The sequence below is a fragment of the Saccoglossus kowalevskii genome, chromosome 17, assembly GCF_978046115.1.
Source record: "Saccoglossus kowalevskii chromosome 17, keSacKowa6.1, whole genome shotgun sequence".
Taxonomy (NCBI): domain Eukaryota; kingdom Metazoa; phylum Hemichordata; class Enteropneusta; family Harrimaniidae; genus Saccoglossus; species Saccoglossus kowalevskii.
This window is the reverse complement of record NC_140657.1, coordinates 22787420-22859508: the sequence shown is the minus strand read 5'-3', so window position 1 is coordinate 22859508 and position 72089 is coordinate 22787420. Positions and strand designations below refer to the sequence as shown.

General features: G+C 36.8%; 2 protein-coding genes across 3 annotated transcripts in view; both read right to left on the bottom strand.

Moving 5' to 3' along the window:
* Positions 1-19815: 19815 nt before the first annotated feature.
* LOC100373122 (uncharacterized) lies at positions 19816-25145 on the bottom strand. Its single transcript, XM_085491815.1, has 2 exons — positions 24950-25145; positions 19816-20942 (listed from the first exon to the last, which is right to left on the bottom strand). Exon 2 carries the CDS (start codon positions 20908-20910, stop codon positions 20545-20547), a length of 366 nt encoding a protein of 121 aa, XP_085347941.1. The 5' UTR covers positions 20911-20942; positions 24950-25145; the 3' UTR covers positions 19816-20544.
* A 46774-nt stretch (positions 25146-71919) lies between these two features.
* The window catches only part of LOC102804483 (uncharacterized), a 5656-nt gene continuing 5486 nt past the window's right edge, over positions 71920-72089 (bottom strand). For both annotated transcript variants that reach the window (XM_006818709.3, XM_078010813.2), the window contains exon 6: positions 71920-72089. This exon is cut by the window's right edge and continues 220 nt beyond it. The gene's annotated coding sequence lies outside the window, so the exon portion shown is untranslated.

Here is a 72089-nt window from a genome sequence, read left to right as displayed (position 1 = left end):
ACCTACGTGATTAATATTACTTACATTATATGTAGATATTACAATACTACTAGTAGCGTGATAAATGTGAATTAGCGTTTTATTTCTGTATTAACCCATCTGCAACAAAAAATGACAACAAACATAGCTACGCATAGCTGCGAAGAAATCTTTATGGCATGTGTATACTCACATCACGATTCTTGATTTTATCGAAGGCGATAAAGATTCTCTAAGGAATAATCCCACTGACAAGGGTTTATACTGTTATCACGATGTTAGCTCTATGCTAGGGTCATAGACTAGGAAAAGTCTTATTCTAATAATATTTCGTGTGTACTGACCTCTTAAAGTAGAAACAAATGTTGTGGATGACAAGTGATTTTATAGATAGAGTGTTTCGTGTTTGAAATGCGCTGGAAGTTTATGTAGTAGAACTGGAGATAACATTAGCCATGTTTCAGGGATTTGCACATGGTCCATAAGCCATTGCTGAGAAATATGATATTCTATATGTAAACAGTGACCATATAGTACAATACACAGTCGGTTTTAATTAATCCCAAACTATTTCTAGAACGGGATAAACCGGTAGAAATAATTATATGCACGCAAAACGTGTTCAAAGACCAGTACAGTTCGGAGATCATAAATATAAATGTGAAATAAATTTGTAGGTATTACATGTAAGACGATGAGAAAAATAATATGGCTAGCTCCGATGTAGCGACAGTGGCGAATGTATTTATAATTTTCTCACCAATCGTTACGATAGTTTCATCATCAAAGTTCCACGTTAACGTTGTTGTCAGTTTCTATGAGAATAACATAGAAAAAACATTGGTGCGTGTGGTAGTCTGTTGCGTCGATCTCGCGATGTGTTGAACGAGATCCTCGAGGGGAGATTAAGACTTTGGGATCTACTATGTTAATTAATGTCCCAGCCACAGTCAGGACTAACCACACCCCACCTCCGCCCAGTAGCCACATGTTGAAATTTGTTGTCATCATAGCAATGCTCAACGTATTTTTTTTTTATTTCCATTAACGCGTCAATAGAGGCTTCCAATAGCACACTTAAAACAATTAACAATAACCGCTATCGTCTTTGTCCGAAGGATTAAGATGGGTTCAAATTGTTCTCTTGTGTTCACGGGGTCCTTGAAGAGATGTAAAAGATTCTAGTGTATGTGTCACATGACTTTAATGAAGGCCGTCGATCATTAAAAGTGACACACGGAGAGCCGATGTCACTTGGGGGTAAAAAATGAGTAAAAGTAAATTTCGAATGAGTGCGACAAGATCGCAATAAAAATACGCGTAAAATGCGGTCCAAATTGAACGAGAACAGAATTTGTTTTTAATTTTACTAGGAGAGACGGGCTATGCTCGAATTGCAGAAATAGTTGCCAGTCGAACTTTGAGTACCTCAGATAGGGCATTTTTTTTAGAAGATCCACGGTCATAGAATAGCCGGTCAGATATGATACACAACTTCTCATTAAAAAAACATCATTTTTGGGACGTTTGATTCGTAAAAAACAAATAAGTAAACACAAATGGCGTCAAACCTATTTAAAACTATTGTAGCATAGACGTAATTACCAGCGAAAGCCACTTACTTCTGTTTTGGCTCATAGTGTGGTTATCGTCTGCCGTAAAATTACGTCAGCTAGTAATTTCTTGTAATCGTAACGAACGAAATTCCAGTGCATTCAAAAGTAAACAAAACACAGACTGTGCATTGCGTATATATGTCCGTAGTTAGAATACCTGGCGACGTTTTTTTTTTATTTTGTTTGCACCTGGCTTTACAAAGCCGCTGTGTGTGTAATATGCCGAGCAAACGATATAAACATTTTACATAATGATAGTAAAAAGATTCATGCTGCATATTTGCCCTCGTCATACGTTATGAATATAGACCATGTGTCTATATGTCTCGGGACGTGTTTACTGCAATCTTACCAGCATCTCCTCCCGCGAAGATACATCATATTCTTCAAAGCTGGTGGCTGCTATCGTTTTACGTTTGCCTCCGGAAATACACGCGATACGCTACATATACTGCCGGCGGATTCGCGGTGGTAATACCCTTCAATGCAACGACAACCAATTCCCAAACCAATAATGAATGGAACACGAACCACGGGGCTACACATAGCGTCTTCCTCCACAGCAATAACAATGGCCAGATTTCAATTCAATAATATTATCAATATATTTTAAAATTGCAAAAAGACACACCCGCCGCTAAATAGGAGCCAGGTCTTGTTAAAATGCATCGCCGACTGACAAAATTACAATGGTCGTACATTAAGACGTTGTATTACCCGGAGCGTAATATCGTCCATCTCAAAATATTTTCAATCAATAGCACGACTATAAAAAGAATTATACTTCTATTATGTACAAACTATACTATACGGAGCAATCTAGTATATGGGCGCCAACTTGTTTAAAATAAATGACTTCAACAGTGTCAAATGTGTCGACCCATCCATTACAATAATTATTATAACTAATACACATACCAGGTTAAAAAAAATATAAATGCTACATTAGTCTGCATATAATTCATTTAAGAACGTTAATCGCAGTGGACATTCGATTACACACCTAACATACCATATGTTGAACGTTAGAGACAAGAAAAACTGTCTTCATCTCTGACAATATTCATGGTTTTTGTAATCTGTATTGGCATATTTCAGATTATTAATGAATATTATGTGTTCTGATGGTATAGAATCTTTGAACAATTACTGGTAGTATCTGTGCACAATATGCATATTTATTGGTGATTTTGAGAACATTAGTGAAATAGTGAGCTGTAGATACGTATCCTCGAATGATGATGTATTTAGTGCAAGAAGATGCTTTAAATTATTATGATCTTGTGTAAACTAATACATGACATGGCATCCACATTAGTTGGCTTCCAAAATATTTAGGTCGAATCTTAGTACATTCACCTACTAAAATTTAGATCTTTTAAATATTATATATGGGTCACATGTACTATTTTTTCCATACACGGAATTAAATCACTATTATTCAAACCTGGTCGGTATACAACTTCGCCCACACATTTATATGTATACAATAATTCATATTTAAACATCCCGTTACGTTTACGTTTCTGTATTCTATCACATAATGTATGAGTAATAATCGATCTTGAACCTGTATAGTAACATTCTGACGTTAAATTCTGAGCATATTCTGTACGAGATTGTGTGCGGATTTCACCCAATATGGCGCTGCGGGTTGTTTATTAGAGGTTATAAACGGCAAGCGGGGGTGTTCAGAAGCGAATATGAGGGGGGTAGCGTATTAGGCGTAATACGGCCACAGTCTACACCACAATAATAATGAAAATAATTACTCAACAAACATTATGTCATAGTATTATGTGCTGTAAACTTGTTTATCTACCTAGGTTTGTTGCTTGTGGACGTTTGTGCCGTCCATTTTGGTCTTGTGAGACTTTCAAACACCATACTTGAACAATAGGCTTTTTAAAATCGTATTATAGTGTTAATTTCACATGTACCATTTCCTTCCCATCACAGTATAACTAATGGGACGTTTTTTTACTGAATAATTTGTAGAATACTAGCACTTGATTGTAATACGGAATTGCTGCATCCTCTGAAGAGCGAAAGTAGAATCGGAAATCTAGCAATGAGTAATATTCAATCATTTCAATGCTTTATGTTGACATATACAATATTAATCCGAAGATACACACCTGCGTATTAGATAGACGCTGTTTTTTGAAATATTGTGCAAAAGTGACGCAAAGTAACATCAATATATTTTAGTTGATCAGTAGGTTTTCGAGTTTGAAAGAAATTCAACACTGCATAGCAAAGTGATGTCAATATCACACTTGACTCAACTATCGATCTTTATAACGACATTTAATTCATGATAGGGTAAATAAATTTCTATTAATTTGTGTGATGCGTTCGAAATGGCCTGTAGCATTCAATAATTTCTTGTCGATAGTGTTTGGGTTTAATGCATCAATGGCGAATTGATATGACATCACATGGGGGCTATAACGTTGCGTTTACACAATCAATCTCGTTTTACCCTGTAGCATCCCCTAGTAGATGCAATATTCTGTTGAAGTAAGACCATATAATTTTATATTATAACAGAACTCTATATATTAACAGATTAACGCATGTCGCATCCACACAATTACAAAGATGCATGTAGAGTGAGTGCCAGTATGAAGTTTAAGAAACGAACATATGACTGCGACTTGCCTTCACGATAAACAAACAAAGTATCGTATTTATCTTCATTTTCAAACATACTAGTAGTTACCCGTGTCAGCGTGAACTACCATTCATACAAATTATGATGCCTTCTTCCCGTTAATTGAGAACATAGCCTATGGCCATCAGTTCAATTATTGCCAGTATTCTCTCCCTTCTCACTGGGTAATAAGCGGGTTCAGAATAGAAACTTTCCGTAATATACTGATATAAATAGAATCAGAGCGTTGTTGGCAAACTCAGCCTGTCGAGTCCAATATACGTTGTCGTGTATTCCACTACTCATCATAACTTGCAAAAAACAATTGACTATCACTTATCCAATTCCAAGTCTTTTAAGGGCGATGAGTTGGAAGGTTAGAACGATCACAAGGGTCCTTAAATAATATCTAACCCACTGAATTGACATCAAGGACAGCCTTGGGAATTCACCGGTGTCAAAATCAAATTATTAGGATTGCTTAGCAAACGCGAGACAAAAGGTTTTTTTCATTTTAGCAAAGAGTCCACACTCAGAATCTCGTTTAGTCCTTTTAGTCCGTATTAAGTCAGCCCGATAAAGAGAAACCTAAGTGTATTTAGTTGTGATGTCTGTACACTTATTCCATAGAGTCTATTCACCAATGGAGTATAATTGTATCCGTGTTTATAGTATACACCATATGTTGCCTAACTTGATTACGCCAATGGGCTTTTTCTGTTTCTGTTTCAAATTGATTAAAACAAAATGCAATTGGAATGTATTCCAATTGGTTGCACGGTCATATATTTTTGCTAGTTCACGTCTGAGTAGATTATATGATAAACTTTACAAGTTTAGAATGAATTATACCACTGATGTTGTATAACAATAAACCCTTTTTTTCATTATCGTCGTTTAAAAGTCCGCTATGAGCAGTAAGTTACACTTTAGACGCCTCTATGGCGTGCATTCAGAGCGATAATCACATTTTCTCAGTGATAACTATACACACTACAATAAACTGTTGACGACGGAAGCAAAAGTTTATTTTGCCAAAAAATGTGCCAGTATAAAAGGACATGCCTACAAAACTATATCACATTATTGTGGTAATTATACCCGATTGCTTATCAGATTCAGTAGCAGATTCTTTAAGACACACATTGAAGCAAACCATTCTTAGGCAAGAAGATTGCATTAAGAGTACCGTGCGTTAAGTACTCGGGTCAGGCAGACATTTTACTCCGAGACGTTTCAACATTTGAGTCACTCAGTGAGTTTCTTTTTCTGACATTCAACATGTTGCTATGACAGCTTCTAAAAAATGTGTAACATTATTTACTTTCTACTGTATACGTCGCATGCTACCTATACAACGCGTGTAAATTACCTCTTGATACGCGCTGCATTTTGAATTCGACACTGTGATTATTCTTTCGGGACTAAAAGTGTATTTGTTGTGTTTCACCTTTGTTCAAAAGTTTCTCCTTTATATGACCTGCTGACCAAACATATGTTCTATATCCAAGCTAGACATTTTTGTATTCATTGGCAGTAAGATGTCATTTTCCCGCAGTATGTTTCAAGCAATGAAGAGAATTGTAATGTTGGTTGAAACGTCTTCGTTGTTTTACGACATACAAAATATGCATTGTTTGATGAGACTATGCAAATGTAATATGATTTATTCTGAGATGGATTAATGAATGTTCCCTGTTAGAGCATGATAGTCTTTCATGATAGCCTTTTGATCAAAACAGTCGAATCCTTGAAATTCCCTGGCGTCTACCACCAAAATAATGGAAAAATAGAATGGCATGAACACATTATCTACTCGAGAAAATAACTATGCATGATAATCACAGATTATTTTTCCGCAACGCATATGCACAAAAGAAATGATATACAACATGTATAGATAATACATATTTCTTTTCTGCATATCACATAACTGTTATAAATCACCTTACTTTCAATATCTTCAGGTTTGAAGTATGACCGGTATTCACATCTATGATTTTGAAAACTTGTATCAAGTAAAACTATTATTTACTATACGCGCTTCGCGTTTTGTAGATTATTACTAATAATACATAACTCAATATGTAGGTGTTTTTGTAACATTCAAACTGTGTCACACGTTGCGGATCTTGCAAGTGAACAATTTGTTTAAGGTGAATGGTTGTATCAAACAATGTTTGTTTGTGGATTTAAAAAAATGTTTCGGTGCACCAAAGAAAATTAATCAATTCCTGACAATTCATTTTTCAATGCTATTCAGTTCCAGCGATCAGAACTAGTCTAAGACTCGGCAATGTACTGGTGGCATACTGGCAGTGTTACTTGCGTTTGCACGTGAATATATATTGTCTGATACCACGTGACATCATTACTTTTAATCATATTCTATTGAGGCCCCTGATACCTGTATAGATTTCCTAAGCATTCAATTTTGTATATGAAGGTGACAACAATTTGCACCTACCATTAAACAATCAACATCAATGTCGCACTCTCAACCACATTTCTTTTTCATCACATCTAAGACCAATACGACAGAGAGAGTATCCATTCGTACATATCATGTTTGAACACCAGTGGACAGCTATAAACTGTCCTGAAGACGTTTATAAGTATCAACCTGTAATAGTGTAGCCACACAATCGCGTTGCCACAATCTCGCTTCGCTTATCGTTTGAAAAACAATACGCAATTCATGCTCATTGAAATAAATTTAAGCTAGTTTAATCGGATCACTAATTTAACACCTAATATTATCAGCTAAGTGTAGGTATCTGAGATATGCTAAACTGTGCACAGATATTGATTGTCGTTATTATTCTATATACTTTATAGAAAGATGTAGGTGCAGACAACGCTATGACTCCTAACAAACAGCATAGTCACACACACACACCTAACTTCAAGCATCACCAACGCAATTACCGAGCAACTTTGCAACCTTCCCCAGACACTTAAGCGGATGTTGATCTACTAAACAACGGGCGCGGCAGTACATTTGATGTACAGCCACAAGGGATTGCGTAGTTGGGCTATTCCATTGTTAGTAAAGGCAGTTAAAAATGAGTAGGAAACTGTGAATGAACCCAAGCGTGTGTTGATTATATCAATTATTTATCAGCTGTTCTCCCATTATATCTCGATTTGTGCGAGGCTACTAGCTACACTAGACACATACTGTGATTTTTTTTGAAGTGAAGTAACGTAACAAGGCAACTGACAGCGTAAAATTACTCGTTGAATATAATCAATAATATTCGTTACATTCCTGACTGTTGTATTGGTCATCTCGTCAGCATCAGTTGTTTTACAAAGAGCTAACAAATGTTGCACATAGAAATACAGAATAGCCTAAACATAATTAATATTATCAGAAAACAAGTCAAGTTCACGCGTGTTATTAGAAGAAGAACTTCCCTTTACCATCCACGTTCAGTAATATTAATACATTCAATTTTGTGTGAAGATAAAATAGATACTTGTCTCATTTGTTTTACGAATGTTGAATTTCTGAATGCTTCTGAATTGACCCTTGAGATACTTTTTTAATGTCAATGTCTTGTCTCCAACGCAAATTCTTTATGGTTCAACTATGTCCATGTCTTTGCGTGTGTAGATTATATTTGTACAACATGTTAATTGTAACATATTACCGCTAATTAACTATCCCCGCCATGGTTAGTAATTTTTTGGGAATCATTTGTTACCACCTGTGCTGGGGCGTATAACTCTTATGCCGTTGATCTGAGAAAAATATCAAAGCGTAATACATCATTATTTATAATTGATCTTTTACGTATTCTTCTCTCATATTCAAAATTCCCATCCAAAAAACAATATATTTGAGTGATGCAACTTACTATGTATATGACAACCCTGTTGTTGTGCATATTGCCACTAATAATTTAAAATAACCAAGTAGTAAAGTACACATATTGTAGCCCCGTAGAACACTTGATTGACAGATTGCATACAAATCATTAAGCTAGGTTTGATTACTGACGTACAATATAAACTAAATGAATACTACAATGAATTCACAGATGGTTTATATTATACATATATTAATATTAAAAATGTGTTGTTTTCAAAAACCATAAAAGTGCTTCCCCGGCTTACAGTGTACTCATTACAAGTTTAATCACTTAATTGGTTGATGGTATTTCTTTTAATCTGAAGTTACCGTAAATACTACCTTGCCATGATAGAAGGCTTCATACATAGATTCCTTGATAGCAATTAGACGGATTCGCAATATTATTACATTCACAAATAACGACTCCATAGACTGAAATAGTATTTAGGTCGCAATGACTATTTGAACGTCTTACAAGTGGATCTAGCATGCAATAGTTTGCAAAGTATATCCGTCCAGAAATGGGGAAAAGTATTCTACTCCTGATTTCTTTTGTACACATACTTTTGACGTAATTTCAATAATGTTGCAGATTTGAAAGACGAGGTAAAAACAATCGGTGTATCTTTTCAGCACTGGGAGTTAAACCTGCTATCGCTAGTATACACTTAATTTACAATATCTCATTTTGTTTTGTTTTGGTGGTGACATTTGGAAAATAATTTTTGAAAGCTTGAAGAATGGTAATTATTACATGACTAAAAGCGCATAAACATACATACATAATAATAACAGCCAAATGATTAGCATTTTAATAATATAAACCCAACTGATTAAATGTAACGTATGTATTAGTATACCTACAGTAGCAGGGATTTTGCAGCATCTCTTGGTTATTGACAATATAGTGCGGAAGTGTAATTTAACCATGTACATTACACTCATAATGTAGACCGTAAGTTATCCGTGAAACTCTAAAAAGGTTTTCTTGTTTGACGAATGGATAAACAGACATACAGACAGACATACAGACAGACACACATACTCATACACGTATTGTCATCGTTATAACAACACATTGGATCAATTTTTAATTTAGTTGTCTTTACTTTTAATATAGTTGCGATATGAACTATAGAGCTTAATTATTCCAATTATCTTGCAATTTAACATGGAACTGCGTTTTAATTCAAGTTTAATTAAATAAAAGTTAAATATCCTGTGATTTAACATAGAAATATTTGCGAAGCGTAGGTTTGGTAAAAAGGATAGGTATGGTACAGTTATATTAATATTAAACCTAAGCTACGCAAACTTGACTTAAATTCGATTAAATATTAATATGAACTATGAAAATGGTGAGGTTCGTCACTTGGTAGGTCTGTCGTCACTTGGTATGTGTCACGTTGAATGGAAGCACAGTGATGCACGCTCAAACACGCGACTCTATATTGGGTTGCGATTTAATCAAGTTTAATTAAATGGAAATGCAACAAAGTAGAAATAACATTATATACCCTGTGACTCACCATAGAAATGTTTGCGAAGCTTAGGGTTAGTAAAGGGGATTGGTATGAATAAGTTAAATTATATATTCATGTAAATTATGTTTTTTTTTCGAGGAGTATGAAAAACGTCTTCGGAAAGTGTGTATATCCTCAGATTTAGGTATATATCTTTACTTTTGTTTTTGCAACATGTGTATTTCATTTGTTCTCTGGGTCTCACAGCTGATCAAAGGCCAAAAAAAACATATACTACTCAACACAATTTAGAAAACACTGTTTTGTTTAGCATCCAATAGGTTTATATCATGTATCAAGTACAGCCTTCGTGCAAACTTTGCGGTATTCTCGTGATAACCTCAGATTATTAGATATCTGGCAGCGCAAGCGCGCAGTGCGGACGTACACAAAGTGCGCGTTCGGATGTCTTTATTTAGAATGTGCGTCATTGACATGGTGAGTATCAATATGAATGTTATAATATAATAGTCCGAATATTTTGCCCTCACACACTAAGAAACACAACGAGCAGAAACTGTTCGTAACACGACGGAAAATGAACCGATTGGCACACAATCGAAGCAAAACGCACGGCCGGAGAAGACTTTATTGTCAAACATTACACCATTAGCTTCCGTGCACACATGCGTGACGTCATTGTTTTACATCATATACTGGCCCTAGGTATAAATGCTGCATTGTCGAACGAGTCAGTGCAATAACAAACGATGCTACGGTTAGACGCATAGTATTACTTTAATACTCCACTCAGTGTGTCATTTTCAGTAGTTATGCTGCTCGACGCACATAATGACGTATGCGCACATGAGTTTTTATAATGATTCGCGTCATTCGCTCGTTCGCAGGCAACAACTCAACGGTAACAACCATAGTGATAAACAACTCTTATTTTCAGGGTATATTAAAATAGAAAACAATCATTTCTCTGCAGGGCTAATATTAAATTCAAAGACGATTTCATTTTCGATGTAATATACACCATTACACTATTGACGTTTAATTATACCAAGTATTGAAATAATCATATTTCTTCCCAAAGTGGTGGATTCTTTTGTTCGTGTGCTTATTCCTGTAGTCAATTTAAAAATAAATATGTGTAATAGCTGATTGCTTCCAGGATAGATTTATTATATGTTGAAGCCCTTTCGAATTCAAACTGTTATACGCCTGCAAATGTCAGACGGATATTGAAGACTCTTTGAAGGACTTTCAATTGTACATACGGCATTTTTTTCACGAGTGTTCTCATCATTGTCCAGATTTCAAGATAGATAACGTGGTTTTTAATTGCTAACAGAATGAAGTTATTTTCATTTTTGAAGTATGTGAGTATAAAGTTTTTTTCCGAATACATAGCTTCGGTGAACCTACTCGGATATACAGCAAACCTTAAATGCTGCAGTCAAACGTCACAATGTGTGTCGCTGATTCGATCCAAGATATATATATATATATATTCATATTTCTATGCGCATTATTGAAATCTGTGCACACTAATGCATGACGTCACTGGACATTCGTCTGTTATAACTAAATGTATTACATATGGTACTGTTACATTACATCAAACGACTGGTAGCGTTCTCTTTCACCTGGTAAATGCATGAGGCATATTAATCAATTGCACCAACGTACGAATTATACTATTATTATGATAAAATTGATTTCACTATATTATATTAAAAGCCCCCAGCCAATTCAGTAAAAATAAATACAAAAATAAAATACATAATAATGAGCCACGTTTTGCCACCTAGAAGTCCAGTGCCCATTACCAAACTCCATGAGTCAGGTGAGTAGAAAATCAACAAACCAACAGCGCCCCATTTTTTTGCAAATAAAATATCAACATTTCATTAGATGCAAGTTGATTGATGTAATTTTAAATTGCAGCGTGTTGGTGGTGCTTTTTAATAAGATGCTTTCATTGACATTTCGAAAAAAAGGCTTATTATAGCTTGTGTACGCATTGGCATTTGATAACATAGAATCAGGTGTGGATATACTTAAAATACAATTCTCGAAGATGTTTGTATTGTGGTGCCTACTGAACCATTTTCTTGTGAATATTGGAATTCGAATTCGAATTCCATTTCTGAATGACAGTCTGATGATGTTTCTCTTTTTTTATAAAGGTGATGGTTGATTGAAGCATCTTTAGCTCTACATTTATTGCCAGCGTGTACCATACAAATATAATTTTTGGTTTACAGGCAACAGCAGATCTCCGATGGAAATCTGTTCGAAAATCGTATTCCTTTTTTGTACCTAGAAAGACCAATTCAATCTGTGTTACATAGAATGAAATTACACGTAAATATTCCCTTACGTTGATCGGATGAAGCAATTAATATCTTATGTGCGTGTATCTGTTAGAGGGGATATCAACTAATCTTGATACACATTAAATACAATATTAATGACAGTCTTGAAATAATACTTTCAAAACAAAGTCTTCTAATCGACTTATTTTAGCCCGATGCTGTTGTTTTTGTGCATTTCACTTAATGTGGCCATGTTTTATAAAACTTACAGATTGAGATATTTAGAAATATTGAAAAATGTATTTTGTGCATTGTTTACTCACAATTGTTTATAATCATGAAACGATAACTTGGTAAAAACACATAATAGAATAAAAACAAAAAACAGACTGACTCAGGGCTGTCTGAGGCCAATGAAGAGACATACCACAAAGATAGATGTAGCTGATGTTTCCAGCATGTGAAGGTCACTATTAGTGAAAGCATAGTGTAAGACTAGATAAAAGTCTACCTGTGGTGGCAGAAGCCTGCAGTCAGTACATGAACCAACACGGCTATGTCAAAAAAGCCAAGGTATCGATCTGCCAGTGGATGCCATAAGGACCTGCTAAAATGTAAATTTATTTAACTAAACTGTCCACCTGGCTAGAATTGATGGCCAGCAGGTTTAGTTTATCTTGGAAAAGTGAACAACAGAAGTATGTATGAGCGTACATCAATATGATCCTGTGTGATATATCTAGGTTTCTTTGAAGATGATGTTAGAACTAGGACACTACTGGCATGGGGCACCAATCTCAATATTTTACCCAGTGACTTTGATACTATTGTTTCACCAAGTTCACCCACTGTACGTTCAGCATGTGCCTTCGCCGTTCTCACGATCGCCAAAGAAGATGACTATGGTAGCAAAAGGAACAGTTGCTTCAATATCACCTGAAAGGGTTGCCAATTGGTTGAATCAATCAAAGATAAACTTTGCGAAGCTCCCATGTGAATAGAGTATATGCAATCTTGTCGTTTTATTAAAAAGACATCTAGGAAATGAAAATTCCTAACAAGTCAGTGTAAGAGCATTAGAAGTTAGGATCAGCCAGCAGATGTTCAGTGCCAGTATAAAGCAAATTTGATCAAAATCAAACAATATGCAAATAAGCTACATAATACCCAGGAATCCTAAGCCTATGTTTCTGATTTGAAGCCATCTTTGGTAATGTATTATATCCAGTTTGGTACTTGATGGAAAGAATAGAGTAATTCAGGTGTTGATGTTTAGCATTAGGCTTGCTCATATGTGAGTCATTTTGCCGGGGATTGACAGCTTGGTACCCCATGAAATCGTCCTGATATTGGTTACCGAGATCCCGCACCTCTTGCAGCCAAAACTTGCAAATATCTCAAATGGCATCTTTGTCGGAATCACCACAGCTCTTATCAAAATGCAAACTGATGTCATAATGGTCGCAGCCAGGTGAATATAATTAGCAATACCTCAACAACTTGCCTGTAGGCCTTTAGATTGGGGTCGGTTGTCTTAGGAACGCCCATGAGTCAACAAAATATTTTATTGGATCTGATGCATTTCTGGCAGAAAAATAAATCTTTTTGATGTTTCGAAATTTCTCAAACTAAAAGCATGTACACGTATGATTTGAATATAACAAAATATCAGACACAGTAAAAATGGAATTAATTGATCAACCGGATCATTATCATTGATTTATAGTTTTTGTCGTAGTGTCCTGTCTTTTGATACCGTCACGGCGTGTGATTTACTTTAACAATTTTATGGCAACATTTTCAAGCGATTCCATTCTCTAATGTCAATATTCTAGTAAGATGCCAATTCAAATAAAACAGGTTCATATTTACTGTGTAATGGCTAGTTTTCGATATATTTTGAGTCAATAATTCAGCAAAGCAAATCTTTTGATGTTCGTCAATGATCCCCACATCAAATATTTGCGTATACCACTGAAATAACGAATACGTGTCCCACAGTATGCGCACTGTGCTTTCCGCCACTGTCACCGACCTTGCTCGACACTTTAAATACCTTTATTCCGCCATACTATATGTGTCGGTAATTAGCCGCGAATGATCTATAAATTGGTTTTATAACTATACCGATCCACGTAAATATTTGTCTTTATTCAGCTGAGCAAGATAAAAGTGACGTACTTAGGATAGTAGTACACAATTAGAGATATAATTTGTGCGTCACGAGTATTACTTAGATTGCCGGACATATCAGATATTAAACTGTGGACTTTCGTTTTGGAGCATGTTTTTTGTGAAATGAATCTGAATTTCATCAGTCAAATTTGACGTCCTGCCACGTAAATAATACGTTACCGGCTCTACATTGATCGAACATTCTTAGAGAAATTTAATACCACAGGGTGGCAATGAAGAACATAACTTTAAATAATGCATATGCATAACTTATGAAACAGACCTAAAACATACAACGTAGTTTGGTTGTTTTAATATTATAATTAATTTGCGTCTTCTCCCAATTTTCCTTCATTGATTTAAGGAAAATAATTCTCTTGTTCGTTCTGAACATTTGAAAATCACTGATTTGTCACCACAGACAGTCTTTGATGACGTACGGCCATTCGAGTATAATATATATATATATATATATATATATATATATATATATATATATATATATATATATATATATATATATATATATATATAGTTTGTGTTCAATCTTGGCAAATGACATTTTTCACCGCCACTGGTCGGCAAAGTACACGGCTCACCGGATAAACCAAGAGCAATTTTATTACATTTGTGGTTATTTAATTACATATAAATATAGCGGAAAATATTGGGGAGCAAGCAATATACTTTTATGTGAAGATGCGCAGTAAAGAAACGCAATAAAATGAACATCTTAGAATTACGTACACAGTGAGAAGAGATTATGCATATTGACTGCAATTTGACTAATGGCTTCTATTATGTCTATTTCTGGAAAACTACATTGCCAAATATGACAGCATATACAATATTGAAAACACTTTACATATACGTCGTGCGCGTTAATATATTTTTGTTCAGTGTGACGTAAGAAGCAGTCCCACAATTTAACAGGACATTGTTCCAATTTGTAAAAACAAGCATTTGATAAATATATAGACTCCCACAATATTTTCACTTAGGTTAACGTTAACTGCTCGGATTGATACAACGCTACGACGGTAATCACCCGTGTCTTCTGACGTCCGCAATCCAAGATAAAATATGGTGGGATTATATATACAATTACATTCTGTTGTTTCCATATCCGTGGTCGTTATATTTGTTATGCTGCAATTGGGGCATTGTGACTAGAGTGACCTATATCTTAAGTGAGAGTCGTTGTAAATCAACAAGAAACAGTTGCTGTACGTTACAAAGTAAATTTACTATATTTTATGCTCCAATATCCTCAAACGATTCGAAACAAACTTAAACCCGTCACTACAAAGCAACATACATATATCAGCGAGTATAAACTAAGGAACCTATATATTATAGATAGGTTATGTTTGATTTGCAGATCCCAATCTTACATGCTGTCCATTCACACTGTAAGTATGGCTACATTCAGAGCCACCTCACAAAATACAATGTTATCAAGACAAATGGTTTAGTTTCTATTCTTTCAGTGATACTATTTTAAATTATTATAATTGTTTACAGATCAGAATGTGAATGTTCATGATTAGTTTGGTGATGATTATAGGTTTTTATTCTGTGTACAAGTCATGATTTAACACTGCGACTGTGCATAGCAACTGAAACGATTGTTAGGGCATACATGCGTTGTTTTTTTGTTTTTTTGTCATTTTGTCTTATTTTTTCAAACACCAGGAATGGTAGTTTTGATTCGAGCAAAAAATTTATATGTATTTACATAAAACGGAACAAAATATATGCCACATGACTTATAAGAATTGACAAGTGTACTAATATATCGAGCTTAATTCTGGACTTGGAGCCTCGTCGTCACACCCATGGAACCTCAATAGTCAGTATTAAGTGTCAGGTTTCAGATACGTAATACCAATCATTATATTCGTTATTCGACCCATATACTTTTGACAATAGTTGACAAGGTCTAATGATGTGTCTCTCACTAATGCATGTCGTAATAGCCTCACAACCGGGAACGACATGTCGTGGCGTATTCTCAAACACAACGTGTAATCAAAACATATCGAATTTTTCGGTTAAAGTTTAATCAGTTTCTCGGTATTTCTGATAATAAACTGAATTAATGTATAGAACATGTTACATAGTAGAGAGATATTCCCTTAAGGCTTCGATAGAGGCATGTGCTTTCACACAATATGTTAACGTAATGACACTGTGACTTATTTAAGTAATTCGCGATGATCTAATAATATGTATCTGGATAATGTATGTCCCTAATGTAAATGTGTCCCTTTCTTCTTGTTATTTGAGATAATTAATTTACATGTCTATTCCTTCGCGCACAACTATATGTGACACGCATCTGATGATGATGAGTGAAGAATGCATCCCATGGAAGCTAACCTTATTACAGTAATCGGATCACAGTGTAGGTTCAAGCATCAGTGGGTAGATGCCGCAAAGCTGCATTAGATTTGCAGATACGGCTTACTTCAAGTTCAGGAATAAAAACAAAAAATAACAAGCCTTTCAGTAATGACGTCAGGGGAAATATGATTTGTACTCAGGTTTTTGAGGGATGGCGTGTTGTACCTTTGTGTCAAATCTTCTCCGTACCTAATAATGTGTAAGATCGCATTACACTTAATAAGTTGCAATAAGATTTGAGATGATTGCATCATATGACAGTTGCTAACAGTCAGGTAATTCAGGTAATGCGACGAAGTGAGTAGCGATAATAACTGTTTTTTTCTGTGGCGATGACAACGATGACATGTAGGCAAGGATAAGAGATAACCATCTCGCCATTGTCAATAGTGCTATATACTCCATGCTTTTTCAGGCTTCGATAATCCGGGCGCCACTGTCGATCAGATTTCACAAAGAGAGAGAATAACGATCAAGAATGCAGTGTCAAGGGATCATATCCAAGGTTACACTCGAGTTTATACTCGAATGGTGAACTCTGGAGAGGCTCCAACAAATTGCATTCCTAACTGAGTAGCACAAAATATATGTTGAAGTGAGGACGTCTTTTTCCAGAATTAAACGTTGGTTTGATGACACCCACGATGGTAATTATAACGCCGTCATTGTGTCTCCCAGAAGATTCGGTGTTTATAATCTAATCTAAGCCTTTTTATGGGGACCTAAACAAAATAATACTTACACATTAGACAGCTCGACGACTACTGCAAATATCGCAATAAAATTAACGTTTCTATCATAATGTGCTTCTTTCTATCTATCATTAGAATATACGCTTCATCGTCAATTCATTATGTCCATCTATTAATTAAAATGCCCAAGTTCAAATTGATTTGAACCCACTTTAAAAGTGGAGTTCAAGGCAAATGTAACGTATTTTATGTTCTTCATAATGTATTTGTGGAAAATACGACGTAACCTAAAACTCCGGATGTAGGGAAATTGCGCGCAAAGGAATATATTATTATGCATACATTGCTTTTCATACTGGTGATTTTTTTTTTTTATTTGGTTTAGTTGTTAGCCACTCTGATTAATACAAACATATGCTGGATCAGCGCAACATAACAAAGTGCGTAAAATGAAACTAGTTTGTGCGATGTCATCAGTTTTATTTATTGTAATCTATTCTTGGTCATAGTTATATCAACAATATAGCCAACCTCTTGTCCAGCGTACTTTCATTGAATAGTACAATATGGTTGCAGTGAGCTACACTGAGCCACAGAACATTTTTCCTTTGCTGATCCAAGTTGTATAATGTTTCGGACAAGATTGAAGTTCGGCAGTGTTTACAGGCTCAATGTGCTCAAAGCTGTTGCCTCCCATGATGGTCATGAATGCGCAATATTGATGTATTGTGGGTTAACAGTTTATACGCACAAAATAGCACATACAAATGCACATGGGGAACTTGTTGTGTGGCATCTGAGCAAACATGTATTATAAGAAATAAATCATCTAAAAACTGGTGTTTGGCGAATAAGTCCAATAATGGCATTCAAGTCTGTAGCATATTAGGATATACTTGTACTTGAACTTGATTCAGTTGAAAATGCATTGCTTTAATTATATGTTAATTCGGTAAAATTAATGCTTATAAACCCCTTGGTGTGTATAGTACACTGTGGGCCTCGAGTCAAAAAGGGCATACGATATGTAACATTCAACGTGAACGCCTTGCTGTGTTGTATTACCTATATTTTCCAAACCTTTGGTTATGGATTCGCTTATGTGAACCAGTAATTATTTGATTGGGACTCCTTAAATAAATGCCAACCCGGCATTTTAAGCACATTTTGTAACGTACATTTCAAGCACTGCCCGTCATTACAGATCAATACGCATCGAGATATCGTGCGTGCATATGACGCATAACGTTGGGTCGCCAAGAAGGCTATCAATAATAGGATTCACCGCTTTAATAATATAAATCTGTTCCGGCCTTATAACGAGGTTATTTGCGCCGGGATATTGTGAGAGGTATGTACAATACACAATTCGTGTGCAGGACGTTGATAGAATTTAACATTATCGTCAAAATATATAATCACTGTTAACAGTAAGATTACAGAAATAAAACAACGTGATTAGAAGTAATCATCAAACCTCTACAGAGTAATTACTCATTCTGGTCGTATTTCTTTTATCTTTCGACTTCCTTATAAAAATTAGCTACTGCAACTATTGTCGTTTTTTTCCATTTAATGAAGTCCAAATCATCTGTCACATATATCAGATTATGAGTATCGCTTTAGAATGCTGGATAATGACCGCCAGCATGGAAATGTCAACATTGTAATCCACACGACTAAACTACAAATTCACTGCATAAATCCTATTGTAAAAAGAAATCTTCGCAGTAAGTGCATCCCTCCGACTTAATGAATAGTTATCATATATCAGTGTAAGATTATCCGTTGCTCATGGCAAATAAATATCGAATTTCATTAGGCGGAGTAATCGAGTTTTCTTTACGTTTAATCCAACTGACTATAGATCAATACTGTGTAATTTTTTGACATCGTGGTACATTTGTGCCCACAAGTTTGGAAAAGAATATATTTAAGCGTATGTCAATGCAATTATTCTACTGATAGAATAATTTCGACTTTTCTCTTCAGATGCCTTGAGATCTAAAATAATTTCTAACATGGCAATACGCATCTTATTTTGTTTGAAATTTAAATAAAGACTAATTAATTAAGTTATGCTCATTGAGGCTGATATTGACCCACATAATGTCATATTCGTTTGCACTTCTCTGTGTATTTGTATAGTTTCTTTGAATGTGGACTTCCTTTCTCATTGTCGATTGATCTTCATCGACATTTGTAATAAAAAAAAAACTATTGGTAGGTTTACTTTCTGAACGGTGACAAAATTTGATCGTAGCGCTTGAAAGGTTAATGTAATAGCTTTGAAATCAATGTCGCATATGTTATTATTTCTATGGTATGACATTACCCGCAATGCATAGAGCATGTCTCGTTATAATCTGCAAAAGGGAGATATTATCTGGGGAGATGTCTGGTTGTATTTATTGAAACTCCAACCTCGAGCTGAACACATGTTCCACTAGCAATCGATAAGTACTGCTTATTCCTCACTCTCTTTAAAATGGGCATTCTGTGTTTCCATCAAATAATCATCATGTGCGTCACATTCGAACATTCGTTTGAATTAAATCCCGATGTCAAACTTGATATACACACGTGAAGTAATACCTGTATTTCCCTATGCAGCGACAATGCACAAATAACACCAGCAACAATTCATTACCAATATTAATTTATTTAACCCAAGAATATATTACACTATTATCAGCAAGCTAGTGAAATAAATTAAACCATGTTTAATATTAAAATTACTCCTGTCACATAAAAGCTAAACAGAACATTAAATGGCAAAATAAATAAACAATCAAAGTTATCGATTCTGATCGCATATTTGTTGCAAAATCAAAATTCATTGGTGCGTTTAGGTACGTATTACCGACAACAGACTACTTCCCACCGACCATCAAGTAAAATGTATCTCCAAATCTCGTCACGTGACAAAAGATGAGCTCGTTCAATTCAATCATAAACGTGGTCTTATATACTCACAACTCCTGTCATTGACAAGTTTTAAGCAGCACAAGGCGAGTCGTTCTAAAGGTAAAAAATTGACGACATTGAAATTGTCATTTAGACCTATTTCAAACTGACAATTGCATTTTATCATGCACTGCACTGCAACCATATACAGCACATTAACGGTTCGGAATTAAAGAGAGGCGAACTGGTACAGTTGTGATATGTCTTAGATGAATCTCATCACTAAGTGAGTGTTCCAAAGTTCACTACTTCTTGTTATTATTTGAGCGTGAAGGCGTGGACTTGATGTACGGTGGGGTCGACACCGGTATCTTGTACTGGGCGTAGTAGGGAGAAAAAAATCTGCATGATATACCAAGAAATGTAACATTTAAGCTAGGGATGGAGAGTCAACACCGACTTGATTATTCATCTGCACTTTTCTTGAGTGTAACAATACGGTTGTGGCCCATAAGGTTCCTCCTTTTGTCTTGCGCACTTCTAGACTTACTGAAGGCATTTCTTTTGTCTCGGTCGTCGTCTTCGGGTAGCAACAGTTTGACGAGTAGCCTGCGGAGTGCGTCCCTTTCTTCTTGTTGCTCAATAAATTCCCTTTCACGAAGGTCATTCATGTCGTCTTCGTCATCGCCAACTAGCGTGTCGTCTTGAACGTCTTTCTTCCAGTAAGGATTAGCACATTTGGGACCAAAACAATTGCCGCCGGCTTCACTCATTATAACCAAGGTTGCCAATAGTGCAAAAGCAGCAACGATGAGTTTTGTTTGCATCATGACTGTTGTTGTTGTTGATTTGAGGATATGAGCTGCAAAATAAGAACAGAAACATTGTTGTATTGTATTGTATTGTATTGCATGGAATTGTATTGTATTTATTGGGCGGGTTAACTTGTCCCGACTATAAAAGACTACACACCGTTTTATCAATTATTCTATTTTCATTTTTTTGAATGCCCATTGCGAATATATAATATTGAACATTATTTTGGTTATTCAAACTGAAAATATATATAATATAAAATAGTTTACGGTCTCGCGCGAGCGCTAGTGAATTACGTCACTCAGCAAGAGTAAAACCATGCTCACGAGCCTCATACTTCCGCGAGACGATACAGGCAGATACTGAAGATAGTGTGAATATCATCAAAGCCGGCTTGTGTAAGCGCATTGTAAGAAGGATTTGAACAAAATTTGGCTGTGTTGGTCAGTGCGCATAAACACATGTGAATGGGAAAATGTCCGTCATTTGTATAATGACTTCAATTAAAAAATGCATCATAGTGCCCCAATATGGTTACCAATTTCCTTAAATGCCGGAAATGCATTACTCGCGCGTCATCGCTGAGTGGCGATGGACTGGGAATATTACTTGTCATCGTAGTTCAGGTGTGCATGTCTCTTACCGAGATTAAACGTCACGATTTACAATATAATAACTTGCGCCCGCTGCGGTAGCATTTGAAGTCATACTGTACATATGTGTACACGATTTTGTCAAACTCAGTTTTTGAATAACCCGTCATTTACCTCAAATGTTCTGAATGGGAAATACTGTCGACCGTGACGTAAATCTGACAGTGATCACGCGTTAGTAACTGCGATCATATTTCTTCTTTTTTATGTACATTTCAGTGTATGTATGGCTCAGCGCGAGATACTCAACAGTTGTTCCATGAGTAACTGTAATAATCTGTTCAAATGGAGTGAAAATAAAAGAATTACCTATAGTTCCCATCATGCAGTTCGTTTGTTTTTCAAAGAAAAAATGAATGAATAATATGCCTAATCTCGTTGCGTCTTGCATTTATCTTAAGACCGGATTTGTTTGTCAGTACAATGGCCGTTATTCCAGGTGTCTGTCAGATTACCAGAGGCTTATTTTTGTTTCTATCACATCCCAACCGTAGCTAAGTAAAATCCTCACGGACATGCATCTGTTACACAAAATCTTCCAAATATGCCACGCATCACAGAGGCAATTGCAAAACTTTTGAAGCATATCAACGGATTTGTTATATATACAATTGCGATTTAAAAATTTAAACTGATTACCGGCGAAATTTCTTATATTATATTATCGTAATCCGCGTGGCCTCTCGTTAAGAACTGTATGGAACGGAGTGTATTGTTAAGACCGTCACGATTTTATAAACTAATTCAATCTCAACGGGAAGCGACCAAAGCTTTTACCTAAAAGTTTGCATTTGTATATTTTCGAAAATAATTAAATAATTCTAAACTTAATTCTAATATTCAATACTACAAATGAATTTTAATATATCACGCGTATAACTCTGAAGATGACTATATTAAAGCAAAACGCGCATTGTCATCTACGCCGCTGTGATTAACACAAAATACTGAAATGACAGTCTTCCGGTTATCAAAGAGGAATTCCAATAAGAACAAAGTACTTGTAACTGTCTTCTTTAAAGAATATTTGCAATCTATTTTCAGCACCGACAATGGACTGTTTATTTTAATATTGAAAGTCGAAATGGTGTCCTTTGCAAGTAGTTGTATCCAACGTGTGTGTGTGTGTTAAGTAGATGTTGATCCGTTTCCAAGTGTTCAGTTTTTTCTTCGGCGAGTACACATGAATGTTCAGTCAGAGCGTGCCGTGGATGGATCGCTCAAGTTGCATACCTCGACAGAAGCTACTATGTTAATGTTAGGTTTCGTATGATTTATAATTAGATTGAAGTTGTAAATGTATCAGGATGATATGGGTGGAAGACGCAACTGTTAAAAATACCGTGAGTGTCGTGTTTCGCGAAATTTCCTATCCATATGTTTGGACACCTCCCAAGCCTCTGGCAACCAATCACATCTATGCTTTCGACGCGTTTGTTTCTATTTACGTCGTTTTACTGACGTCATGATTGTGACTACTCGTAATTATAGTTCCATCTGTTTCCTGACGCCAAATCAGATTCATATAAATCTCGGCGTTAATTTCACAAAAAATGTTTGCATGTTAATGCATAACAGATTCGAGTGTAAACTTTAATAAATGTTCGAACTTAAATGGTTGGTTGGTAATTATTAATAAATGTTCAAGCATAAGTGCTTCGAATGTTCATCTACAAGAATGGAATGGAGCGAAAATGAGTCTCTTTTCTATTTTTGTCGTATTTTTCCTAGATTTGACAAGTTTAAACATTATTGTCATAGTATTGCCCTCTACAGTGCTCTCCCATTTGACGGATAATTTCCATGTCGTTTTCATTTTTCAACGTCTGTCAAAGTTAATACGAACATGCGTGGATTCATTACTATGCAAATTTTCATGGCATCATTAAATGAGGTAATTCCAGTCCTATTATATCTTCCCCGCCGAATATAATCAAGAAAAAATATCTGCGATATTCTTAAGTTTGGTCTTATTGTTCTATGTTTTCCGAAGAGAAATACGCTGTTAGCCGTATTTTTTAATGAATTCTCGATGAAAAGCAAAATATTCCACGAAAGTTGAAGAGTAGGCTAAAATATGTTGTGCCGTGATCGGATATGTCTGGCACGTATGACTATAGTTTTTATTAATGCAGAATCATTGCCGAGTAATTCAAGATAAAACAAACGGGAAAGTGAACCGTCCCCGGGTATTTTACAGCTTATCGCTTCGCAGCAGACACACTTTTCAAACAGAAAAGTAAACCCACGCGGTATAAATCTTTAAAACAAAATCTATCTATGCATGGATTTTGCCTCTGAGGAAAGACAGTGGTACGGGGCCCAGACAGACAGAGGTCTGCAAACAATTCGTGTAGTCTTTATGTAAATCAACAAAACACAAGCCATGATACAGTAAATATTTTGCTCGTTGTCCCAGGTGCTATACATTTTGATAATACGAATTGTGTGAATCTAGAGAAAGATTTTCTGACAGCTGAAGTGAGACTCCGAGTCCCATTAACTAGCGTGAAAACGTTTTGAAAAAAGGTTAGCGCTAGCTCTGTGATGAGTGTTAGTAGCGATACATGCCTAAAACGACACTGCAATGTATGAACTAATAATTAAACGTCCCCACTGCTTTTCACAAGTTTCGCTTTATACATATATAGATTACGCTTTTCAGTATTAATTAACCCATTCGCGGACAGTGATTAGAATCGCAGTGCATTCATATAGACATTCATGGTAATAGAGTGTTGTTGCAATGCGAGAAACCTCTGCTCTAGCTGTCCGTGTTTCACCTGCCAATTCACGTATCGGTGGACTACTTTCCCGCTAAGATCGTTTCATCTCCCTATGTTGCCGCTTTATTTTATCCATACGAGAACCATCATGTTCTGAAAGTACGTAAGCCGCAGAAACCCCGTCAGATGATACTATTTTTGCTCGGTGAAACAAATAACAAATTGTCGCAGCCGGCCTGGAGACAAAAAACTACGTAGTTTTGTCGAGAAGTGAGAATTGTACGCTGTCATTCTGGTGTCTGTGTTCTTCAATTATAGTTTTCAAGGCATGTAAATACGACCCAATAGGGAGTAGAACTAAACTGTATAATCGCCTTAGCGTCAACCAAAAAAAAATGAGTTCAATTTGTTCATTCAGCTAAAAATCTGAAACTAATCGCTCAAAGTGTTTGTTCCCTGACAACATAAAGCGAATTTTGTAAGCACACAATGAATCGGGTTTTGCCTCTTCAACCGTTTTTGATTAATCAAAATACAGAGAAACGCCGAGGTACAGCGATCGCTGGGAAAATTGAAAAAAAAAAGAATTTACGCAGAATAATTTGTTTTTCAGGTGGGTTTTTAAAAACGATTCTGCACGCAAAAATCAAAGCAATATAGCAAAACACACTTACCAGCTAATGTCAAACCAAGTTTAAAAGAGTAGAAAATCGCCTGGTCGGAGATTAAAACAACGGGTGCAGTCAATATATTATGATGTGATATGTAGTGATAGGTACGCCCGACTGACCTAACTGCGTCGCTCGGCTCCCTATAAACGCTTACCTCACCTACGGAAATATGCTTCACGCATGCGCGATTGTGAATCTTAACTACGTAAATCGCTGTGGCCCTGCCACTTTTATTACTGGCCTCGTAGCCCCTCCTACTGTTGTGTTGAAATATTAAAAACTATAATGTCATGCACTGGCCACAGGCGTTACCACAGAACCCGAATATTAACGTCGTACGCAATCAATATTGCTCGGGGCGAACACTATTTGTAACGGGGGTCAGTTGTTATCCATAAACGGGAAGCTCGCAGAGCGATGAATTTCAGTTTTTCAACGTATTTTATACGGCGAACGTGAGTTAATGTTTGAAAAATACGCTTTTGAAATATATGATCAACGTGCATGAGCGAAAAGTAACATTTGATTTTACGTAGAGTAAGCAGATTGAACGAGTATGTACATTGGACGGCTCGATGTTTAATGGAAATACACATACGAAGTTAAACCACTGTTATGTGAACGGCACGTGTATCATCTATTTTCTCCACGCGTGTGAATTAAATGACAATTCTTTTCTACATTTGTTTTACGTCTCGACAGACACTAATGATCGTAATTTATTCATGCTTGGATTTAGAATTTAGAAGAAGTCGGGAACGATCATTACGACAGACTGGAGTTCCGAACATATTTAGACTAGTTTACACTGTCAGCTGTTCATAGGCAAAAGTTATCTCATATCATTCCCGTCCCTCCACGCCCTGGTCAAGTAGATAGTAAGCAGCGTTTCCAGTGTACGAACTGTGAATAATATACACCCTTGTGAAATTGACACTGAAAATAATATGTAGCTCAACCACCAAAGCAAAATTAACACACATTCTGTGGATATCATGAAAGATATATACAGGCAGGGTATCTGATGGTTTTTTTTCGGGAAAATTAAAAGGTTTGAAAATTTATAGTTTTTGTGGATATAACGATTACAGAATCCAGTGTATGTGTGAATGATTCAAGGTGGTGCACGTGCTTGTTGTAATTAAATGATACTAGTAGGGCACCACTATTAACATCACAATAACTGCGTTTACATGATCCGACCACAGTGACATTGCCCTACCTAAGGGTCGAAACGGAACTCGTCGGTATCGATTGCTAGCTACGAGCAAATTACACATGGAAATACAAGAGAACACATTGATCAGCCATCGGGTACATTATGTTTCTTGTTCCACCCGAGGCTAAACTAGTACAACCAGTGACTTATTGTTCCATCAAATTACTATGTAAATAATAATAAATATATAGATATATAATTATACAACACTAATTGAACTGAAGAAGGCGACGCATTGAAGCGTATGTATTAGGCATTTACCATCGAGTTTCACATATATGTATAAAAGACCCCCCCCCCCTCTATAACGCGTTTTCTATGACTTTATTCAGAGCTGCTGAAATTGAGTTACGTGATGACGCACTTGACAACAGTTGCTGTCTCGGTGGTTCGTTTTAATTGTCCACTCGACGTGCACTAGACGTGTTTCACAGCTAACCCACCTGTCTCTAGGGAGAGTCTATCGCAAATGTCTCGATAATGGACAAAAATCGTCAGGTTTTCTAATTTAATTATATAGTATTATACCTTGATTTGGGGGGTTTCAGATTCCCTCATTGTGCTTCATTTTGGAGGTCATTGACTTTTCGATTTCGATACAGCCGACGATTTAATCAGATTATTCGCTTTGGCATCACGTATTCCTGTTCAATCTTCTTTCCATTCATCAAGCGTGGTTTGAATAGCGGTTTCCGCAATTAACGGTATTATCACAGAGATCGGAAGCACAAATATAGCTCCACCTATGAGCAGTCTTCATTTGTAGTAAGATCAATATGTGGTGTTATTTGAGTGGGGTGGTGGTTGGGTGTGGGTCGGGGTGCCGTTGCATCCTTCGCGTGGACTGCAACTAAACGCCTTATAAAAAAATGCAAACAATACAATTCTGGTCTTCAGATTTCTTCTACTCCCCCCACGCGAATACCAGTTTTAGAAAATGAGCATCGATATACGTAGCTATATGTAATGTAATATCATTTACGTTGTTAGCAGAATGACGTATATGTTGTCATTTTGTTCGATAATGATTTGTGCGCACGTCAAATGTGGCAATACAAAACGATTACACAAATCATTACAAGGAAAAGACGAACATTATATCCAATAAACGTTTACAAAAGCGATGATGCAATGAAAATATAATCGAATATTATAATAATATTAATCATTTAATTCAACAAGATAAATCTACCGATTAAGTTAATTTAGTAAGAATTACGTATATGTATCAATTTATTATTGATAATCACAGATCCAATTTAGTTTAATTCTATTCAAAAGACATAATGCCAAACATATTAATTAATATATGGATGTGCCTCATATGGATGAATATTAAAAAGTAGGGAATGGTCTGACAACACATACCAATAGTTAGGCTTGTTTTGACCGACTCCAACCCTTGTACATAAATCACATACCATGTACAAGCGAAGCTATGTACTATACCGTTACCCATGTTATGTACGTACACATTTAAGTTAAATAATTCCGTGTCATTTTTTTAATATAGGATTTAAGTACTGAGCTTTCCTACTCGACAAACAAGGTTGTTCTCATGGTATATATAGTCAATGGCCGTACACTGCAAATAAACTATTTAATTTTTAATAATATGTATTTTCTCGTTAAAAATGGGAAACGCGCTCTCAGTATTTTAAAATGAATATGAATATTACGGAATGTCCGTCGGGGGAATCTGACTGAGACACTGAGTGAACGGTTGTATTTCTGATGATTTATGGCTCCGTCAAATCGATGATTTTGCTCATAAAGCAACATGTAATGGAGTGCGATCTCTCTTTCAAGTTTATTATTATACACATTTAATATCTCAGTCGGCAGTGTGTATGTGTGTGTTTTATGGTTATCGATCCTTGTGAACGTTGAGGTGTAACACCAATATTCTTATAGATGGTAACGGAAACGTAGTTTTTTATTTCCCTCACTCACAACAAATACGTATCAAATATCATACAGAATATTGACACGGTTGTACATTTATTATAATTCGACGGCCAGAGATTAATTCAGAATCGCATTTCATACCGTGTTGCATTTTGTAGTTGTTTTTTCAGCAATGGTAGATATACTGTTCACACCCTCTGTGTCCCCCCTCTCTCTAAATTTAATTGGAATAAACTACAATTTTTTCCAGATCTCGTGACCCCTTCGCTGTTACCGTGAGATCCACGTGTATTGTCATAAATCCAAGAAGTCCATTAACATATTTGTTATACTAGCAATGATACTCGGTTCGTTCTAAAAAAGAAAGAAATATTTGTGTACGTGTGAGAGAGGGCGAAAGGTATCAACAATGTCGACCTTTCAGCTATTTGTTTGATTGTGACAGTACTCACAGCTGGGTGTTGTACGTCATCGCGCGCATTCTTAGTCGATACATTTATAACATACGTTGTCTCTTTTATTCTTTAATTTCTGACACCGGAATAAGTAATCGGGTTCACATAGTATACCTGATAGAAGTGTGTACAAATACAAAACAAAGTCACGTTTGTACATGTAAAACAACAGCATATAAAAACGTTAACGCCATTACGTTAGATTTTACAGCCCGTTCTTTTTTTTTAAATCAGTTAATATTGCACATATGGCGAATCAACAACCGAGCTGCTCTGTTTTTTTTCAGAGAGAAAACTAATTTTAGCTTTAAAATTATTAGAAGTGTCGGCTGACGACGACTATCACAAAACATGTTTAACTGCTTTGAATCGCATGATATACATTTACGTTTCACGCGATGTTTTCACTTTGTAGTCATACTATTAGGAAATGTGAAGTGTTTTCTACTACGTATTATATGTGAAATTGGAATTTCAAATCCTCCATATGTTATTGTCCGAGAAGATATCAGTAGCTTTTCTATCATGACGTGTTGTATGCATTTTACGTGCATCTTACTACGCCATCTCCGACAATGATATTTCAATCTGCGAGGTATAATAGCAATAAGCCTCTCGTGCCATTGAACGATACGTCGAATGTGCTCTTTATTTCAGCAAACCTAGCTGCTCAAATGAAGGGAGGTCGTTCACGAAGCAGTTACGCGAGGTAGCTTCATAAACTCGGGTAATTTCTCACGGCGATCTCGTCAAAAAACCTGAAACTGCTGTTTCTTACGAGCGACTGAGGAAGTATTGTGTCGATAAAGTTAAAAAAAAAACGCTCTATAAAATTGCACCGTGGTCTGAATTTGAAATGAACAAAATCTATTTTACACTTCAACCACTGCGGTTGTGTTACTTTAAAATCCAGTGTTTTCCCCGACTTGAATGATTCTCTGATTGGTACTCACTTCAAAGACACAGACTAGTCTTACTAGTATTTGAACTGTTAACTAACATGTCCAGGTCCACTGTGGCTCTCAACATTCATGCTGATTGACAGAACATTTACTCTATTTGCCTCAACTCAATAATCTTAATTACCCATCATACAAAACGAGAGTTGGCATTTGCGCCATGTTAGGGGGCCCAAACGTAAGGCAGCCACCTGTATTCGATTACAGGTTCGCTCGCAAGAATTGCACGTGAAATTAAGAAAACAATGTGCGCGTATACCAGCAGAGTTCGATACGATATGGATGCAACGACTAGCACAGGAGTTCTGTTATTCGGCTCGACGACAATTGCGAATAACAAATGTGTGTATGCAAATGAGATACACTGTGCGATTGAGATACATGTAGCGGTTCCTGGTCACACAGAATAAATGTTACAATATGGGGTTCCTGTTTCCACCACGCCTTAGCCAGAGGGGAATCGGTATTTCACTTTACATCTGAGTCAACATCTTCCTTTCAACGATCCGTTTGCATTATTCTGCAGTATTCATTCGCTGCCCGCGGGGTCAAACGGTGGAGTGGACGTCTGTTTTGATTGAGCTGCGCCGCTTTTTTCTCTTTACTGAAAATTATATATTATCAGTGAATTCAATATGATTGATTAATAGTTATTAATGTTAATTCATAAAACAATACCGATATATTTTGTTTCATCCTTGAAAAATTTAAATGTGAGTAGTGTGCATGGTCAAGTGATATATTGGCGTTTTACGTTGATGATGTAAAATGTTAGTGTAGCTAAAATCTTTTATTCTGGGTTAAAAATAGAGGTCATTTGTTATTCTTTTTCTCAAAGCTTCAGCTATGTTAAAAAATCACTATTCCTACTAGCAAGATAATGTTTGCGTTGCTAATTCCTGTATCATGAATTATATAAAATACTTGTTCCAGGTCCATTTCGTTAGCATATTAATATGTGTAGTATGCTCGTTCTATGGCCCAAAACTTAAAATCCCTTATAAGATGTTATTAACGTGCTTTTCCATATGTCGTGCTTGTGTAATGTTAATCTTGGAGAGTGCCATGTGGTACATTGCGGTATATTGGTATATTTCTAGTTGGTGGAATACTGCTAGTTATTCATTTGAATTTGTTATTGCATTTAACAGATCTTTGATTGAGTGTTCCTGAATTATTCAAATCTAAATACGGCGAATTTCAATATTTTTAATGTACTACTCTTATTTTGTCACTCATAATTATTGTATTTGTGCACTTCCGGTGTACATATCACAGTTGCAGAATCCGCGACTCAAAAGTGGGGAATGTGAACATGCCGTATCATTGATCTGAATTTCCAATTATCACTCACAAAGCGTCCTTAGTGGATGCTGTAACTAGTAGCAACAACATGCCTACAGATGATTATTTGTACATTCGTTGCCAAGATGCGCTTGTGTAGGCTCGGATAAACATCTATTTACACTTAATCGAAATTTAAAATACTTTTTTTTATTCCATGGACGCAGGAGAATGTAGTTTATTACGTATCATATGTTCCAGACCTCCAGACCTCCGAGATCTCGTTGAAAGTGAGAATCATGTGAACATGGTAATCAGAACAGTGACCACGATGGGATGGGATAACTATTTGACAGTGGATAAAAACAAGACGCGTGGCTCTCGCGCTCTGAAACGAGATCTCAAAATCCACTTGCGATAAGAGCTATTGGCGCAAGGCATTGTGGGTTAATGTGAATAGCATAAATTGGACAGACAAAGGAATCTGACTTGTATATACAACAGGATATTGGCATAGTATTCATGGTATTTTAACTCCATTTTACTCTCATTGGCGCCCCATTCCAATTATGAAATATCAATTGGGCAAGTGAATACACTCGGGAAATTACAACATAATACGCCTGGATTATATGACATACCGGCCATCTCAAAACATATTGCATCTCTGCCACTTCCCATGTGATCTGATACCGTCATCATTGTGTTTTTTCTCCATGTATTGACAAACCTCTCAATCTTTTCAACAATTTGCCCATGCCAATAAAAAAGAGGTTCTTTCCCCAATATCGTGAAATTACTTCTAACGCAACTGTTTTAAAACGTGTGTATTAGCAAGAAGTTGAAACAATGCAAGATACATTTTGCAAATATGGCTCAACATCCTTGCAGTGTATACGTCATCCCCTGGTGAGTCTCATTTGAGGGCGTAATGATGAGAGGGCGCACTTCTCAAAACGGAGTCCTCATTTAAGCTACAGGAATGGTACCTTGTCGTGACTAGTGACCATCCGTCTTTTTGAATTTGACAATTGAAAGGCACTGAAACCAATACATTAATAATCACACGAGTTCTAATAATATTTTGCAAATTTGGAGTTTCGGGAAATCGTCCATCTTCCTATAAAAATTACATTATGTTTATTATGTTATGATCTGCTCGACCACAAGCATCGTCGGACCATGACCAAGCCTCCCCATATCGTGCCCATTAGCGAATAAGTCTATTCATGTGGCCTTGGCCTCCACGCCGACCCTTTTAGTATTCAACCCCATCTATCTCATTTTTTTATAATTTTTGTTTTATTTTTATTAGCAATACCATTCAGTAAGTACTTTATTTCTCCCACATTTTCTTGATCAGTCGTAGTTGATGTTCCTGGCCACTCAAGCACAATAAAACGTTAAAGTGTTTCTGAATTATTTTTCTATATGTGAGAACAATTTAACCCAGGTATTTTAGGCGATAAGCATGCAAGACGACGTATGCTTTGCAATTTATCGCTTACGAATCCCTAAGCAATGTACCTTCGTACCAAAAATATCCAATAATGATTCCCGTGGTAGAAAACATATACAAGTCTTATTGTGAACGTTGACAATTTCTACTGACAATAACAGTATTTCCACAAGGAATCAGGGTCAGGAAGCAGGAATGACTGCCGGGATTGTGTTTAAATGGAAATTAGGCAATACGACAATAATGCTACAATGGTATTAACTAAACAAATTAATTGTACTATTGTGCTGTTGCTCTTTTTGGAATACCAGCAAATCGAGCTGAAACTGTGGCAATTGTCTGTACTGAGAATAAAAATTAATTGCCTTTTTTATTGTATTACTCATCACGAAATGATTCATATGGTTGTGGTGACTCGTACATCCCTTGTTGATACATGCACACAATACTATCTACAGTAAGCATGTGGATGATGTTTACTCCGATGTCAGGAACAAAACACCAGATTAGTTCACAATATGTCATATCCGCGACAGACAAAGTTCCCAGTGCTCGCTCAGACATATTTCCCTTTTTAAATCTGGCCGGAAGGTAGAAACATTTATGGTTCCCCCTATTCAAAGCATTTACCAAAACAGAAGCAATGCAATGTGATGGGGAACTGCAAGATAGCGCACGCCTGTGTTTGCAGCATAGAGCAAAGTGATTACAAATGTTTAAAAAATACGCAGGTCCCATGTATATATTAAATAAGATCGAATGCACACCATTTAAACAAAGAAAAATTTGTGTTATTTGATGGAACCCATCGATTACATAGGAAAATGGGAAACTCGTATACGTTGCATCTAACGTGTCTAATTTATTGCTAGTCGCAATCTGATCTACTGATGTTAATCTCTATTGCGTCGCCAGTATACTGTATAGCGTCAATGATTAATAGTATTTTTGTATAACTATGTTTATATTGTTCATGTTTTATCTCTGTTTTACATCAATTACCTTACCGACGTTTTACCCATTCACACGAGGATAGATTTCACAACTAAATGTGAGATGAAATTCAATCCCGCAATTACAGAAAATATTAAAATGATAAATTATGTCCAATGGCTTAATGCAAAATCAACAGCGATTGAAAATTATGAAAAAACACGAACTTGTTTTGATTTATGCTTTGTGTTAACTGATAATAGTTGGTGATAATGGTGGGGGAAATATTAGTGGATGCAACACAAATGTATAACGGGCAATAAGAAAATGGCTGTCCATCAAAATGTATTCGTCGTGATCACAAGTGTTCGTTATGATGTTGTAATTACTAATTAGCAAAAAAAAAATATAGTTTTCAATGAATGCGATAATAAACATTACACGATTCGCACACCCTTGTGAATGCTCACATGTTTTAATACTGAAAAGGACGTTATCAATGACGTAAATGAGGTTGACTTTTCATAAATATATCTTCATCCAGAATGCGGGGGCTGAAACTATTCATTTTGGTTGAACACGATATGAGGAACGATCGATGCAGGGCGAGCGCACTTGGGGGTGTCGAATCATTTCCTGTTCAACGTTACTTAGGAAAGCACTATTGTCGATGGTATATCAAGCGTGCTGCACTGCGCAGCGTCGAATTCACTTCGTATTACCCATAATTCAGCATTCGGATTGCCCCATCACTAACTGCACCATTATCATTACTGTATATTAATCAAGCCTTTGATGACGTAACAGAAAGTACGTATGCATTCTACAAATGTTATAGAAAGATACCAAATATGCGCGAATGTATAAAAAATAGAATTGGTCAAAGTCAGGTGATAGTTTTCAAAGTGAATGGTCGCATGAATATCTTATCGGAGATTAATTACCAATACGACTGAAATGTACATGGTTCAAAATGAAATGGACGAGTGACTGACATACTGTCAGAATAGTGAGTGAGTGAGTGCGTGTGGGGGGGGTCAAATGTGAGTGAGTCAGTGAGTGAGGTATATTTATTTTGAAAACTTGCACAGAACGGCCATGACAAGCTTCATCAGTTTTCAGAAAAGCTAGATGGGAACTGGTAGAATATACATCAGATACAGCTAGATAATACGCACATCAAAAGTCATTTTGACTAATGTCAGGGTCTTTGATTTACGATCAATACATTGATCAATAACGTGAGAATGAATCCGACAGGCTAGTTTCCCGGGAGAAATATGCCTTCCAATGTCAACACCACGTGTATTTGAACACATGTAGTGTAATAAACATGCAATGGTAATTGAACACAGTGTATATTTACCCCTCCAAAAGGACGTGTGTACAACCAAATAACTAATTGACAGTCAGGCGACACAAATGAATTTATTTCAATCAATTATCCCGCACTCCAAGGTCAAGGGGACAATTTTTATTACTCTTCGAACATTTAATTATGTTGGTTTTAAGTGAAATTTATGATTACAGGAAGAATGAGTTTGTATCATTATTGGGTTGCTTGACATGTGGGTTAACCTGTGAAACAGGTCGTATTCGTGATCGGATTGAGTTAAACAAAGAACTGTCGACATAATAAATGGGTAATATATACTGCCAATGACAGAGCAATGGATTGCATAGTTTGTTTTCGTATTGCTTTGTCTGTAGCTTCTTTTGCTGTGATTTTTATACTAATGTGTCATTTTCAACACTGAGTAAAGTAGGTAATTTGCTTACGATTCGAATACCGGGACCATCAGGTACACACGAATTATACCTGATAATTATCTGATATATTTATATTTGTTTAATCTAAAAGCGATTGAAAGGAGGGTGAATAGGTATGTATACCTGGGTTACAAAGCCGTTCGTTTAATGTAGGGCAATAATTGTTTAATCCGGCCGATTTGAAAAGATTTACGTCACCCACGACACCCTCTATAATAAAAACTCTCCATTTCCAAATTCAATTAAGCGTGAAAATAAAATAAAAACGTAAACGTCGGCGGTTTCTCATTCTTAATGTATCCTTCAGTCTACTTTATGACTGTACTAGATTTGAAGCATTTCCGTGCATGTAATCTTCACGGCAAGTTGATTAATTCACACTGTTGACTTAATTGGTGATTCGTATGCAAACGACTGGTTGGAAGTCGAGTGCACGCTAATAAAATTGCCGTCAAAACAGTATCGTTCAGAGCCATTTTTATGCGACGGCGTACTGGTATCGCGATGCTTACCTTATTCATTAGACGTAATAAGTTTAAATTGTGGGGGAATATTGGTTTATATTACGTTAACGAAATGGGGGCGTGTATGGGTCTTGCAATCAACGCAATATTGTGTTTCTGTAATCGCATACTAACAATTCAAGGCCATAATTATGGTGTCTGATATCTCAATTCGACAACAATACCTGCATAACTAAATCTCGTTATCATAGGGGATACAAAGAAACGGACACTACGTGTCATCGCCATGTACAAAAACAAAAAAACCTAGTATGTATATAGATGAATTGAAGATATATAAGGTAGAGTTAGATGTAAGACGGGAAATGTAAATATGTTATCGTGATATCAAGAAATACCTCCAACATAAGTCTGAGCGTTTTTTTTTTTTTTTTCTTTTTTGGTCAATGTTATTATGAGGAACATAAACATGTTCACAAATTCTCTGCCACATTCTAAACAGCAAATTCAACGCCTAAAGCGCGCTGTCATAGTGTATCACACAGTATATGTTTCAAAATACCCGGGGCTATTTTAGTAGGGCTGCAAAGTAGTGTTCAAATAGAATACTAAAAATGCATTAATTATTTCGCTATTTTCGCTGATAAGTGAAAGATGCTTGACTAAGTCCGCGTGAATATGTAAATATTTTGACATAATTCGTTGAAGTGCGACTGTCCAACTATTTGTTGTTTGGCCACACAGATTTTGAAATAATGACGCGTTGCCGCCTCAATAAAAGTTTAACGACCGCCTTTACGGTACTTCGCCGCCTGTTATCGACATATACAATATAATATTACTTTGCCCAGCCCAAGGCATGATTGAGCTATCTCGCTAACTGGAGTAGGATTCTCGATGGGGGGAATAAAACAAAGTCGCCCAGGAGCCTTTTTGACATGCTCACAATACGCTGAGCTTCTGAATTTTAATTAAGAGTCCCAACAGCGACATTAAAATAAATCTCACGTAGAAAATGTCATCAATCAGTGACGTGGTCAAATGTTGAGTGTGATAATGGAAATTCAATCCCCTCATCATCCGTGAGAGCGCGATCATCAATAACGCGTTACTAACATCAATATAGTTTGTACAATCAACAGAAACGCTATGTTCCCTGGGACTCTGCAAACACTGCCATGCGAGTGAGAGACCACCTCGTGGTAGCATTTGGATGTCATCGATAGCGTTGTTTGGAATCATTATTTCAAATCGATGCCCACTGAATACATTTTCCATAACAGATTGTATGCCATTATTTGTATTACGTCGACAAATTGCTTATTGCCACAAGATTTTAAACTTTGGCGTCGTTAATTCTGTCCATTTCTTCATTTTAACTAGTTCTACGGCGAATCATATGCTATATTTGGAAATATTGAGTGGGTTTCAATAGACTGCAAATACTATAGTCGGTGTACTTTCAAGCCATACGTTGAGGAGAATTGAGAAAGAAAATAAACTCAAATATCACCTTTTCAGCTCTGTAAAACGACACAGCATTAAGGCGTGAGGGTTTTCAATGAGTTAAGGCGGAAAAGAAAGCCTTGCTGATCGATTACAAGTATGGTACTGGGGAGCAATGAGAAAGGTGTTTAAATTACTTCTTTCGACGTGTATATTCGATACAATCGCTGATTCAGTTGCAACGTGTACAATACTTTCAGTTGAAAAAAAATGACGATGGACAGCACAGATAAGGTGCTCATTCAACATCAATGTCAAACACTAAATCTGGATTTGTGAAAAAAATGTGTTGCTAAACGTAATCAATATTTATATGAATATGCGACAGTATTCGACAAATTAGTATTTATTGAGAAGTATGCGTAAATAAAACATTAATGTAAACAATTTGTGTGTACATGCTTAACCAAATTCATATTCATATGCACGTGTGTTGTTGAACTTGAGCCCCACGTGATCTTCACTTAATCGATAACAACTTGGAATATAAAACATATTAGAAATGCATATTATATACACTGCAGCTCCTGCATTGTTTTTTAGGGATTTTTAAAAATGTGATTTATTTCATGTGGTTTTAATATTTCAACGTATGCGGGGTTGGATAACAATCCGTACAAAATAACAAATCGCTGTCTTATATAATATTTAATTAATCGCTGATCGTAGTATAACATATGGATTATTTAATAAGGTCAAAGATGTAGAGCGGAGTAGTCCAAACCTGATCACCTGATGTGTACATAGTATGTATTCTTCGATAAAGTGCGATTACTACTGATCGGTCTATTTACCAGTCTCTTGGTAAACACATCGGCAGAGCGCAGATGTTTTGAAGAGCTCTAGTCTTAATAACTCAACAAGTCAACGAAAGTCAATGACAGCATATTTAATACCTCACATTTACTGCATTATGTATTTGCGCCCGAAAGATAATAGGGTCTAAACCGATCAGTTGTTGGGGAGTTTGGGATGACGTACGGAACAGATGTATGTCCGTCGCGTGTTTCAAGATTGCTACACGACGTGGGTGTCAGTGATGATTTTAAATATTATATTTATCTTATTATATATATTGTTAATGGATAAAAACGTTCAAAATGAATTTCAAATTAATTCTAGCATATGACGAATTGTCCGACTGAGCCGCAATCATTAGGCGCATGCGCTATATGTGTGGGAGTTTTACCATTTTCGTTTTAGCAAGAAACATAGTATATAATACATTGTATTCTGCTCAGGTCTTTAAAGTTCATCTTCGTGAGTGAAATTGTTCGGTACCCCTGCCGGTAGAAGGAAGGATCCCTTCCTTAGCCATCGGAATTAATCACTGTTATGGTTATACTCGTCGATGCCCAAGGGTGTATGAAACACGTAAATGGCGAGAGATCCTGGAAACGATGAATATATGTTTTATTGTCTTTTGTAACAAGGTCTGTATGGATAAAATGAGACACTCTAAATATAGAGCTTGACAATGACCAGTGTGAACACTAACTGCTTCACCTCCGAAATATATCTTACCCAGTATTTTGAACTATGTCAATGAGATGGCATAATAAACATGACCAAGACAATTCAACATCCGATACAGACGCACAAATATCACGCGCACACACATTTATGGAAGCATACATCATCTCTATTTATCGTATTTTCAAACTACTTTCTCACTCAAATGAGAACAATTGTGAATGTTAGTAAAACTATGACCCCGGCGCTTTTATCACCTCCCAGCCGTCCAATAGTTTATTTCTCTATATATTTTGACACGATCGATTGCGAGCAACGCTTTTGTATTAAGGTATAGATATATACATGTACCAAGGCGTTCCTTTTTTTTGTGAAACAGAATTTAGTGTGAAAATTTCAAATCCAATGTACACAAACATAATCCCCAGCCAACATATCATAAATCCCGAGCCTGACGATGCAAACTGGGCTTCATATTCCTAACCCCATATTTAAGGATTCCATATTTCAAACCACAAGCAAGAGGATTCCAATTAGACTCCATATCCCGAACCCCAGGCTTAAGGATTCAAATTGGACTTCATAACTCAAACCCTAAGCCAGAGGAATAAAATTCATATCTCAAAACACCAAACTCGGGGATTACAATTGGACTTCATACCCAAACCTGAGTATCGCAAAACTCAAGCCTGAGTATCCCCAAAACCCAAGCTCAAGGATTTCAATTGGACTCCATATCCCAAACCCGAGTATCCCAAATCCCCCCAAGCTCAGGGATTTCAATTGGACTACATACACCAAACACCAAACCTGATGATTCCAATTAAACTTGATAACTCAAATCCCAAGCCTAAAAAATAATAATTATGTGAAATGTGAAAGACGTTAATGTATGCACATTTAGCGGCCTCGGCTGTAACCATGGATACAGTCACCCTGAATGTGGCTGTGTCACTTATTTCTAGCCATTGTTTTGAATTCAAATATGGCATAATGCATGCATGTCTCCTATGTTTTGATTCCATGTCATTTCACATTATGTGTAATGCTCCCAGTACTCTAAACTAATCACTAACTAAAACTGATGGTACACCTCAAAGATGTGATATATGAATGGATGCAAGCATCGGGGTGTTAAATATATAATTCTCAACCATAGACATGGAGAGTCAGATGTATAATTTCTAACAACATTCATAAATTAGATGAATTCATAATAATCAGTAGTATAATGTATAACCGTAGTCTTAACTTAAGATGCATTATTCATTGACAACCTTTAGACGTTTCAAACCATATTCTTAAATCTCATACGTGGCACAACAACATGGTCTTAAATTAAATACACCATACATTGATACAATTTGTGTGTACAATTCCATATTTATCATCTCAAAATTAGATACACCATACATCAATAAAAATTAGACGTATAATTCCCATGTTATTATTAAATTGGCTATACCATTAACAACACTTAGATGCATTATTTCCCAGCCATGTTACAATCAGATAAACCAAACATCAAGGGACGTTTAGTGTGTACGTTCACAATCAAAAACATAAGATATGCAATACATTAATGAGTATCAGCTGTTTAATTCCCAAAACATAGTCTTAAACTTGATTTGTTATACAATAAGATATAGTTTATGCATTACATTCTATATATGGTTCATTGACAAAAGTTGGGTGTTATAAACCATAAACTTGACACGCCATGATTGTGAAAGCCTTATAAAGTACGTATTCCCGTTCACAAACCATCAGCACAGACTGTTACATTCGTCTCTCATAAGAAGTGTATAGAATAAGGTTCGGAAAAGAATACATCCAGTGATTAAATTTTATGACAAAATTACAAAATACAGAAATGAATATTCAAATTACTGCTTCTTTCTGTCACTTTCAAATGAAAACTATTAAATATGGCATTTAATCGAATTGGGGTAAATTTACACATGCCAGAAGGCATGCTGGGATTACTGTAGTTTATGACCAGTAAATGAATAAAATATTGAAAAGAACATCATCTGCATGAACTCTTTGTCACACATGGTCTAATCTGTAAAAAACATATCAGCGTCACAAACTTGGAATGTCAAGTTGGCATGTCTATATCATCTTTGAAAAAACTAACATGATTGAGCGACACATAATGATATACACTTGGGGAAAGCGTGTAAATAGCAGTCAACGTACATTTTGTCATGTGCCGCTTCTAGTAAAATAAAGCAGTACTCAAGTTTTAACTCGGCTAGTGTTTGCTGGTTACCCTTCCCCCCTTAGGGTATATATTAATTTCGGTAGATTTTCCTGTGCTTTTGGGAATGTTATAAGCATAGTTTTCCGTGTTCCATTCATCCATATATTCAAAAGAGTTGCGTAGTCATGACGTCATTTCTAAGTGTATCACCATGGCACATAGATTAGGTAGCATAAAAAAATCCCTTATTCTTCTGATTAGATATCAGCTTAATCCCAGAGATTAAATTAACGTTTTTGAGTGTGGTTTGTTGACTATATATATTTGGCAGCAGCAATCTCTTATATTGTGGGCTTAGTTTGATGATATTTTTTCACTTTTCTTTCACTTCACATGTTTGTCTTAAACACTCGATGGTGATATATATTATATATATATATATACTACTTTTTAAGTAAATGTTATTATGCTACAGTATTAATATTTGAACGACTAATGCATTAACAATAACCATAATTAATATTCGTACAAGAACAAATAAATTAGAAAAGTGGAATCTTGCTGAAAAATGTAGCTAATAAATATGCAAATACGATTTTTGATATTTGATCATATGGCTATTATGCCAACAACATAGAGTATCATTTATGTCAAAGAAGTATAGATCGATCTAAACTTAAAGTTATCAAATATGTTTTGTCATGTGACTTCCACATTAATGTGTGAATTGGTTTCACATTAAATGCTTTCTCAAAAGATCAATAATGTACTGTTCAGTCTAGCATCTACATGAATTGAAGGCAAGTCACGTGCTTATACATATAGCTTTTCCATTCAAAAACAATGGAACCAAGTCATCTGCCAATCACAACTGCGTTTACAATAGTGGCGTAAGACTAAGAGTCTATAGGTTATCTGACTTTAGTTGGCGGTAGGTTGGTCTCATTAATGCAGCCGCGCTTGTTTGCGTTCTGCGCGGGTGCGCGGGTGCAGAGACTGGTTGACAAGAACCGGTACTTCGCATTCAAAGATAAAACAAGTCATTGTTAATAACATAGTCTCTGTTGGAATTAGGTGAAATGTTATCCATGCCAAAGTTAAAATGATATAATCCAAAAGCTTAGTTTTTAATTAAGAGTGAATAATTTGCTAGTCTCATATCAACAGATATTAAATGTATTAAATGTCACGATACGCTATTCATGCATTTGTTGTATATGAATTTCATTTGTCCAGGCTCATGTACAGAGATATAGTATGATTAAAAAGCAAGATTGTGGGCAGTTAACCGTCATTGATTCGATTGTGAAACTAATTGTCATGGACAGGTATCTTAACATGTATAATTTGAAGAGAACATTGCACCGATACATTTTGAAAAAAAGATGGCTGCCAGTTTGTCATCATGGACATCTATCTCAACATGTGTAATGTTTGTATCAAATTTGAACGACAACCAACAAATCCTGTTCAAGATACCACATTTCCAAAAACAAGATGGAAGCCAGTCTGCCATCTTCGATCTGATTATGGAACAAACTGTTCTTTAAGGATTCGATACGGCTTTTCGCGGCACGAGGTCGTGCGGCGGAAGCGCCCGTGCTTGCGAGTAAGCCGTACGACCGAGGGCAGCAAATTTTGTATCCAGTTCATAAAGGTTTTACCTTATAGATGTAATTACAAGTTTACCACGGTGTGACACATGGCGTAATTTAGAATGAAGCGTTTTGTTTTGAATGATGAAAGCCAAGTGGAACCAAGTCATCTGCCAATCACAGCTGCGTTTACAATAGGAGCGTAAGACTAAGCGAGTCTATGGGTTACCTTACTTTAGTTGGCGGTAGGCTGGTCTCTGAAATGCAATCGCACTTGTTTACGTTCTGTGCGGGGTGCGCATGCGCGGTGATTGGTTGGCAAGAACCGATGCTTCGCTTTCAAAGATTTGGTCCACAAGGTTCTTCGTTCGAACGGAGACAAAAAACGGCATTGTTTGATGCAGTTTTAATTAAATATACATGTGTGTGTTCCTGTTTTAATTGTGTAGGTAGTTCATTGACCCGATTTTAAATAAGAGAGAGAAAGAGAGAATATGCCGCGTTTTAGGTACATCGAAAATTGCCCGTTAGTATATCACGAATTTTACTCAAGAAGAAAAGATAAACCTTCTGAACCTGGTGCTTTTCTATTTCTAGAACTTGAAGTGATAAAATGTATGAAAACGAGTTCATAGTAAGCAGAATATGGTCACATGTCATGTCTTTGCAAAAATAAGTACAGTTGTCTGTATGTCTGAATATACCTTAGACGCTAAAGGTCGCCGATGTCTCGCTCAGAGCGAGATCGTTTTTTTCCTTTCAAGTTGTGCTCTCTCCCTGTCGCATGTTTTGAATACCATCGTCACCTAAGTCCGGGAAACAGTGGACGCAATTTTGGGGGAGAATGAGACATTTTTTGAAAGCAAAACGCAACTACCATGGATTTCTCTCCGCCTCTCGTCCTCTCCGAACAAGATCTCGACGACCATTTGCAATATGGTATTTCGACCAAGCTGGTCATTTATAAATCAGCAATATGACACACATTATATAGTTCCTGTTTATGTTATTTACAATCTTACGAATCTCGACAAAATTAATCTACACACAGGACAAATATATCTATCTATCTGTAATGAGAGTAACATTTGGTTCCTGTATACAATCAGATAAACACTGACACATTCATATAAATGTCAAAATTCAATATTGCAATATACAAGCAATGGCTGATTATACTATCTTTGGAGTAGGAAGCGTGATTTCGTCAGCAAATATGAATGGCGTTTCGTCTACTTGATTTTGATGGATTAAATTGAGCGTATGTAAATTTGGCAGGGGTAATTTGAGTGTTTTATATAGACGAAAATATTGAATAGAATACGTTGATGATAAAATATTATGTAGTATAAAGATTAATATATGTGTATATGTGTGTATTAATTTTTAAAATAGTTTCAATTTCTGCCTGAAAACGTCACGTTATACACCACAATTAGAAAATGTTTGCTGAGAGTATGGTTGTGTTTGTGTGTTCTCTGTCGAAAACTAATATCGTACGAGTAAATTACAAATATAAAATCATTACGTCGGAATCAATTTAAGTTTTAGTTGTTATAATAAAACATTGCAATAACACTAGTTGAGAGAGCTATAAGGCAAATGGAGCTTTAGAAAATTGTAAATATGTTATTGTCAAAGATAACATAGCAGCAATTTTAATTTCGTTACGTTCCATTGCATGCCATTACCTCATTAGTCCCGGAACTGTGACCATGGCTTATACTTCCGGATGTTTGAAATTCTAATACTGGTAGGTTGTTGTTTCCAATTTGCGTAATAGGTCGATATGATTACATGGATTACCCTGATAGACCATAATATGAATTCTCAGCCTACTATTGATGATACATGTCCTCTAGCCTTTAAATCATATTTACGAACTGTCAGTAACGATCACAAACTAACATAGTGCTCAGCGAGGTATTGGCATTTCAATGAAAAATAAATGTGCTACTTTGCTAGCTGATTTGTGTCGTTATTCGTAAGAAGCGGATTCTTTTTTTTCAGAACATAAAACATATGGTACAAAAGAATTAAATCATTTTACTCACGTAAAGTGTTATTGATGATGTTCTTTCCATCAACAATCGTAAATTAAGTGATTATCTTGCAACGATATATCTAAATGAACTTGAGATTAACGGAACCAGACATAATACATTGCCTACCCTCTTACTATTAAACCTAGGCATATCTAGGGAATACCGTGTCTTAATATCTATCCAGGTTCATGGGCAGATATAATGACCTTGAATCTGCATATGATAACTCGCAGGTGCTCATATGATCTCAGATGACATCATTGTTACTAGTCTTATAAATTCCCGAATTTTCATCATTATTTGAATTATTCGATCGTGAGTTACGTTGACATATATTGCGTTTGAGTCAGGATGTGCGCACTAATTTCGAACCACCTGGCCATCATGTCATGACTGTATGCCTTGAGGTCCGTACATTCTTTTCTCATTGACCTTGTATTTGAGTATACGTTCGTTTAATTAATATTGTAAAATCAATACACCAGCATGGCTGCAATTGCATCAAATGGTATTTTAATTTCCATAGAAGTATCAAGTAATTTAGAAGGGGTGCTAACATGTGATTCTATCGAGATGCATTTAAACATAGACATGGATTATCTGACAAACAGTCTTGTTTTTAATATAAAAATATGTATTTGTTTTTAGATGTCTGACGTATATTTGTTACTTAAAAGTGTGTCAAGCCATTTAAGTGTTTTTTTCTGAACTTTGGCGAATATGACAGACTGTTTTTATCCATCGCTATTTCTCGTGGGGCGGGGTTAAACACGTTTGCACACAATTCACGAGTATTCATGATTACCTTACCACTGCGTGACGTATTATATAACGTTGCTTCGTCATCAACCTGCGATTGGTTGATTGTTACCACTATATGACGTAGTCATGACGCCAATTGTATTGTAGCGCGTGATTGGTCGAATATGTTTTATGTCTCATAGTGATTGACATAGACCATAGTGATTGAGTGACGTAGACCATAGGGAGACATATATGTAATATTTACCCGCGTTTAGTAGCAGTGTTGACACTGGAATCACCAGCTATTTTATATAAAACACATTCGTCAGCGCTTCCGTCTTGTTCTAACAACGTTAAACGAATTTATATCAGTGTCGCATCACGTTGATTAGTTCCCTTGTCGATATTTGTCACTGGGTCTCAACTCAAGACGTGAATTCGGATGAATAGAAACGAAAGACCGATATATTGTACGCATGTCCAGATGAAATGCATTGTGGATATATATTTTAGTTGCCAACTTGCGTAATCTATGATACGTTGAGATCAGGTGCAGACGACAAATCGTCTGTTGCTTTTCCCGCTAAAATGGCTCTTCATCAACGTGTTCCAGCATGTGTTTTACGTCATGAGTATGAACAAATTGAGACTCATCGCGTCTTGACGCAAATTATATAAATATTGTCGAGATGGGGCAGTTTAACGAATATATTCTGAAACGATATTTTGAATATGGAGAGCAGATCTCTTTAATAAAAAGTACATGTCATATGTGTGAATTTTACTGCTCGACAATCAAACAAATGTGTAATGCATTTTTTTCATTTTTTGAAAATTTCTGTAAATCAGTCTAGACATCGAGATGACGGAACGAAACGAACCAATATGTGACAAATACTGTAAGTATGTATACGCTAAGACATAAACAGTAGAATTCGATAAATCAGTGCACTGTTATAATTGTCAAGTTCGATTTCCGAAGACCCCCACTACAAGTTAGCAAAAGCGCCAATAGCATGTCAATAAACACAGGATTGCGAAAACCGGTGTATGTAGGCATTGAAAGTTGTATTAATGGTTGGCTGCTGCGCCACTGAATTGAAACTGTCAACCATAGTTACTATATCTATTTCGTTACTTCACGTTTGATATCGCTTACTATATTCTGAATTGCCATTCCACTTATCCATTCTTTCATACTAGACATTAATCACCTTAGTTGCTCCATGGTTACCGTTTCTTTATTCTTTAGATATGTGAATCGTCATCTCTGGGCAGCTATATTCTTAGTGTGTGCGTGAGAATGGTCCTGCCTGAATACAGAAGCGTTCACCATACAGCAGGCTTCAGCAGACCTCTTTACTTTTAGTGTCTGCCAGCAATTTCCGGTGTACCGTCTCACAACTGAGCACCTGCGACTGCGTGCGGCAGACGATGTCAACCCGTGCAACTAGCCAGAAACACGATATATATGTGTGTCTTGTTTAGCTTTTCAACATGCTACTTTTACAAGATAGTTTGTAATAGGATCTGCAAATATTGTACAGACACATTTCCATATTTGCAGACCCGCATTAGGTCCAGCATTCCACGTAAAGTATACGTATCATAATATCGTAAGGCAGACGTTATGAACTCTTAACACTAACCAGAAGTACGATAATTATATTTATTACATATGTACTGCAGTTTATTTTGATTCGTCCCTGAAATCAAAATCGGTATTTCCACAACCCATATGCAAATGAGGTCTGCGAGCAAACAAAGTAGTCCCTTCAGGAGTACAGTTTTTCGAAATAAACAATATTTAGAAGTATGATATTTTCCCCTTGGCGTACATGAATATACTTGCCGAGTGAAATGAAATTTGAACAACAGTAATGGTACTTTCAGGCAGTCACTTATTTTGGCCCAAACTAATTTGCATATCACCCATGCAATAATGTTTTCGGTATTTTCACGGTCGATATGCAAATGAACATGGTATTTTCATTGGCTACCGAACTATTTTTATTTTGTAAACACATTTTCGTCTGCTATTTTTATCCAGTTCAAATCGTTCAACAACATTTTTGGCATGTCAGGTGTACATCACATGGAATACTACGATTGGGAGAACTTAATGTATGTTGACCACCTGGAAACTGAGTTTTATAAACCTTGAAGGGCTTTCAGAAGATCCACCAGCAGTAAAATCATCGATTACTATGCAGCCGCAACCGTCAGCATCGAGATACCAGATTTCTGCTGGCGACGTTGCGGCGTTACTCAGTTCCAAATAAAAAATACCAACGCCAAAAAAGCAACATTTTAACCGGTAATCAAGACTCAGTCAATCCACGACCAGCAAGCAACATCACACACGAAGTTGTAGCGTGCAGCTCAGCGACAACCGCTGTCGACGACGGGATGTCAGTGGAGTACCGCAGATGCACGGCATGTTTGTCAATGCACAATTCTGTGGCGGAACTTTTAACTTCAACATAAACTGTGTATCATAGTCGTCCAGTTCAAGTTCTGGTTCTGCCGTGGTCCCAACTAAACGTCAACGAGTTATTTATTCGAACAGTGACTCAGATTAGACGTCTGATTATTTTAATTTCAAACAAACAGTGACACGCGTTCTCCGGGCGCGTTCTACACTGACACGCGCTGCTAGGGCGTAACACTTATATTGGAACATATTAATGGGCAATGGGGTTCCCCGACCTAAATTCCATCCCGGTTTGCACGTTCTTTCTTTAATACGAAATAATCAAGTATGGAACATATGTAATAATAACAGAACCCCACACCCTCCCCGTGGCTTTCGTTGCGTATGGAAGTTATTTTCACTCGAGATGCGGTGTATTCTGCTGTACTTTCACTCGCTTCGCTCGTGAAAGTACGGCCGCAGGATACACCGCATCACTCGTGAAAATAACTTCCATACGCAACGAAAGCCACGGGGAGGGTGTGGGGTTCTGTCATAATATGGTACGTAGCTTCTCGATGTCCTGCTATTTCTTATATTTTTGGCGGCATTATATGTTGTATCACGGGTCTTTGAATACTGCACTGACACAGTTTCATATTTGCAGACTCATATTCGGTTCCGAATCGGGTACTTAAAAAAATACGTACTATAACGCTCTAATCGTCACAGATATAAAATAAGAGGCGTAATTATGCGAAATTAAAAAAAAAATGGTAAAAGTCTGACTTTCGAAACAAAATAGATATCAAAAACGAGTTCGAACGTTTTACAGAAATAAAGGAGGTAAAATTCGTCAGTATCCTTTCTGTTCGCTGTTGTCACAAATCCATGCTGTTTTGAACAATTATTTTTTTTATTGAATACCATTTCAATAGATTTTATAATTTATAAACTGTGACCATGTTCAAATATACAAATAATCATACTAATATTTTTCTTATTTGTCAATGGATTGGAATAATCTGATATTCTGAATTTCCAATTGAAGACTGCTCTACATTTCGAAATGAACTTGAAACCTACTATGATAAATGATGCCTCTCTAACTTATTGCTTGTAAATGCGGCACGATATCCAATATCAAATCGCAGATGCAATGACATGAATCACGGTTCAGTTTCAGTCATGAAAGGGGACAACATATATATACCTCTGTGGTGATTGATCAAAAGTAGAATAATCCACGGCTGAGATATTCCAATCTTGAGAATGTAATATCTCTTGCTCAATAATTGTGTGCGCTAGCGCGGCGTTGTGTATTTGGACTCAAAATGAATGTTCAAAAAAAAAAACATCACAAGAATACTGAGTGAAAACAAAATCAGTGTATATTGACTCATTGAGCGGATTTCTACGTGCTAATATGTGTGAATTGACTATTGAAAAAAAAACAAGCGCTTCGCTCACCCAACACGTTTTGTCGATCTTATATTTTTCGCAAAAGCCCAAAATACAATATATGGCGCGACTGACTGACTATCTTAATGTCATAGATTCGCAACAACCATTCTTGTCCCCGGGCATATATATTTTTTTGAAGTGGGCGTGATAATTATTCACCAATCAGGCTTAGCTTCTATTATAACCTTTCTCGATCATTTTGTTATTTAGGTTTATCCGTTCTCGGGGGCGAAGCTATAAGAAATCTTTCTTCACTGCCCAGTGTGTAATCACATCCATTGCCAACACACCGCCCTAAGTCTTCTGTAACTCCGGTCATTCTTGGACCAATGAAGCGTGGGGAAATAAATGACACGCACTAATGCCATTGATCGCGTCTACGTGCTATCGTTATGCTCCATTCCTCGTCAGTGTGTAATTTAGCGAATTATTTATCGAATATAAAACGTTACTCCTGTTCTAATTCACGTAATTCTGGCGTTGAGTAATCGCGTTACGGCGCGTAATATTGGATTAATCATTGTGCTCCGACTTCCTGTCACAAAAACAAATCACGAGGCGCACTGACTCTCACTTCCTGCGTCCATCTCAATAGAATACATATGGGGTGGTATGATATGTGTTAGCTGGCTTCCGGGAAGGTGAAGTCGAACGCGAAAGCGTTTTTTTCTTCTTTATCGAATTAATTGTGCGATTTAAAGCGTTTTCAACTGTTAACGTGGTAAGGTTTGTTTTTTTACAACAAAAAAACAGTTAGTTGGAGATTACAATGTGTACTTTTTGTTAAATGACCGTACGCGCCGTTGAGTAATTTAGAAGTGCGTCTATTACAGTGAGTGAAAGTTGACATGCACTTACCAATGTACATCGATGCGGGAAGTACACAGCTATGCGTTAAATGCCACGTATTGCTCGAATGAAGTATCTTAATATAACAGCGATGGTAGCCAAGTATAGCATTATAAAATCGGGTCTCTTACATTTAATGGCCTCCATCTAATTGTTCATTATTTACTTGTTCCCCCGGACGAACAAGCTGATACATTGGATATGCGCAGGCGCGTTAGCAAGCTATTACAGTGGATTGGCGAAGCCCTGTTTTTAAAGATTCAGGCTTTCAATGTTGACAACTCTCTGTAGCTAAAATGATGAATCATTTAATGTGCATCCGGAAAAGCGAGACTCAGTGGAAAACTGGCGCGTACTCTATTATGTAGTGGGTGTAACATATCAGAGCTTACTTGCAGGTTGTTGTTTCTGCAGGCAGTTTGGTTCGATATACGTATTACACATACCCTGATCAGTGTTTATTTCGTTTAACAGCGTGTGTTCTTTCATTCAATTTAACCTTACTCGCAGACGTGCGGAAATGGTGACGGGTAGCATGATGCAACGCGTTAAAGCGTCCCGCATCACGGCTGTCTAGCCATGGCAACAATATGTAACCATGGCGACAGAGACTCTAGTTGTTGATGACTATTATATACACTATTGGTGAAATCCTCTCATGGATACATGAATTGATAAAATCCTAAATTTACCACGGTCCTGAAACTATAAAACGAAAGGAGGCGTCGTGTTTACTATAATGCCCGTACAGTACAACACGGGTAAAATACAAATATAGCGCGCGTTGAACGACGATCACAGCTCTGTAAAGAATGGTCGTATTTATTTATTTATTTATTTATTTATTTATTTATTTATTTATTTATTTATTTATTTATTTATTTATTTATTTATTTATTTATTTATTTATTTATTCATTCATATCAAACTAGTACTATTGCGAAGGAAATCTTCCTGCTCTATTAGAGATTATACTGATTTTGGTACATCCTCAAAAACGTGTTCTCAAACCTGCTACTCAAATCAGGGTTCATCATTAAATCCAGCAGAAACATTCTCGAATCAAGCACGAGTCCGTCTGGATAACATAAACACATATCGTAAGGAGATTCGAAAAAAAAAAGAGTTTTGGAACGCAAAGAGAGAAAATAGATGCTGTTGTTCAATTCAATTGTGGCAAAGAACTACCCTGCTACCAGACAATCAGACGCCGTGAATGCAATGACATTTATTTGTAAATGCCAAAGTTTGAAATATACAAAAGAATCCAATTATTATTGAAATAAGACACTATATCTTAAATAGTAATCCTTCAGATTACACGATGTCACGATGTCACAATATGGTGATTGCTTCCCCGAATTGAGGATGAAATAAACGTAAGAATCATTTTTAATGTTATGGTTTGTGCACGCATTATCAGCGACTCTGCGCACTTCCCAATTCTATTTTAAATAAATATTACTGGTTGCCAATATCAGCTGTTAGCTATTGCTCCCTTTACTATCACTTGTTCCTGGGATTATCACATCATATGCCTCACATTAACTATCGCGGTTGCTACATGAACTATCCCTTATTTCCAGCATTATCACTCCATGTTGCTCACCTTTACTATAATTATTACAGTTACAAACAACAACAGTTAGATATATCTCTACTTTACTATCACTATTTACCAGCAACAACATCTAGATACTACATTACTTTACTGTCTCTGGTTGCTAGCGTCAATTTTGTTCCAGGTTGATATCACTGCATAGTTTCAATGTCTTTCCGCATCAGCATTCTCTGTCGCTCCTCATCCTTTGCATCAGCATCAGTACTTAACTATTGCTTCCGTTCACTGCCCACTGGTTGCCAACACCAACAGTTAACTATCGCTCCCCTAACTCTCACTAGATGCCAAGATCAGTAGTTACCTCCTACTTTCTTTTACGATCTCTGGTTGCCATCATCAGCAGTAAGCGATTGATCCTCTTCCCTGTCTCTGGTTTCCCGCATCAGTTTTGTTGGTTATTATCCTCTTTTTTTACTATCCCTGTTGCCACATCAACTGTTAGCTCTCACTGTCACTGATTGGCAGCATCAACTGTTAGCTCTTGTTCTATTTTACTATCTCTTGTTGAAAGCATCGTCACTCTTGGCTATTATTCTCCTTTTCCTATTTCTGATTTTCAGCATCAGAAATCGTTGTCACGTTACTCCCGTCGATAGGCAGAGTCGCCACTCATTTTCCTATGATCACAAATATTACATCAGCTCTCGCTATTGCTAACATTTACTGTATCTGGTATCTAGCATCAGCGCTCGCTATCGTTTGTCTTTCCTATCACTGGCTTCCATCATTTACACAGATACACTCATTTATAGAGACAAGTGATTTATTGCTTCACTTTATTGGCACTAGAATGCAGCGTCAGAACTAGCAATATCACATCATTTCAACTCATGGATGGTCTCCGAGTGTTATGCCATTTCTCAAGAACTTGAACTTATTTTCCTCTGAGAAATGTATGTTTGTTCGTTGTTTATTTTCCCCTGTAGAATTCTTTCTCAATATTCTCAAAATCTCTCACCCCGTATCGTTAACCCTCTGTATCTACATAACTTACCATCGCCTTGTTCATGCTCATTGAATTAAAGCAAAGAAAAAAAGAATACACTGATAAGACAGAAAAACATTCAGGAAAAAAAAAGATCAGTAATTGAAAAAATCATATGTACGTATAAAAGTTTATTCAGTCATGCTTAATATAAGAAGCGTTCATCTTGAGTGATTGGCTGGCGAGTTTGGATATTCAGAGAGTTGTTAATCTCCTTATTGTCACTGTGGCGAAGGTTATACAGTACGTTACTGCAATGCTCCGTCACTCTTGCTCGGGAACCCATTTGCCATTTTCGAGTCCCCTGACGTGCGGAATGCAATCCATTATATCATTGCAGGAGTAGCGCAAATAAACTGATCAGCGGTTGACAGTCTTGTCATTTATATTTGTATCTATCAAAAATCAAAATTCAATTACCTTGAATAGTATCTTTCGCGAGGCTCAATTTTAATCATGACTGCCCCTCCTGAGATCACTGAAATCCCTATACAGAAGAAGGCAGTAATAAAAATAGGCTCTATGTAGAAACTGCTCAGTTGTAAAAATCTGAAATAAAAAAAAAGAAATCTGAATTTAGTTCAGTTCGGTAAAATGTGAATGAACAAGTATGACGCGAGTGTTTGGCTTGGTATTTCTGAATACGCTTGTTGTTGGGGGATCGTATTGCAATCACAAGTCCAGATGCTTCCTGTGACAGCTTAATAGCATTTTACCTTATTTTCATGAATAATAGCCCATAATTACGGACTAATGCTGCCTTTGATACATCCCATAAGAATATTAGACCATTCAACGTGGGTTAATTACTCGATGATTTTCCACCGCGTTCTTTAGCTTAAGTTTCAATGTCCATACCAATTATAGGGCTTAATAAGTAATAAGTACATCTGAGCTACAGTTTATCGTGCTGTGCGCTAATTCTTTTCTCCAGTAATGGATACTCGGAGTCGGTGTATTAATGATGTCCACCGTAGACCACAACGTATGCAGTTAGCGGGTTGGTATTACAACAAAAGTAGGTACACACGTGGATCAGTGGAATACTAAATATAAACAAGAGTATTCCAGGGAGAAATCAACATCGGTTTGTTTGGACGAAAGTGCGTAGCTTTAGCACGTATGGTAGGTAATTAAAAGGCAATGCTGCGGGCCTATATCGCCTTGGGGGTCATGGGTTTCTTTTAACATCAGCCATTTAGTCTGACCTTTCATTGCAAATCCCGATGAAAATATTTGAATTTCAACGAGTCTCTCCACGGTCATCCAGATATTGGCAATTGCTGCCTTCCCTGACATCGCTTTGTCTACATGAAAACATATACTGAGTGTGTCCCGGGAATACTTGAAATACTCGGTATAAGAGGGGTTACAACAAACTGAGATTATCGGTTCACATAAGCAGCTGTGGTATAAACATTGCGTTCTGTTTTAATCTTCTTGTCCCTCGCGAGTGTTAACCTTTGTAGCAGTGAGTTTCCCCCAGCATCTCTTCTGCACATGTCTTCATTACGCGCAGCTATACGTATGACGCATCTGGTTGGCGGGGACATCTATTCTGATTGTGAATATACTGTATTTTTAACCTGTCTTCGTCGAAACAAATTATAGTTGTATATTTCACATTAGCTATTGTATCAACTTGATCCACTAGTTCTGGGCGCAAGTCCTATAATTGATTTCCATAGAACGACAATGATTATATTTGATTGAACATCACTAATCTTACTCATGATTTCATTGCGCTGAACACGTGTTAAAGTTAACAAACACCAGTAACTATAATAGCGTTTCATTGGTACTTCACAAAAATCAAAATAGTCTAACTCGCTTTCACATAAATAACCTCGATCAATTTACTAGATCTCATTTTGAGGCTAAAAGTCAAATGCAATTAGGGATCTTGTTAAAATTTGTTAAACGAATGCTCGTGCAAAATTATGTACACGTTATGACACGATTAAAAACAAATAGCATAAAATCCGATTACCATCACCCTATCGTATGTGTCATGACAAGCGCATAACACATTGGCAGAATATGATTACATGATCTACCGCAATGTTGAGTATTCGACTCCGATAACATAATTCCAGTTCCGAAACTCGCAATTTTATATATATACTATTTGCCAGAATTTCAGTTACATAACAAATAGAATGTGGTGTTCCACAGAAATATAACTAACAGACAAAGAAAAGAAGTTAATTTGAAAATTCGAAATGGGGTAGATAAGTATTAGTTACACGAAGTTGCTGTTAACCGAGACACATACCATGTTTTGTTATTAGTAACAATGTAACAGCAACGAACAAACTATTTTATCGTCCGGTGCGTACGACCCACTCGGTTACTTTGCACGCGCGCGTGCGTCAAACAGCGCGCACCCAGACAGCGCGTTTAATAATGCATGCTGGTAAATAGTTTCCAACTAAATAAAATAATACGTTTCTGAAATGTTGTGCCATTATGGAATGATTTTTTACAACGTTTTTATTGAAAGCTAAGATCTATGCGTATCTAATTTGGGTAACTCAATGTCGTTACCGCGCCTTTTAGCGACGAAGAACGTAAATGGCGAAGGACGTAAATGGTGTTCTGTTTTGCTCTATGAGAGCCAGTCAATAAAAAACGTTTTTAGAGACTTGACGTATTCTTAAGAATGAAAAAGATACATAGCCACACAGTGTTGATTATTGAACGACACTGCTTACACAGATCTGCATAATTATGACGTCAAAGAAGTGTTTCGTCACTACAGGGCGCTGGTGGATCTTGTACGTAAACACTTCGCACATATTGATTCTTATATTTCAGTGGACAGAAGAAAGAGTGGGTAATTTTGTGGACGGTTAATTAATTTGAACATCAACGACAATTGAACGTCTAGCGTACTTTGTCAGTAAAACCACAGAAATAATCACAGATTGCAACTCACTTATGACGATTTTGATTCAGACCTTGGTCGCTATTCGGATTAAATCATTTAAACGTAAACTTTTATTCTTGTTATATACATGTCTGCTAGGAGTGTTCCTGTACGCATGCGCATGTCTACATGATGCCCTTCATCGATGTACTGGGAATGTGTTTTCTCAATAAGCCTAACCTCGGGTAACTAGACTCGAGTTGATACATTTCAATCATATTTCTATTCACGTCGTGAAAGGGCTTTATTTTTCTAGGGTTGAAGCTCACGATCCTCATTTTAAGTGCTTCCGTTTTAGTTCGTTCATTAGTGATTATTTGACGTCGATATGGAAGAAGTCACAGGTAAAACATATGCTCGTGGTTGTATCACGCATCACTACTGATCAAGTATTGTGCAAGGGTCATGTCAACTATGCCAATATGGGTTATATATTAAATAAATGATAATATGCAAATTAGAAGAGTCTACATACTATTGCGTTACATCGGCGGCCATTTTGATTTTTTTCTGAATTAGGCGCTAAGTTTGAAAACCTGTAGGGTGGTTTCAAAAAGTTGGTTGTCAAGGTAATGTGTCAAAAATTGAAATCCGTTAAAGTAATGTCAGTCGCGATCGTCGGGTGGGAAGTAGCTACGTAATGAACAAAACATTCAAATTCAGTTATCACCAAGACGGTGAACGTGGCAAAGTAATAAAGTGGATATTCCGCTCACTGCGGGATCCCGCGAGATACCCTGACAACAGTTGTCAGCCACGTGACACAGATCAAGCTTTGGTTCAAAATGGCGTCCTTGCATAGCATTGTGCGTTGTTTGTTGACCTTATTTCCACGCTTGCGATCCGTTTGTTTTATCGTTGTTGTTTTTGTTTTGTTTTTTACGTTTATATGATGGATGATGTCGACAAACATACAGTGCCACGGCGCAAGAGCCTTTTACGTAAATTTGGCGTTTTAACATCGAATTCTACACTTCTTTCTGTGGCTGGTATTGGGTCTAGATGTGACGATGTCGGAACCTCTGATAAAGTGCATGCTCGGCTAAGCGTCCCCCCCCCCCGAAAATCTGAAAATCTTTAAATACTCATTTTTTTTAAAAAAACATCTGCTATACGCATATAAATAAACAAGTTGTGAAACATGGCACCTAGTAAATCAAGGAAATACTCGCTATTACGGCACGCCTGATTGGCTGAAAATGAGTATGCGCACTTGATTTACCCAGAACTCTGTGCGAATTTCCGTTGATTCTGGCTGCTGGTCATTTTAGTTCATGAAATTGTCGGATATCATCTGAAAACGCGGGATATGTGCAGTATTGAATAAAACCAAGTTAGCGATTATAAACAATGGTTATTAACGTAACACCCGATCCCCTCTAAAGTTTTTGTTTCGCATTTTAATGTAAAAATTCGAAATTTGAAATTTGACAAAGTGTCGATTTACTAGGTGACATGTTTCACAACTTGTTTTTCATATGCGTATAACGGATGATTTTTTTAAAAAAAAAAATTGTATTTATTGTTTTTCAGCCCCCAAGTGACTGTGCCCCATAGTTGATCACTTGTTATATTTGTAATTGAGTCGTAATTGGAGCAAAATTTAAATTTTCAGGAGGTTGCGAATAATTCACACGACTCGGAAATGTATCGGTCGTGGAAGCCCGTCTGTCCCCCCCCCCAAAAAAAACTACTAGTATAAGCTACATGTAGAAATCGCTCCTGCATATACATATGTGTGCTCATTCTACCATATAATTTATCATATATTTCTGTTAAATTAATATACATTGCATTCTATTTGAAAGTCGTTATTTCCTGTATAAGACTAAACATCAACGGTTGACGATTTCTATGTTGTCATTGGCAACGCACTTTCTTTGTTTTCTATATATAGCTGTACTAAAGTCACCAAACAGCTGTGACAAAATTATATGACATTTTGTAGAAATGAAGAGGGCAATTTATTTAAGTGGTGTTCATCATCATCATCGCCATTTTGAAAGAAATAAAATAATTCAGACTATGCGACGGGCTTGTGATTGGTAGCTGAAATGATACAGCGCTGTTTTGTTTTGAGTGGGGTGTTTCTCTGCATTCCCAAGAAACCAAACAGACCGGATAAACTACCACTGATCCTCAAACGCAAAATTCAATACACCGTTTCTATAAGTCGCGTCCTCTAACGTCGAAGTACTTCTACGACGTCAACACTAACTTGAAGCTTTTGTAGTTTTCAACAAGAACGGCGTCTGGTCAGTGTAAATATCTATGTTTTTAATTAAAGCGCGGTGTTCGTCGCGCAGCGCGTGTTCGAATTTCATGTAAATAAACAATGTATTTTACACGCGTTGTATACGTCGCTATGAGTCCCACATCGAACAGGACGCGACACGACGACTGCCGCCCTTTAACCAAAACATCCACGCTGTGAACGACCCTACTGTCACATTTTAACATATGAAAAGCGCTTTGTCGATAGAGGGCGCGACATAAAGATAGGATATATGGCAGAAGTGTTTATTTTTCGGGACATAATATCTCCCGCTGTATACCGGAGATTTGATTCTTCAACACGACATCCAATCTCGGATTTGCTGGTAAATAAGATACGTTTTAAAATGATTATTAACGTCCCTTTAAGCGTAATTTACTGAGAAGGTCGGCATGTGTCAACTACACCACATGCTGTTACAGTAGAGGAGAATGCTATGAAGGACCCCGGGCCAATACTAATGAAAAGCAGACAAGGCGATATATACTTGGTACAATTAAAAGCCTCGGAACAATTTTGTCACAGAAATTACTTGTGAAGTGTAATCAAATAGATAATAGATACACCATGATAGCGACGGTACGTGGGTATCAGAAAGGAGTATCCAAACATTGGTGATTACATTGCTTCGATTACACGCAGTCGCAGCGAATTTAAACGAGGGTCTTCAACCTGATCGGAATAAGTTTATACATTAGTAAATGGTTTCTAAGAAGAAAAAATGTGCGACTTGATTTATAAGTAGTTATTACAGCTCTGACACGTTTTGTCTGGTCGGTAATAACCTATTTCACCTGGAATAAGCGAGAGGCGGAAAAAGTTGATATAGGTGACGTAATACTTCCCTTGTACATAAAGGTAATTTATATCTCATTTGAAAGCTTGGTCATTCTACTATTAAAAAAATGTCTGATTTAGTGTAGAAATGTTGTAAGGTTACCATGAAAACGTTCTTTGAAATTGTTGCCCCGAAACGCCTTTTTCCATCTCGCCACGTGCTTTTGGGATCATAATTTTTCATTTCAAACTTTCAAACGATTAAAAGTCTTGAATTGAGCTTTTTTCTACCGTGCGTGATGTCCGATGCACATATTCTGTGCTTGTCAACCAAAAGCAGTTATGTAACGCAAAACTTCTCATTATATTACAGTTACCATGAGAACAGCTCAATAATAAATATATTGCAGCACATCGTATCCAAGGGTTTGAGTTAGTTCCAAGTGCTAGTGTGAGAGACTATGCTGTTAAACTGTATTCGGGTTGGCGTTATAATGTTAGATTCGAGGAATCAGAAATGAACAAGCCTAAGACTGCACTAAAGCATAATTCCTTTAATTTTAATATGAAGCAAACTGAGTAACTGGTTATAACTGAAAGTCATATGAAAAGACTAAATGCGTTAGTACCTGAGAGAAAACATCGCATCTGCGGCTAAATTTAACAACCAAGATTCAAATTTAAGAGGTTCTCAGTGCGAATTGGTCAACTTTTCTTTGATAGAACCCGAGTGACAGTATATAAAAGGCAAATTATAAAGCAGTTATACTTTCACTTCTCTGTACATAGATCCCAATCATCCCATCATGGTGTAAATGCGAAGCTACTTACAACATTGTGTCTGATTGGCTACCTAAGTCCAACATGTGACAATCCGACCAATCAAAGAGCTGTTTGTTTATTGACAGCTTTATTTCGATGTATCAAATTCCACCTTTTTTCTATGCGCCGAGTCAAGTGCCATCCTGACTTCCTATCATCACACGAAGCTCAACGTGATAATACAATAACTGATGTTGTAGAAACAATTCAGATTGGATCAGACTACCACATATTTACTTACCACACATCCAGACTTCCATGTAACTACTAAACACACATTCACACTACCATGTAACTGCTAAAAACACATTCATACTAACATGTAACTACTAAACACAATTACAGACTACCATGTAACTACTGAACACATATTCAGACTACCATGTAACTACTAAACACACATTCAGACTACCATGTAACTACTGAACACACATTCAGACTACCATGTAACTACTGAACACATATTCAGACTACCATGTAACTACTAAACACACATTCAGACTACCATGTAACTACTAAACACACATTCAGACTACCATGTAACTACTAAACACACATTCAGACTACCATGTAACTACTGAACACACATTCAGACTACCATGTAACTACTAAACACACATTCAGACTACCATGTAACTACTGAACACACATTCAGACTACCATGTAACTACTGAACACACATTCAGACTACCATGTAACTACTAAACACACATTCAGACTACCATGTAACTACTAAACACACATTCAGACTACCATGTAACTACTAAACACACATTCAGACTACCATGTAACTACTAAACACACATTCAGTCTACCATGTAACTACTAAACACCCAGACTACCATGTAACTACTAAACACATTCAGACTACCATGTAACTACTAAACACACATTCAGACTACCATGTAACTACTGAACACACATTCAGACTACCATGTAACTACTAAACACACATTCAGACTACCATGTAACTACTAAACACACATTCAGACTTCCATGTAACTACTAAACACACATTCAGACTACCATGTAACTACTGAACACACATTCAGACTACCATGTAACTACTAAACACAATTACAGATTACCATGTAACTACTAAACACACATTCAGACTACCATGTAACTACTGAACACACATTCAGACTACCATGTAACTACTAAACACACATTCAGACTACCATGTAACTACTGAACACACATTCAGACATATTCGAATCACTGAAACTTAGGTATAACATTCAAAATAAAGGTAAACAACTAATTGTAAATAATCTGTCAATAAGTTGACTTTGCACATAATCAGTCAATGCACCCCATGAATGGAAACACATAATAAATTAAGGTAGCGAGACTATTATTTGTGTTGAAAATTACGATTTTCACATTTATTTATTAATTGATGAAATGCACTATAAACTTTCATATGATAAAGTTAACATAACATAGAATGTCATGTAAGTTGGTTAAAATGTAGATTTTCTGAAGGAAAGCAAGGCAGCCTCAGTAGTGTTTTCCAAAATCAACAACACAGGTTTAATCTGTGTGCCTATAAGTTTCAAAGATAAACTCAAGACAAAGCAATGTTAGGATGTGTTATCAGTAGCTATCTGACACACAATGAGTGTTTCCAAACATTTGAGTGGTTTGTCTCCGCCCCTGTTTGTTTCACAGATTAGTCATTTGCATATGAATGTGTCAGACACAAGGTCACACAGCCACTGAAAAAAATCATTGATTTTGGTGTTTTCATCTGCCGATTTTATCCAATTATAGCTATCCCATTCCTTTATTTTTTTGGTTTCCAATAGCCTTACACATTTGGATGTCCCTACACATGTTAAAACAGACCTTGATGGGAAAACAAATTGATTGTGCCGATAAACAAGCTTGAAAATCTTTGCTGTTACTTCATGGACGTTTTCTAGGAGTTTATGTTTTTCAAAATACAAGGTCTTTAACAAAAAATAACGTATACTTATTGTCGTCGGATTAACACCAAATTTTCACACCTTTAAGGTGACAATGAGAGGAACTTGAATGTGTCCAGACAAACTATTTCATCGATTATTTACCAACGAGTTGTGGTTTGAGTTGGGGGCAATGCGACTAAAACAGTAATTGAAATTCAGCACACTATTTTTTAAAACGCGTTGCTTGAATAAAACTGACCAGACACATTCAATTTACCAGACTATTGAACAACTAGGAAAAGTGAAAAAAATACTTCTTACCGCCAGCATAAATGCGTAATTATTTTTTTTACAGAAAAAGTAATTTTTCACCTTTGATTGAGTAACGCGTCGTAGAATGCAGATACGGGCATGCAAAATACACTTGTGAAAAGCTTGAAGTCTGGCGATTCTAAAAATATATACTTTCCCGGGTCTATTTGTAGTCATTTAGTCACAATTAGAAGATGAAAACAAGTATGCAAATAATAGTCCCGCTACCTTAAAATAATCACCGTATCAAATATATATCATCACTAACTATGACTAGGTACATACATACATATAAATTTATCATGATAGACTGTCTTTGACCCGACTTAAGATAACAACAATGGAAAAACTATTTAAGAATTGATCTTTAATTCAGACATTCTCTAAAAAGCGCGTGATATTATATTATAGCCACCTATACATCTTCCGAAAGAGTAGGTATAGTCGAATATGATTGTGCATGTGACCGGCCTATGTTTGTGTATTGGCGAAGTTAGTCGGAATGAACAGGCATAGTGGGTTGTGGATGACTTGGCATGGATGGATTACGAATGGTGGAGTGCGGGTGCTCGGTGACGACCATAACGACGTCACGTCACGACACGACAACGTCAGGTCACGCCAGACGCATGCTCAGAATATATAGGTTAAACTTAATCTGATTGAATACGTATTTTGAAATCAGGATGTTTTCAATGATACAGTAATGTAAGTGTAAGTGTAAGTGTAAGTGGGTTATGTTTTAAACAATGATATTGCGTATACTATTACAATGTCATGTAGGCTGGGCTCGTATCTTACACCAACTCAGAGATGAGATGTACCCCGTGTAGTTTCCACGTGTGGTTTCCGGATGTCATCACCCTGACATTTGTAATTTGAGTTATGGCCGCCTATCATTCGTTAAAATGTTCCTGAACGTTATAGCACGTCAATGGTACCGCAATATTGTTCTAAGTACACCCGTCCAAAACTCTATGGACACGTACTGATGGATAGTGTACAGTGATTGTTACGGCGAGATCATGCCACATGTATTGTGTATTGAAGAGAGGTGGCGGATAAAGTCAGTGGCGCTAAATAACTGCCGTGTTTACAAATCTGTCATCGCACGCCTTTTATCTCCTTGTTTCAACAAACAAGACGTGGTGAATATTCGTATGATTTACGTGCTGTTCGGGAGTCTGTGAACTAAACACACACACACACACACACGTCAATATTCATATTTTATGCACCCTGGCAATTGGTTTATCTGGAATCGTAAGACATATATCATTGGTACGTCGTTTAAACTTGCATTGTGGAATTTTTCAAGCATTAGTGAACACTATGCACTATAAGGTGTTATTGTTGTAATGTACCTTTCGCCGAACTTGTGGCGTGGTTTGTGTCACGGTGGGTATGGGTGTACGTGTTCTAACACACAGGCGCCAATTTAGCTCTGTATATTATCGTTAGTGTCGCACACAAATATATCAAATTCCAAACCGAAATAACTTTTCTCTGGTAACCGTCATTAGATAGATGTTACGTCTGACGCACTCCACTGACGACTGTATTCTTTGATGTATCCATAGCAACCCTTTAGGTCTATAACATCCCCAAGACATCCACGATTCATTTAATATTTGACATTTACCAGTTCTTTTGACATCTGTGCAACTGTGCTTTTCATCTTTGTTATTTTTTTCGCTGCTACTATTGCAGTTTATTTATTCCATTTCCAACAAATCTACCCCATGTTCTGCTTTTGTTAGTTTTTGAAATTGTAATTTTATCTTTATTAAAATTGACAGAAAGAGTAGAAATGATATATATTAATCAGCTATTATGCTTAAATATTCACCTTGTCCATATTTTTATTGATAGGTGTATCCAACAAAACAGCGTGAATATCATACATATTCCTCAACCGTCGTAAAGAGCTGGTTCGAATATCATTTAAATATTATTGCGTTGCACGCGTCGAGTGGGTCCCATATTGGACACGATGCGGTGAGATAATTGTTGCGCGGCGCTAATTGTACGATAGTAACGGTTGAAACATAACCCTAGTAACTTCACTACTGTTTATTTGTTTGTTTCACTTAAACTCGGTAGCCCTTTCAGTACCTGGAAATTATTAACAAGGGGCCGATAGAAAACGAGAAATGCACAGATTTTTTTTTTTTTAAATGACATACATATCTTGAAAACCAAAACTAAATTTAAAGCGCGGTAGTCGTCGCGCTGCGCATGTGCGAGATATACGGGTCCCATATAAACAAAGATGGCGACTTTGACTGTTACGCAGAACAACGAGTAAGAACTGAGACATTTCCAAGCTTTAATTGAGTAATTTTCATGTTATTGGAAGGTATAGAAGGAGTCATCGGCGGTAATCAGTGCAAGTCTTGCCCAGGTCAAACCTCATACTTATGATTTCCATTTGAAGAGCGCATTGGATTGTGGGAAACCAACGTTTATCAACACAAATGCGGCACATGCGCAGCGCAACGACTACCGCGCTTTAAATGAAGAAATGGAGAACTAATACTCGGTGGAATATAATTTGGTGTATATAACTAAAAACAATTTTCCATGTAGTTGGGTTTAATTTTCACTAAATTGTGACGATCTAGTATTATGTATATGGGGTTGATTGATTGTTTGTTTAGAAGTAAAAGTAATTATAAATATTCAAGGCCACACTCATTTATTGATTTATACATTATGGTGCCAAAATGTAATTTTCTTCTGTATTGTAGGCTGAGCTATATTTGATTCTCCTAAACTCGTCCTTTCTTTGAGCATCCCTCTTTGCCCCCAATGCGACCTGCCCTGTTTTTAATGCATGTAGTCTAGGCAAACTACCCGCGTCATCATTGTCAATTAAATTATCACAATGATCAAAGCGCTAGATGTAGTAAACACTTTTAAAAACAAATTTACAAACGTGCTTTTGGCGCAAAGCATCGAATTCTATTTAATTCAGCAATTTTACTGGTTATTTTTCTACGAATTGAATTAATGTGTGGTTTCCATGACAGAGAACCATACAAAGCCACCCTTAGTTGATATTTAAAACTGTCAACTTGTGTTAAAATCCTACCCTGAGATTCAATACAATTTTTTCGCAATTTTGGCAAAGTTGGTTTGGAACTAGTCGCCCCTTTTTTAAACACTGTCAAATATACTGTGAAAACTAACTGACGTATATGTATGTTGACAACGTAATTGTCATACCAGGCGGTGTTTTTTTTTTTTTTTTTTTTGAGGGGGGATTATATATTTCGGGGGGGGTGCATCATAATGTTTGGGTGCGCTATATTTTGGAGGGAATGTAATGGAACACCGAAGACAGTCGCCCCGCGAGTAAACTTAGACTTCAACTGATCTGCGGTATACCTAAGTTAAGTATACAGGACTGTCAATCAGGGCTACGAAGTGCTCTGATTCTTTGTTTTAACTTTGTACAAATCAGTGTACTGTGACCGAAAAACAAAATAACAAATGTTTCCTTAATCACGAGCAGGCGCACTCGAATAACATGTACACGTTCAGCAGCCACCAACACATATTCATCTACACTAGTCTTCAATCTCTGTACATGTGCGTTTCTCTGTAAAGTACACAACAGCCCAGGTTCGAACCATGTAATGTGTATATTTTCTTCTATTGTACATTTTAAGGACTTTTAGTTCTGTTTTTTGCTTCTTGTGAAATGTTGTTGAGAAACAATCTCGTTGTAGCGAAGATAAGTATAGAATACTCCATAGAGACGTACATACAATTCCAAGTGGCGAATCTTTTTGGTGAACAAAGAAAACGCTGACATACAGGGCCATGTACAATATTAAAATATCGCTAGTATTAATAATGTGGCGAACACTACATTGGCTTGGATTGAATTGGGTCGATTTAAATAGCAAAAACACGCCCATGCCCATGCAATCACGAAATTGGGTTTCCAAATATCGTTCTGTTTGTTTGTTTGTTAGTTAGTTAACGGGGATATATAATTGTGCAAACCGGATATTTTAAGTCGAAATTATTCAACCGCGCATGCGCATAAAATTGAAAATATTCAAGCATTTAACATATATACAATGTACTATATATATACACATAAGACAATGTTTAGCGAGGTTTGTAGAATCGTCATTTCACATCATTACCGTACATACCCGAGCTGTACTTGTCACGTACGGTGATAATCATTGCAGTTCAATACTGATTGGACAGTGACGCCGTTTGTATTTTTAATTAACGTCAAAAATCAGGTAGTGTCCGGACATAAAACACACGGATTCAGAGAACGTAGACAAAGTAGCCGATGAGTATTATAAACATGGTTGACGCAACTCTAAATGCAAAAAAATCACACATTCCCCGGTGTTAATATACATACAACACCCGTTTGATCCAATTTTATACCGGCTGTACTTTTAATAGCTTCTGATTATAGCACCAGTGAACCACCAAACAAAACGGAATTTTGCATGCTATCAATGTTGAACTGTCGAGCTGAATCGATTTGTACTGTATTACCCCCTAACACGCTCTCCCTAAAAACCCATGATTTATCCGTAACCGGAACACTCAATTGTCTCAGTTTATGTTGATGGGCGGTGGTCGTCGCGCAGTGTCCTGTTCGACGTACACAACGCGTGTAAAATTCATTGTTTGTTTACATGAAATTCAAGCGCGCGCTGCGCGACGACTACCGTCCTTTAACACGTGTCCTTAAATTTTGACATTTTTTTCCGGATCTAGGTGATGACGTGGTTTTCTGAATATATTTCGCATGCAAATTCACTGTAGATGCTAATTTTAAGAAGTGTACAAAGGCTCAAACATATTTAATGATAGACATTACCAAGGAACATTACTTTAAAATGTACTAACAATAGTCAAAAATGTTGTTAAAAACGTTTTTGTATCATGTTAATAATATCGACACAATGTTTTCTGCTCATTACAAAGCTGTGTCTCCTCCTTGTAACTGTACTCTATGATAATGGCTACTTGACATTTGCATTTGTGGTCAACCGCTTGGTGGTGTACATTTGACCTTTCGTGCCACCTGTGCGGCTACTTAATAATACAAAGCAAGAGTGGAAAATGGTGGACATCTGTACTGTGATATTTGCAGCCTCCGATTCGACGGCCATGTTAGAAATTCAGCACGAATGTAAATTACATCTAAATTTATCTCCGGTTTTGTTGGTTTGGAATGTGTAAATGTGTCTGTCCGACCCCAAACTAATATTTCATTTGATGAACATGCACAATTTCTATTTGCCATGTACGAATCTTGGCTAGAGGCAATTATAAATAAATAACAGTCAGAAAACCGAAAATACATTTGCCCGACCTTTGAAAATGTCTCAAATTCCATTATCAATGATCATAATCCAAACAACACGCTAATTCTTATGGGGCACATATTATTTATAAAAAAGGAAATGCGTTGGTTGGTTAAATATATATATATATATATATATATATATATATATATATATATATATATATATATATATATATATGAAATTTGAATCACAGCCTACTAATAGAGCGCCCTCTTTCATTATCGTGCGACTACTCACAAAAAACGTTACTCAAGACTCCATTAGAAAAAGCGCATTGGATTATGGGAAAATCAATGTTTATCCACACAAATGTCGTACATGCGCAGCGCGACGACCACCGCCCCTTAATATGAAAAAGCGTAAAACACGTTACAATTTTTAAAAACAATGCGAATTCTTGATACTTTGCTGAGTGAAACGGCTCATTAAATAAATGACAACACGTGAATAAAAAAAACGAGTGTATTCAAACCATTCCCTATGGAAACAATTATTTTGTGATTCCTCTACAGCTTTAAATCCCACTAACTGTGGTGCACGTGGCCATTTTGAATTTAAAAAATATGCCAAATGATGCAAATGAGGTTCGTATTTCAAAAAACTAGTTCGGGTACATGTTGTTTTCTTCTTAAATATTCCAGACATTCACAAAGAATAATTTAGTAAGCATCTCTTTAAGAAATTCCTATCCCCAAAGAGACCATCCTTCAAGAAATCGTTGGTACTCAAATTTAGGCTCTGCGGTATAGATATGCCGAAAATATTTTTAACACATGAAATATACAGAGGCCGACACCGGTGACCCGAAATCTAAACTCTGTTCAAGTTGACCTGGCAATTCAAAGCACCGTAACTTCTAGCTCTTAACCTCGGCATGCTTGAAAACGGACTCGGAGACAATTCTAATCTAGAAGCAATCCCAAGGTCTTGTGGGCTTACGTATATGGGGAAAATAAATCGTCGAGTGTCATAAAAAAATACAGAAAATCTAAAAATGTATGATGTACTCGTGACACGACAAGTTCATTTCCCATTTTCTGAGACATGTGTCCCCACAGTCTTGCATGCCCGCAAATGAATGATTGACACGACCTCCTTAGCTCTTTGCGTCCGTCCAAAAACACAAGATCCATTAAATCTATACACGACGAACATATATGTACCGTGTTCACGTGATATCGAGTGGATGAAAAACAACAATGTAGTCCGATGTAATACCGTGTAGTTTAACTCGTTACAATGTGGGTCCAACTCGTTACAATAGCATCAATATATTACTATGTAGTTGTGAAAAATGTAATACAATGTAGTTCTATATATTACAAAGTATTATAATGTAGTCCAATATGATACGATATAAGCAGTGTGTTACAATTTAGCTTGGTGTGTTACAATGTAGTTCTATGTATTGCAGTGTAACCCGTTGTGTTACAGTGTAATTCAATACGTTGAACCAACAAACTGTAATTAAACGTAAAACTCCTACGTACACCGACTGATCCGATCGAAGTAAACGAGTAATATTCAAAAAATGTCAATTTTCGACCGTTATTTACAGCGAAGAAGAACTTGACTTATTCTGCGAGAATTCACGGTCTAAATTATTGTATTGCGGTGGAAAGTAAAGCCTGGAGGTCGATCGTAGGTCATAGAGGAAGGTATACAACGGGAAGTGCAACTACTCGGCGGTATTAACACATTTTTTTTTCTTAAAAGGTTTAATCCTGCCCAATTGATTTCCTCTTGCCTCTGTGTTTAGTCAAGAATCGAGTTTAAATGGAGAGCAAAGTGAGTTCAAGAGGGGTCATACTTCGATGTGTAGTGATTTTCAAGATTCTATACATTAGTGACTGCTTTGGGATCACTGGAACAAATTAATCGTTTTTATTACTCGTTATACGCAGTTCGGAGTTGGACCGTGAAGTCACTACGATCCGATGAGGCTCATTTGGGCAATTATGGTAAGCACTGCTAGTCCGGGATAATAAACAGTATGTCTGTCTATTGCGCATCGTTAAATCGTGACGGCGGTCATATGCTTAATCGCGAACACAATTGCAGCAATCTACGAAAGGACTATCTATGAAAGTTACGGTCCCTCGATGCGAGTGTTATCGTTATGATCACACTTTGTATACGCCCATGACAGCGCCGATTCTGGTAACTTTAATGACACCCAACTGATGAATAGTTTTCTATGCCACCCATAAATGTAGTAATGTGTGGTTGCCATGGTAATATATATAATTCAGAATGCACGTCTTTGCTACTGCACGTGGCTGCGCAGTTGGCCAGATGAGGTGATTGTCACGTCATCAACTGTCGACAATGTATGAATCACTGCTCAGTATATTGTCAGACTATGGGGGAGGGGTCGGTATGATATGAAATGTGACTTGTAAACGCTTCCGCTGACCAAAGCAATAATGTCGTGCACGAATTGAATGCATGGCTGCGCGTACTTAACGGGTACTGAACCTTAGATTTTGAACTCTAGCATACTCTAGAGAAAATTCAAGTATAATGATGTTCAACTTGACGAGCGGAGTGGAGTATTTAATCAACCATACTGGCAAGTGTTAACAAACCAGGGTTATTGAAGAACGTTACCCGTTGATCCGCACGCTTTACGCATTGCACTGGAAAGTGTAAACATCTTGATTGGCATTACGTACACAAGAAATCATCGCAAAACATTCTAAATACCGCCCTCTGTCGCCGACTTCGACATTATTATTACCACAGTCCCTTGTGGATTGGTGCGTCATGGGTACGACGTTTGAGGCCGCAGGAATTAAACCAACCAAACGTGAAAGAGCATATAGCACTCTGTACTCTGTAATCTACTAATCAGGTGATGATAGACTATCTAATGAGAACGGCTTCATTTAGCACAGTTCGGTAAATAATATGTACACGGCTACGGTCGCTGAAAATCTGGTATGAAGTGAGAAATCACTTTTGAATCCATCGAGTACACAATATAAACTGAATCAGAGATGTACATGTTCAAGTCATGAACTTCTGTGTCTTATTGTGTACACAATTGTCACGGCTAAACAGTGCAGTGTTTTTTTTGGACATTCCATTAGAGAGACCGCCTCCCCCGCGTGGTCACTGAGGGCGGCCTCTTATACAGAGTACTGGCGTCATCCTCCACAGCGTGAAGCAAGCTGGAGCGAGCGCCCTCTGTGTGGAGAGTGTACTGGCGTAGCACTGAGGTACATGCGCAGTAGCGATTGTAAGACGCCCCTCCCCTTCCAAAAGTCGAGATAAACTTTTCGGAAGGTTCCCGTGAAAACCACAGTCGAGTCGGAACTTGCGCCACACCCAGTCTGATAATGAGAAATATTAACCTCAATTGCAGACATCATTTTTGAATGTACATGTCTGAAAGAATGTGCCCTCTATAGACTATAAATTGATTCTTCGACTGGGCAAACTTACGTTTAAATACAATTACAGAGCGATCAAATTACTTTTTCGCAACTGCAAAATATGAGCGTCAAATTCACTTAAATAAAGAACACTTTGAAATTCAAAAATACGCAATGTCAAATGTACAAGAACGTCATGTCATGATGAATGGCTAGTTTTTGTATAAAACTCCCCTGCTGCCCACAGCCTTTGTGGAAACAGCGATTGGCGCATTACAGCCATCGAAATCACTTATCGGAAATCACGTTACAGAAATACTCTGGAGGGCGGGACTTACCATAAAAAGTGCATTAGAGAAACGTACATTTTTGGCCAATGTTACGCAATTTGATAATTACTAGTAAGAAGTTTAATGTACTCGATTAGGCGAATAAAGTGTTGGATTTAAATATTCCTGATAAAGGTAAAAACACCATGGTCACAAATTACCAGTGATGCAATCATTTTCCCATGGGTCTTCAGTTTTGGTACGGCACTACTAGCTTGAGCCGGACGATACCTGGGATTAACTCAAATGATTGACGCTCTTCTCATTTTCACGAGTAGCGAGTGTCGCTATTCACGTCTTCGCTGCAATTCCAGCTGATAAATACATTTCGAAGGAATTGCAGCGGTAAATAACTCCTGCTTCAAACAGAAGTCTGGTCACTGAACGTTAGGTGGCGCTATATCACTATGCACGACTTCGCTACCGATTAATTCGAGATTGCAAACAGTACGTTAATGTGGTACATTAGTGGGAATTATTCGTGAATTCTGTGGGCAGTTTTCTGACTTGAATCTTACCATTTTGAGCTTTTCTTCTTTCGTCATTATTTTTAATTTGTTGTCATTTTTATAATTTATTTTTTTAATGTGAACTTGAAAGCCCAAAGATCTGAACCTCCATACAATATCTTTTTCGCGAGTTCTTTAATAACTAGATCAGTCAACCAATTAGAGAAGGCCTTGTATACAGTGATTATGTGGGAAAGCTTCAAAGCTCATTCATTGCTGCACACAAATCTTTCTCTGATTATTAAAGTTTGTGGGAGTTGAATGAGATCTATGAAGATTGTTCAGATCGTTGGGCTATAGTGATCGGACAATTACAACAAATTAAATTAGGGAAATCATTTAAAAAAATATTTTTTTTTTAAATGTGAAAAAACTATAATTAGAATCTTAACAGGAATAGTCTTGCTCCCCGACCCACGGATGGGTCACAGAACTGGACTGTCCCTCTGGTGGCATGACTTGATAGACCTGAAAATTATATGGTAGGATATTTTAAATTTGCATCAAGTGTTTTGTTCTGTGTGATCTTGAACTTCAACAGTAATCAAGCCACAACACCCCACACGTGCACACATGACCAAATGAGGAATTTGATAAATAGATTGTTTACTTATTGTATTTAGTAGTGGCAACTTTGCAAGGCTTTAACCGTCAGACACATCTCTGGCAATCATGTGATCGTGTCAACGACTGCAGTGATTGGGTGATCGCATGTTTACTCTGCCACGCCTTAGAGACTTTTGAGATAGAGTTTGAACGAGAGAACGGTACAGCGAGGGGTTGCCTCAGCTGACTACTTGTGTGAATAAAGCTGGACTATCTGTAATGAACTAATGTGTATTCATTCGGGTCGAATCTGGTATCTCTACATGGAAGCGACATCAGCCAAGCGAGACGAAGTTCTCGTTCCCCGAACACATAACAATAGGACTAAAACGGTGAACAGTCTTTCCAGTAGCAACTGTGAAACTGATTAGTAAACACTGGTGGAGGGGGCTGTGTAACTATACATTCCACAACAACGTTGCTGCAGTACAAACTTCAATAAACGAAAGTCAGCCACAAATCACGACACAAAAATTCAACTATGTCAAACGCCAAATGCAAACGTACAGAATGACCAGACTGATATGCACAAGTTTGTCACTGTGTTCATATTATAACTTAAAACGGTACCCTTATATAAATATTAAG

Bases quoted from the DNA above. Each gene is read 5' to 3' on its own strand.
- LOC100373122 (XM_085491815.1), bottom strand. From the start codon at position 20,910: ATGATGCAAACAAAACTCATCGTTGCTGCTTTTGCACTATTGGCAACC.